A 72,089-nucleotide genomic window follows, 5' to 3' on the forward strand; every position below is an offset into this window, starting at 1 on the left:
AAGAATCAGCAAGTTGGTTATAATTGTTCTACATTGGGTGGCTCTGAGGTTTGACTGGGTACCAGCTAACAAATTAGTATATTGATATGTTACGTTTGTATAAGGATTAATTCTTGATATCTGTATGGTCTGTCCATACATGCAGGACTCATCTTAATTCCCAGCATCCTTCTATACCATTTTGAGAAAGAGTTTGTTGTCAAAACAAAACCTACTGATTCACTGTCCCCCACCAAATAAAAAATATAAATAAAAAATATAAATAAATAAAGGAAAGAGAGATTGTCAGAAGTTATTTAACAGAAAACCACCTCACATCAAAAAGAATAATAAATAAACTTCGCAAGACTCTAAAACCCCTTAAGTCCATTGTGTTTCTATTAGAGAAAAATTGTATATTTCCATTTTCTGAGACAACAAGGTAAAATTTTTTTTAAAGGTTAAAAAGTATGTTAACCACAATATGCTACAGTTTGTATATGCTTATTTCATGAGCTTGTGTTCTCTTGAAGTTGGGAGGACTGGATGCAAAGCAGGCACAAAATGCTACTATTCAGATCATGTAGTGCTTAACATGTATTTTGTGCAAGACAACTTAGCAGAAGCTCAAGCTTGTGCCTTCTTCCTTTACTTTGCAATGTTTAGCATGTACCAGATTTGCCTAATGGTGTGAACTGATGGTGTTCATACCTGGCCTCCCTTCAGGATTGGCTCCTTCCTTGACTGTTGCCTCTCAAGTGTTTAACATATTTTTAGGCCAGCAATTGCCTGACTCTACCATAAATTATGCACATCTCTGGGCCTCTGTGGAGTCACCTGGTCAGGAGACAGATTGATCCCTGTTCCTCCTCTCCCCACCCAGCAGACCAGCAAAAGAGATGGAGGAGAGGGAAGGGGAAATGGTGGCTGGCAGTGGTTGCTTTTGGAGGCTCAGCTGAAGGCTGGGAGTGAAGAAAGAGAGTTAAAGACTCTCTTTAGAGAAAGAGAGGAGAAGATGGAGCATTCCAACTACAGGAGAAATGGTGGTTTTAAAAGTATAATAATAATAATAATAATAATAATAATAATAATAAAGTAACTGATAAGAATTTATAATTTAAGGGGAAAGAGATACTAAGGCAGGGAAGTAGAATAAGGGAAGATCCTAGATCTTGTACTGTCAAAGTCCCTGTCACCCAAATTAAATATTTCAGTGCAGTAATTCTTGCTTGAATGTCGACTGTTGTTATGTATCTGTTGTATATGTTATAAGAAGTGAGGAATATCAAAATAGGAGAGAAGGAACCTTGCAAAAGAAACATTGAAATGTCATATATAGTATACTACATATTGACTGTACATACTGTACTTCTGTATGCCCATTATTTTTAGATTGTCTTTTCAGAGCTTTCTGTCATTTAGATATTATCAGGTTTTGTAACATATCTTATTTCTGCATACACTCTCATAAGAATAAATATCATGTCTGTGAAGCTAAATAAAAGATGGCCAAAGAGCCGTTGTTAAAGCACTAGAACCATTGTTTCAACTCAATACGTATCTGTATGTATGCATATATGTAGGTTTAAATACATATATATATATATTTGCATATATATGCATATATCAGGGAATTAGGTGCCACTGTGATAGGAGTATTTAGAATACTGAATGATTAATCAGGGCAGTTTTAATCCAAAGATTAAAACATAACTTTATTAGATTGAAGTTCATAAACAAGACACAGAACAAGTTCCTACTCATTAATAATCATTACATATTCAAAGTAGTTAGTCCTTAAATAGCATATCCTAAATTAGTTGTTGGTTGTCTGTGCTAATGCTTTGGCTCTGTCCTGGACTATGCCAATTCTCTCCAAGACATATGTACTGTAGAGGGGATGATACCCAAGCAGTGGGAGTGCAAGCCAGTCAGTGACACTAAACCCAGAAATCAGTCCTTGTCTCTCCTTGGTTTAACACTGTAGGCAAAGACTGCATGACCTCAGAGAAGTCAGTTGGTCTGTTCTAGCTGTACTGTGTTGGATTAAGAAACTATTGTCCCTAAATGTTCATTCCTAGCTTCTCTATTGTATTTATTTGTCTAGAGAATTTGAGATTTATTGATCTACAGAAAATAAATAAATAAATAAAATCATCATGATTTAACATCTTCACCAGAAGATGGGTGTTCTCATATCCTATCCCTCTCTAAGGGTTGTTTATATGGAGGGAAAAAAAATGTATACTCACAGCAACAGCAATTTCCGCTTCTACATATTGGGACTAGATTACAGTTCCTTCTCAGAAACAGTAATGTTTTTGACATCTGGTTTAGTTTCAGTGAATCTTCCCTTCTTGGAAAATTAGGAAGAGATTTTCATCTAACTTGCTATTTTTTGTTTATTTATTCATGTTGTTTTGTTCTATAACAGCAGTCTTTAGTACAGTTGTATCTGTTATCTGAAGGGATTGCTAGCAACTTAAGTTTCATTGTCTTGTGTGTGTCTGTGAAAGAGATTTTTACCTTCATTAACAAAATAACAATGCAAGCCTGTGGTATTAGTACACAAGGAACAAAAGCATTTATTCTGACAGTGTATAAATACAGTTTGGCCTAAAGGTCTGTCAGGAGTCCATGCAGAATTACATGCCTGTTGTGCAGGTTTTTTGTAAATGAATAGTGAAGGTATTTTTTGCCATGACATTTGTGCAAATAGAACTGAGCAAACCATTACAGACGCTTCATCTTCCACGTACACTACCACAGAAGGGTGTGTCACTCTTCTTCTCACTACAGCCTTGCATTGTCTCTTCCCTCCAGGGACACAGCTGATACCTATCTCTGTACCTTGCACTGCAGTCAGACAGAAGCTTTATTAATAATGACAATGGCACATCCTTTGCAGCTTCTTCCTGCAATAATTCACTTGGAGCCTTCTCAGATGTTATCTTCATTGTTTTGTAGTGGCTATAAATACAAAGGTATTTACAATGAATTGTTTCCAAACAATTAGTTGCTGAACCATGTGCTGTGTGCTAAGTTTATATCATCTTTGTTACACCCAGACTCAAACCAAGGGCAGACTCAGTTAGATAAGTGTAGTTCTTCACATCCGGGGCATGAAAAAGAACTGCTCTCCTATCAGCATGGAGTCATTTGCATTTGCAAAATATGAGGCAGCATCTTGGATAAATTTGCCCCTGGATAAATATTTTTGGGGTAGGAATACAAGTACTAACAAGAAAAAATAGCAGAGTTCAATTTTCATTTGGTAATTGTATTTAAATTAGAGTAATAATATTCAACATACATACCATATCTTCTCTTGTTTGCAAGCCTCAGAGGAATTTAGAAGTGGATAACACTAAACATGTGCAAAATGGAGACACCAGAGATTAATTTACTTGTCCAAATCACATCGTTCCTCAGAAGCAGAAAGCAGAGCAGAGAGTGGAAATTCGGACCCTAGCCAGGAAAGTTCAAGTTCTTGAATGGTGTTATTTTAAATATTTTTGTCATGAAACTTAATTAAAAAAAAATAAATCATAACTGAGATAAATGAAGACAATTAGGTAAAAAGATATGCTTACCTTATAAGATTTTTCTTTAAATTTCAGACTTAAACAGAAGCAACTGTCCCTGCAAACTGTAAAGGATTAAGCTAATTGTATTAATTTTTAGAGGTGTATCCCAGAGTTCATAAGTTTGGATGGAACTTACCGAACTACCAAAACTGCCAATCATGCATTCCTTTCTGTTTCTCGGACAGCTGTCATAAGTCTTGCTCTGAGAAAACTACATATGATTTTGAGCTACCCATACTTTGGAATTGTCAATTTCTGACATGGAAAGGTGGAAAATATGATATTCTACAGAGTACTAACTGATGATCTTCCAGTGAATTCAAACAGCAAATTAATTTACTGAAGAGGATATTTATGTGTAAAATCATGTACAAAGGGTGATACTGAGATCTTGACAGAAAGCTGGGTAATCACGAACAATGACATTTAAGAAGTGCCAGATTCTGCACCTGGCATGGGGCAGCCCTGGCTATATGTACAGACTGGGGGATGAGAGGCTGGAGAGAAGCCCCGCAGGGAGGAAGCTGGGGGTTCTGGTTGACAGCAAATTGAATATGAGCCAGCAGTGTGCCCTGGCAGCCAGGAGGGTCAGCTGTACCCTGGGGTGCATGAAGCACAGCATTGCTAGCTGGTCAAGGGAAGTCATTGTCCTGCCCTGCTCAGTGCTGGTGTGGCCTCACCTCAAGTACTATGTGTGGTTTTGGGCACTACAATATAAAAAGGACCTAAAACTATTAGAGAGTGTCCAAAGGAGGGCTCTGAAGATGGTGAAGGGTCTAGAAGACAAGATGTATGAGGAGCAGCTGAGGTCCCTTGGTTTGCTCAGCCCAGAGCAGAGCAGGCTGAGGGAAGACCTCATGGTGGCCTGCAGCTCCCTCACCAGGGGAGTGGAGGGGCAGGTGCTGAGCTCTGCTCTCTGGGGACACTGACATGACCCGAGGGAATGGCATGGAGCTGGGACCGGGGAGGGTCAGACTGGGTGTTAGGGAAAGATTCTGCACTGAGACGGTGGTCGGGCAATGGAACAGGCTCCCCATGTCATGGCATCAAGCCTGCTGGAGTTCAAGAAGCATTTGGACAAAGCTGTCAGACATATGGTTTGATTTTTTTGTGTGGTCCTGTGTAGACCAAAGAGTTGGACTAGATGATCCTTGTGCAACCCTCATAACTCAGGATATTCTATTATTCTGTGTTTCTATGGTTTCTAGTACTGTAGTAAAGTGACTTCTAATGTGACATCTGGCCAATGTAAAAAAAGTTGTTTTTTTTTTTTTTTTTTTTTTTTTTTTTTTTTCACTGTGTGACCTGGTAAAGGATGAAGTGCTGTTTCTTTTGCTGTCATGGCTGTGCTACTGAACTAATGTAATTACTTTGAGTAGCATTATGATCACCATTAAAATGAGAATGCAATCCTATGGAGGAAAATCTTGAAGCTGAGGACCACTGTTGAATCAGAGCGGTGAGTGGTACAGAAAATGCAGTGCTGAGACAATGATGTCTTCTGTCACAGTGTGCAGATTTAGTGGTCTCTAATCTCTAGTCTTAATGGGGCAAAAATTCATGCCAGGGATTTTTTTTTTCTTTCTTTTTGTTTTCTCATGTTTGTTTCATATATACAAGAGGTTGAGGAGGAAGGAGGCTCAGGAGACAGACCAGTCTCAGAAAAACTGTCAGCAGGAGAAAGGGAGGGATGGAATTCCCCACAACCCTGCCTCCTGCTCCCTCTAGAGACCCACATTTTTTATGTCTCTCTTTTCAAGAGAGACAGGAAGGTAGGCAGTGTTAAGTCAGTGGTAATTCCACTGCTGCTGTGGATGTGAAGCAGTGTGGTTTTTTGCTTTGTCCCATAGGAAAGTGAAATTAGCTTTCAGTGGAGTTCGGGAAAGGGTTGAAAACATAACTGATTTTGAGTCAGAGATGGTATACCCAAACCCATGAGAAATAGCTCATGAAGGCAGCATAAAGTTGTGCTCAGAGCCCAGCTAAATGTCACAGAAAACCCTAAAAAAATCCTTCCATTCACCCCTCAAACTTTGGGATCATGAACCAAGACATCTTAAAGAAGCTACTAATCCCAAACAAGTAAGGGATAAAGTCGGGCAACTGCAGTCATACTTTAGACACGTGAGGAAATGGTGTCCTGCAGCACAGAAGACTATGACCCATGGAAACTTTAGGTGATTGGTGTTTTATTGGTCTTTTTTAATTGTCTAAATGTGAACTTAGTATTTAAATGTGTACATGAGTACACAGTATACTCACACAATATATTCCCTAGACGTTAATGTCTTCATTAGACCTGTCTCTTGAAAGTATTAGCATCAGCAGCACTGCTGTTATTTCCCTGAGAAGTATTATCGACTCCACAGCCTTGGCCACAGTTTATTTAAGACTCCTCTCCACATGAGAAACAGAAATCCAATTTCCTGTTCCAAGAATGAGGAGTAGTGGTTCAAATGCATTAAGTTCTTGCCTAGATTGTATCTTGCCAAAGAACTTCAGATTAATTATTATTTCTTCCTGGTTAAGTACAAAGTATGTGCTTGATGCTCTGTAAGGCATACGCAAAGACTGTACCTACAGCCAGTTGCTTTTATTTTCAATACCTAATTCTTCACAGCCATGCTTTCATAGCAATCCCATTGAAACTTTATTTGAATTAATAAGAGTTATTTCAAAGACAAACAATTTACATAGAAAGATTTCAGCACATATAAAGATATACATCACAATAATCTCAACAGGAGAGAGAGAGAACTGACATGGAGATACCAGCAAAAGCCAGCAAGTGAGAACATAGGAAAATAAAATTCTGCAGTTTTATATTAATTGCATTAGTAGAGTCACTTCCTGGCTATAATCATTTTACTTTTTTTATTGTTTCTGGTTTGTGTGGAGAAAGAGAAATAATAACTTTTTTTTTTTTTTTTTTTTTTTTTTTTTTTTTCACAATAGAGTTTGGAAAGAAAATAAGACATCTGTGGTCTCACTGAGGTCTGAGTAAGGCTAGTAGTGCATTTTCCATTAACTTAAATTTAACAGCATCTTAATGTAATTTAATTTGATTTAATTTGCAGTTTTCAGTAATGAATTTTATAATATACATGTAGTTTAAGGAGGCTCCAAATTTGAGATGATAAAACATTTCCAAATAAGATGCAGACAATATTCAAATAATACTCATCCTCAGAGGTATATTATTGTAATTGATACACATGTCAGAGCAACAGATTTCAAAGTTTGTTGATATTTAAAATGCCATATTGTTGTGGCCGATATGGTTATATTCATGGTTATATTCACAAAAGTCTGCTGGATCTGCAGATAAACAGCTTATTCATTGGCAAAGCTTAAACTCGTTTTCCGTATAGAGGAAGTCACACTATCAAAGGACTGTCTTGGCATTATAACTCAACCATTCGGTATTTCTGTTACTTGTGTTGTGTGACTCATTCAGTTAGGTCCCTGTCTCACCTCCCACACTGCAGTATTAGTGTATAGTAACACGGGTATCTCCACTCCAGCTAGGGAAGAACAGATCCTCTGATCAGCTGTGCCATGCATGGGGAACTGTGATCTGGGAGTAGGGTGTTTATGCTTTCTGGAAAAGTCAGAGACTGAGAAAAGTCCCTTTAGAGACATGTCTCTAACTTCAGTCACTTTCAATGTTGCTCCTTTCATTTAATTTCTTATCATTCTATGAGGGAAAGATTGAGATGTCTTTAGTTCTGTGGGTGCAATTAGGTTTCACAGAGATTTAACTAGGGAATTAGCAGATACCAAAGGTTCACTTCAGTGAAGCAAAGAGGGCAAGAAAATTAGAAAAAGAAAATTTTGAGAATGTGAGAGACAAGGTCCTCAATGCAAATAGTAGCATGGAGGAAGGGTTCACTGGAGATTTGCAGTTGGCTGCAGGATAAGAACTGTATCTGCTAAACCACAATATTTTGTATGACAGATAAAATATTCAGAAGGCTGTAGTGTATGTGTCTTGTCACTGCTCACACTTGCTGCAGTTCTTTTTGGTTGTGATGTCATACAAATAGCAGGAAAGTTAAATCCATATTAATTACATTCTACATAGTTGTACAAACATTCTGCAATTTTAGAGGGAGAAATGCAATTCCACTGGAATCTGGCACATTAGACTTATTTCATTTTTGCCATTTCTGTATAGAGGATATGAGTTTATTAAAAAAAAAAAAAAAAACTAAAAAATGTTCTTATGCTGTAATAAGTTGCTGGTGGTGAAACCACTTTGCCTGTTCCTTGTAAAGAAATGCTTTGTTTTTCAACATCATCAACTGAGGGCATGCCTCAAAAGAACTTTTTTGATCCGCTTATTTTTCAGGGGACTGCAGCATATGTTTTTCCTCTTCCACTTTTAATATTTTGGTCGCTGGTGAATCCACATACAAAAGCTTCCTTCCTTTAGTTGGAGTCCACAAATGAAAGGCTTTTCTTTCTCTGATTGCAGATTAGCCTGCCAAGAAACAAACTCTAACTGGAGAACATCACTTTAATTTATTTATGGGATACAGATGACAAGGAAGTCTGTCCTCTTCTCAGGCTTTTTGGAAAGCTTTGGGCTGACCCAGCCCAACAGAGTTCATATAGCAAAGGCAAACTATGCCAGGAACCAAAGCCAATAGTCATTGCAAACCTCTGAACCAAAACATTCCTTTAGTGCTTGAATTTCCCTATAATTTGTGTAGATTCCCTTTTTGTCAATGAAGCTTGCAGTGGATAACTAGCTTAGTGCAATCAGACTAAACAACCGTGCTATTCATTCAGCAATTAGATGATAGCAGTAATGCATGCTTTATGGTTTCCGGTCTTCATTCTTTCCTTTCTTTTAAAGTCCTTGGAGACAAACTCTGGGATGTTTGGCAAAGAAGAGGCTCTTGGTGAAAAATATCCTGTCTTTTTTACTTTAGGGTTGCTAATAAGTTCTATTCTCAGAGGCAAAATATCAGATCCACATAGGAAGAAAAGACAGCTAGAGAAAAAGCAACAGTGCCATCATTTATATATACATGAACATTTGCTTTGATCTATTTAAATTTTTTTTTTTTTTTTTTTTTTTTTTTTTTTTTTTAATGCAGCAGCATATGGCTTAATTTGGAACAAAAAAAAAAAAAAGAATATATTTTGACTACAAATAATTTTAGAAGAAATAGAGCAAGTTACATTTGCTCAGTAAATGGTTTTAGTGTAGGGCTAGAGGAAATAATTTTGCTGTTGTTGCAGAAGATAAATCTTTTTGGAAAGGAAGACTTCAGTTCTTCAGTGTTCAGTGAGGAGTTTCAGCTTTGGCCAAAATCAGCTGTGGTTTTTACCCTTTCTTTACCACTGTGCATAACTTCTCTGCGTACAGAAAAAAAAAAAAAAAAGATACATATGTTTCAATATCTCAGTCCCATTGTTAATGATTCTATCAGTTAACAGGCAAAGTTTAGCTCTTTGTGTGTGTGTGTGTATATATAAGATAAACTATATATATATAAACTATTTTTTTATATATATATAAAAGATAAACTAAGTCAATGAAAAAAGGATACAGCTTAGCGGCTCTTCATATAGTAGGAACACAAACTGTTGATTATCTACTAAGTTTACATTTTCCTATCCTGGCAATTCTTCCTTCTTCCTCCTACACCATTTTTTTCACTCAGCTACTGTGTGACCTCAAACAGATCAATTAAACTCCCTGCACTATAGTTTCTTTATTTAAGAGCTAATCCAAACCCCATTAAACTCAATATGGGCTCTGAGAGATAAGTACTGGCAGATTTAACAGTGGTAGTTTAAAGCATTACAGCACCCAGATGCCTTTCTTATCTCTTTGAAGAGCTTAATTTCCCAATAATGGGCAAGGAAGGATAGGATATGAGCCATGTGTCAGTCACTGTGGTTTGCAGTAGAGAATATTAGATTAAATTGCACTGAACGTAGGTGCTCATTAATAAATGGACTATAAAATGTGGCAGTTGAGGTACAGATACATACTTTGTTCTGTGGTTCTGTAATATTGGTGATGACCTAAGACAGATGGCCAGGCTGAGAATATGAACAGTACCTCTTCTAACTAAGAACATGAAAGACCACTTGCCAGAGCTATAAATACTTTACCTGGATAACGCAGTAGCATTAGAAGAAACTGATATCAGTAAACTGCTTGAAGATGCTTATAAAAGGCAATGAATAACAATAAAGTATCATTACTGTTTATATGTCTTCAGGAAAGAATGCTAACATTTACTTTTTAAATACTAAAAGAAAAAAAGAAAAAAATATAGGAAAAAAGGAATTTTCAGCTGACTGCAAGTACATTGCATTTCTATTCAGACCACTTCATTTTGTTTCCAAATACACTGTTTTGAAACACCTTTCAGCATAAGGATTGTCATTCTTACAGACAGAGATTTGGCAATCAGACACAACAGGATAAATGTTTGTGTGGACTTGAAACAGAAAGAAAGACAGAGTTATGAGAAGCCAACAGAGCAAAGTGACATTCCAGTGTGGTTTGTACTAACCACTGAGTTGAAATACCTTCTGCATTGGGACAGTCCTCGGAAGCTAGTCTAGCGTCTGTTTAATTGTCTACTTGAGTTCAGTGAGGTCTTGTTCAGGACCAAGGTCACTCCATCATTCTTAGATAATTTAGCTCATGAAGTGGTCATAATTAGAGTCTTGTTGCCCTTGTTTCTTCTCTTATCAGTGGTAAGAACAGTTCTTCAAAATTAACTGAAGATCTCTTCCCTGTGAGTGCTTGAAGGAGAAAGAATTATGGGGGCCTGGACTATGGTCTGCTGTTGCTCTACTGACATATTAAAGTTGCCTTATTATTTAGACAGAACGATCCAAAGACTGCTTTGCCAAAGCAGAAGAGGTCAGATTTTTTGTTTCCAAGTCCAAAACTAAAAATCATTATACAAATGCTCCATATTCATTTTTCTTTAATTGGACTATATTAACCAAATGTAGTATGATATTGGTAAGTATAGCAGAGAGCAATACGAATAGTGGCAAATCATTATCTTTTCCACAGAATAACAGGACAAGATAAAAAGAATGCAAGCCCATTCATTTAAACCTTGCCAAAAATAAGAAGGATCATATTAACAGCAAGAATATAGATCACACAACACTAAAAATCAATAAGTACTGGTAACATCTGAATATCAACAATTAAAGTCTGCCTTGCACCAGTAAATGAAAAGTAAAAGTTTCAGGAAATTGTTACTAGTGATTCAGTCATATACTCTACTTAACCTCAGTGAAATCAGCAGTTTCAAAACAGAAACATGCATACAAATTCTCCTGTACATTGCCTGTGTTTACTCAGTTAGTATGGCCTTTGAAACAGAAAAATGAAACAGGAACAAAGCTTCAATGCTTTAGGGCTAAGGAAAAAAATATTAAATCAAGGATGAAAATTTACAACATTGTATTGTGGGAGAAACAAAAATTAAATATAAAATGATCTCTACAGATAAAGAACAGTGATGTGAAAAATATATTATTTATTTTACACTAGAAACATTCCTACTGGAAAGAGTATGGCATTGGTTGAGTTCTGGCTATAGCAAAGCCTCCTTTGAAAAAAAATCTGTGGTTTTACAGGATATGGGCAATCGTGCTGCCTTTCAGTTTGATGGTTTTCACTTTTGGGACATGAACAGTTATCAGCAATGCATCATAAGTAAATTTACTTTATTTGTACTGTTTACTATCATTTGTAGTGTGTCATTATTTTAATTTTGTTGTAAGTCTCAATTGAAACATTAAACTTTTTATGAACTGGAAATCTTGGAAATCCTTCAGAGGACGGCTTTTATTTATGATATTGTAGTCAGTGTTTCCATTATATCCCCCTGTTTTCAGGGATTTATAACTTAGTTATAAAAAAATCATTCCAGACTGAAATTTGGCATATGGGATTGAACCCAAAGAATGAAGTTTTTACCAGGTTTGAAAATAAGTCTGGTCACATGTAAACTGCAGGATATAGAAGTGGATGAGGTTTAAGGTATTCTTTAGAGATTGTTCTGCTTAATTATTATGTTTCCTTGAATTATACCATTTGCTACAGCCATTTCTATATTAATAATATTGTATTTAAAATGCCTTTTTCATCCTGCACTTTTGGTTGAAGAATAGAGTGATTACCACTATGTTTACCACTGAAATGTAACAAGGATGAGTGTTTCTGAAACCTCAGAGGAACATGATAGTTACTTCTGAGTAGCATAGCTTTCTGGTTTAGTACATAGAAGAAACACAAGCAAACCAAATATTGTCAAAAAACAACTGGCCAACCAACCAATAAATAAATAAAAATGCATACATACACGTCTGTAGGTATGCATATATAATATATATATAAACACAATATAAACACACACACATATATACATGTATATTTATATATCCAAACATCTAAAAGAATCATACAAAAGCAAACAAATAAACAAAAACCCACAAAGCTATAGGTGACACTAGGTAGATTAGAGGCAGGAGAGTTAAGGTATTCTAAATTCTACAGTGAATATTAAGGAATAAAATGATTCTGTAGAATTTTTTTTTTTTTTTTTTTTTTTTTTTTTTTAAGCTCTCCAGTACCATTCCCAACACAGAAAATGATATCTTTAACTGTCAGATTCCTGTTGCTGTCTCACTGGAACATAACCACAGTAAAGAAGAAAGACTACCATTACAAATTCATTATTTTCTGGGTCATCTGTGGGAGGTTTCATACTAAAGTAATTACTAAGCTCTACTTTTAGCTTGCCTGTTTAAAGGAGAGAACATTCGGGGAAAAACAAAAACAAAAACAAACCTTTGCAAACACTTTTGTCAACTAACATTTTTAATGAGAATTTCTTCTCAGATTTCTACTGTCTTTATTAAGATTTTAATGCAAATTATATCCTTCAAACAAATATAAGAGGATCTCTTTGAAGCTATCTGAGAATTTTTGCTGAGAGGATTTACATGATACTAGGTTTACTGACCACAAAGACAAAACAAACAAACAAACAAACAAAAAAACAACACAAAACAAACAAACAAAAAACATACAGTGCCAGGAAGTTTTAGACAGATATAATGCTATTAAATAGTCAGAAAGACCACCTCTGTTTATCACCTCTCTTATTTAATCTGAGAAGAAAGAAGATGTGGAGCAGAATGTACTAATGTACTAGCAGGTCTGAATCCATCAATTCATGATAGATGTAGCTTCCTGTTTTCTTGGAGTTTCCATATACCTGACAATATAGAATGAAATGAGATCAGTATTAAAATCTTTTTAATGCTGAGGTTGAATCTTGTTAATTCGACAAAGCCTAATAATATGTACAAAGGAACAACAACAAAAAATACATTTTATAGGACTGTGAATTGTCATATTGTCATGTTGTGTAATAAATACGGAAAAAAAAAAAAAAAAAAAAAAAAAAAAAAAAAAAAAAAGAGGATGATTTCCCAAGTGATGTAATGACAATATATGGTGATTGTGGAGGATGTTACAGGACACCCTGCTGTGAGGGTGACTGAGCACTGGAACAGGTTGCCCATAGAGGGAATATTATTGGGAATATTCAAAAACCAACTGGAGACAGTCCCAGGCAACTGGTTCTAGATGACCCTGCTTGAGCTGGGAGTTTGGTCCAGATGACCTACAGAGATCCCTTCCAACCTTAACCATTTTGTGATTCTGTGTCAGACTGGTGTACTTGATCTCGTGTTATGCGATTGTGACTGTGACATATATACTCATTACACATTATTTTGTTGCATATGTTGTTACAGTCAGAACAAATACAAGGCACATCTCTACCCCAAACAAATGGTAGAGGGTCATATGTTATTCCGTAGTTTCGCTGAGACATTGAAAACTAGCATGTACCATTTTTGAAACAGTTCGCTTTTAGCTGGTGTAGCTGATCCAAATGACCATTGAAGTCAGCATGGAATGTTTCCATTAACATCAGCAAACTATGGACAAGTTCCTCAAAATCTTACTCTACTTGGTAAAGACCATACCACATATATGATTTGACAACATTAAATTTAGTATTCATAGGTTGGAGTGAAATGGCTGAATACATAACTATAAATTGAGAAATTATGAGAAAAGACTGAGATAAAATGGTAGAAAATCAACAGCTTATTTCAGTACGTCTAATGGGACAGAAATGTGCACAGCAAGAAACATAAAAGCACAAACAATGAGAATAACAGTCAAGTTGGTGGACAGAGTTAGTGGTTAAACTGAGTTAGATGGTTAAACTAGCTAGCAAATAAGACTTAAGATTATGAATTTGGGAAGAGACTACCAGTTAAGAAGTAAATTAATATGTAGGGCTGAAAAGGGTTAAAATATATTTTGGAAAGACTCTTCAAAAAGAATAACAAAGATCACACTTGAGGCAAGTCTTCCATAACATTTTAATGGGTGCTCTGTGCATCTGCAATGATAAAATATGTGTGATAAAAAAATGGTGAGTCATTGGCAATACAATTAAATTATATGGGCAGAGCTGGCAGACCTACAAACCTGGAAAAAAAGGATTCTAAGAATCCCCATCATCTTTTTCAAGGAAGTGAATAAAAATGCCAAAGAGGGAAGAAGAGGATGTGTTAATTAATCACAGCAATATGATCTGGTATTGAAAAAGGTAGATGACACATAGAATACATGTATAGCAAAGGTACAGAGAGTTTCAAGAGACATTAGTGAAGTTTCCTTTACATTATTTACAATTTTGTCAATCTGTATATTATACAAAAATGTATTAAACTGAAACTAGAATGAATCAGAAAAGAAGGGATAGCAAGGGAAATGGAGAATACCTTCTGAGAAGAGCATGATATTTAACTTTGCAACGAAGACTGAGACGAGGATATGGTTGCTGCCCCTAAATATGTTAAGGATGTAATATCAGAAAAGGAAATAGCTGTGTTCAGAAACAGTGTTGGCATAAAAACAAAGTAGATGTAAAATAGCCAGGAATACGCGCAAAGGAAAAATATATGAGAAGAAAGTTTATAAATGCTTGAATAATGAGGTTCCAATATACATTATGGTGGTTAAAACAAGCAAAGCCTTCTTTAAATACAGCATCGTAAGTTTCTTAGGAAGATTCAGTGCTGCCTTCAACAGTAAGAAAATGAACATGAAGGGCCATGAGGCCCTCTTTGTGTTCAGTAAATGGCCTGATTTTCAAAACTTCTGAATTCTTGTAGCTCCCATTGTTTTGCCATTTTTGATATCCATCATTTCCTGTGATGCTCTCAGAAACTAAAACCTGATGGCTGGAATTATTTAGTATCTAAGTTATAGATTTGCTTTATGACTGTTATGAAAAGTTTGTTTTAGATCTCACAGAATCACAGAATTTCTAGGTTGGAAGAGACCTCAAGATCATCGAGTCCAACCTCTACCTAACGCTAACAATCCCCACTAAACCATTTCCCTAAGCTCTACATCTAAACGTCTTTTGAAGACTTCCAGGGATGGTGACTCCACCACTTCCCTGGGCAGCCTGTTCCAGTGTCCAACAACCCTTTTGGTAAAGAAGTTCTTCCTAACGTCTAACCTAAAACTCCCCTGGCGCAAGGGGGAGTTTTGTCATCTATGGCAAAATGAACTTGCAAACAGTTATATTGTTGTGAGGTACCTAGTTAGTTTAGTGTTATGGTTGCTAGCCTGCTTATTTCACCAATGCAAGCCATGGAATGCATGAAAGCAACCCACTGACTGGCCATCATGACTTTGCTTTCACACTCCCACAGAATAAGTCTCTATCCTCCTTGAAGTGCCCAGTGGGCAGTCTTAATTCCTACAGTGTTTCAAATATATGCACTTTATTTTAAAGATTATTCTAGATTTCCTTTAGCTTTCATGAATCACATTGTATATAGCTTTTATTTACATATATGAATGAATTCTAGAGTCAGTTTGTGAGCAGAAACTGAAAAATATTTTTTTCTGTAGGGTTTGATTGAGATTAAGTGATCTTTTGGTAGTGGTCAATTAAATTTCAGCATTAGTTTTTGTGGAAAATTGCTGAAATCTGCAAATGAAAAAGCATTTCCTCTATTATCCTTATGGTATAAGCAAACACCTCATAATAATTTCTTAGGATGAGGCTGAAGATATATACTTTACTTGTGGTTTAAACAAATAATGGAAATTGAGCAGAGGAAGAACTCAGTGGAGGGTGACTGAACCCTCTCTTTTATTTGTTTTTACATTTTCTGTTGGGATTTGCAATCTGGCAAGCTACCACTAAATTAATGAATTTCATGGGCTGGAATTTCACCTAGAGTGATAGTTATTTGTATTGACATGTATCATTTCCTCTATGCCCCCTGGCATTTTTTTTTTCTGTACCTGTGCTTTCAGGAACACTCTGTATATTCTTTTTTAGCCAGGTCTATGTGATCCAATCTACCAAAAACCATCAGTATTCATCCTCTAATATTACCTTTGATCTGCCAAACATATTTCATATCAGTGGGCAAAAAGAGCAGTGTGGTCTGAAAGTTTTCCGCACTGATTTTGTATGCCATAAAAGCTTGCACAGGCCACTCCTCAGGTCCTGCATAGGCCTGCCTACACTGAAATTAAGTTCTGACAGCTTCAACCTGGATTTAATACAAGATCAGCTAAACAGGTGTTGATGTCCTTAGCTATATCTTAAGGTTGCAATTTGTAAAACTGGAGGTTGCAATATGTTATTAAGGGTTTGGTGTCAAGGAAAGCAGAAGGGATACTTTGTCACTGAACAATACCTGCTCATGTGCGCATTGATTTCTTCTATTTTTTTTTTTTCCAGTTAAAATGTGCCTTTATTTTTACCTGTTCCTTTCATAAGCCTGCTCCTCATTATTCCAACTTGCTAGCCAAAACAGATGCATGATACTTACTCTGTAAACCTATCACTTCCTTTTTTGTTTTAGTACATTTTGGCAGTTTTGCTAGCTTCATTTTTACCCATCTTTCTTTTTTTCTTCAGTGGATTCTTTTCCAGGAGCATTTGATTTCCATCTGTCTGTCAGGCTACATCTACACCACTAAGTAAAAGAGCCTGCTGACTTGTCCCCTAGGCAAAGTGACACCAAGCAACTCACATTTGCAGTACCAAAAATCCCTTCTAAAGTAGATTTCTCCCAGGTTTAGTGGTCCAAAACTGAGATTGTGAGTGAGCTAACTCTTAATCAGTATGAACAATCAGCAGTTCAGTACTTGAGTCACTCCCATGCCCATTTTTGTTTAACAGTACAGTTATACCTTTAGGCAATGTCTATACTAGTAAACAATGTGAACCAAGGCTCATTCTCTGGACCTGGGTGTGTGGTATGGCAGAATTTGCACCCATGTAGCTAGTCTTTTACCTCTGTGAAGGTTGGCTTCATCTTTAGCAACAACTGTGAAAAATCTGTGGCTTGTGCTATCTCCAAACTATGCCTGGGAATGGTCTGAGAGGCAGGTATTTATCACAGACAAAAGCCATGCCAGGGAATGTAATTAATAACGATTAAGTAGCTTATATGTCAGATGGAACTTGAAACCATTTCCTGTTCCTTTTAATTTTACTGTCACATGCAGCCTTAGGTCTGACTGCAGGTTCTGGAGAAAGCACTGCTGAGCATGTGCATCCCTTTCTATCCAGTCCTCCTGAGTCTGGTCCCTTTTGCCATGTCTCTGCACCACTCTCTTTGCCACTTTTGGCACCTAGTCCACGTTTGCTCAGGCCTGTGTTTAAACTTCATTAAGGAGGTGGTTTAGTGGGTGATATTGGTAGTAGGGGGACAGCTGGACCAGATGATCTGGGCGGTCTTTTCCAACTTTAATGATTCTATGATTCTGTGATCTCTATTACCCCTCTACTCCTCTAATGCTATTTCTCTCTTACTGTTCTCCATATCCAGGATGAGTTTCACAGCTCTTCTCCTAACTCCATCGCTGCTGTGAGCTTTTATTCTCTCATCCCACTCTGCTTCCTTTTCTTAGTGGTTAGTTTGTTTATTTATTTATTTATTTTATTCCCTCTTCCTTTTTCCTCATTTTTTTTTTCAGCATTTGGTTCTGTTATCCTTAGCTCTGCTTGCCTTGCTTATTTCTTTTGCCCTGCTTCCAGACCCACGTGAAACCCCAATCCTCTTCATTCTGGTTTCCACAGCATCCCCTCCTAGGCTCCTTGACGGGTCTATTCTCCCCACATAGCCTGGCCAGCATGCAGCTGGGTGTCCATGAAGAGCCCCTTCTGCTCCCCATGTCCAAGTAACCAGTGGCTAGGTTTGCCAGTGTCATCTCCTTTGTCCACATCTAAGACAGATAGGAGAACCAGTCACCATGAAAGCTTGGCTCTTCTACTGTAGTTCCAGTTTGCTTCATTGTTTCCTGGGGAAAGCAAATGCATAGCTGGGTGATAAAATATGTAATGAAGAACTAGTTCATACCCAGCAAGGACTGCACTTTCACAGAACTGTAATGTCTGGCTCTACAGAAGGATCTGGATTGGCTGTACCGATGGGCTGAGGTCAACTGTATGAAGTTCAACAAGGCCAAGTGCTGGGTCCTGCACCTGGGGCGCAATAACCCCAAGCACAGCTACAGTCTGGGAGATGAGTGGTTGGAAAGCTGCCTGGAAGAGAAGGACCTGGGAGTATTGGTTGATAGTTGGCTGAATATAAGCCAACAGTGTGCTCAGGTGGCCAAGAAGGCCAACGGCATCCTTGCTTGTATAAGAAGCAGTGTGGCCAGCAGGGCTAGGGAAGTGATTGTCCCTGTGTACTCTGCTCTGGTGAGGCCGCACCTCGAGTACTGTGTTCAGTTTTGGGCCCCTCGCTACAAGAAGGACATTGAGGTGCTTGAGAGAGTCCAGAGAAGGGCAACGAAGCTGGTGAGGGGTCTGGAGAACAAGTCTTATGAGGAGTGGCTGAGGGAGCTGGGATTGTTCAGTCTGGAGAAGAGGAGGCTCAGGGATGACCTTATTGCTCTTTATAGTACCTTAAAGGAGGCTGTAGTGAGGTGGGGGTTGGTCTATTCTCTCATGTGCCTGGTGACAGGACGAGGGGGAATGGGCTAAAGTTGCGCCAGGGGTGTTTTAGGTTGGATATTAGGAAGAACTTCTTTACCGAAAGGGTTGGTAGACATTGGAATGGGCTGCCCAGGGAAGTCACCATCCCTGGAGGTCTTTAAAAGACATTTAGATGTAGAGCTTAGTGATATGGTTTACTGGAGGACTTGTTAGTGTTAGGTCAGAGGTTGGACTCGATGACCTTGAGGTCTTTTCCAACCTAGACAATTTTGTAATTCTGTGATTCTGTGGATTTGGGCTCTTCTTGATGCAGTCTAAGTGACACATAGGTCTCCTTTCCTAAAGTTTCCTGTTGTCTGATTTTAGTCCTACAGAGTTACCTGAAGGGTAAATAACAGTAAGCAAAGGAATATCAGCATAGCTTAGAAACAAAGACCTGAGCCTATGAGTTCCCACTGAATATGTTAAAAAGGAAGATTTCTAAAAGGCTTAAACTTCAAATGCTTTTACCCAGGCAAAAAGCGCTGACAAGAAATTAGTTTCCCCCTTCTCGTTTCCATCACCCCAAACTTCAAACTTCTGCATTATGCTTAAGAATACTTGAACTTCTTCAGGAAAAGGTCATCATTATTTTTTCAACCTTGCTAAACAACAGATTTTCCTTAACCTCATTCTCAGAAACAGCTGTAACATTTTGGATGAAACTTCCTGAAATATTTCTGCCTGAGGCAGACACCTGGCATGGAAAATTTCAGCCCAAACATTTAAGGTTTGGCAAAGCGATATGCAGCTGAAAACAGGCTGTATAATGGGAAGTGTTAGGCAACTTTAATAACAAAATTACCAGCCTTACCCCAACACCAACCCTAACTGATGTGCCAAGCTCTACGATAAAATACTTAGTTTGAATGAATGATGTCCTTACATATCAAAAATAAAACAAACAAAACAAACAAACAAACAAACAAACAAAAAATAAGTTGGAACATAGCCTTCTTCCAGATATAACAAACATTTCTGACTTATGGCTCAGTGATGTAAAGAGGACAAAGTAGATTAATAACAAAACATAAGATGTAATCTTCAGTTTGTGTCTGTTAAAGAGTGAAGTGTATAAGCAAAGTATATAATATTTTGTTGGTTAGATCTTATGTGTTTGAGTCATCCAAAAGTCAGATGGTTTATTTTCTTCAAACATACCCCAAACTGTTAGCCGGAAAACCACTTAGACATTTAGATGGCAAATGTAAGTTCTGAAAACAATAACAGAATTTATTGATCTTTCAACACATTACCCAAAATGTTTAACAACTGCTTTTTCATTCAGTTTCTCCTTCCAGTACAAGAAGAACTTCATTTCCTCTTCCATGTGTTCTCCTTTCTCTAAAATATAGTCCTGTCATGTTCTTTAACCAAAATAAATTGGTAAAATCGGTAAATATGGACACATAATAAAACTTTTTCTCTTTCTTCTATACACAAATATAGTGGAATAGGTTTGTAGTTTTATCTTTATATCTTAAAAAAAAAAAAAAAAAAGTACTTTTTCATACAGATTTATTTAAATAATATGTATTTATCTGGAGAAAGAGGCAAAGAAATAAATACAAAAAAGAGACAGGGAAGAGAAGGCAACATTAAGGGTGATGTTCATAGCCAGTTTGTATTTTGCAGCCTTTCATTACTTAAAGGGGGCTTATGAGAAAGATGGAGAGCAACTTTTTACATACACAGATAGTGATAAGACAAGGGGGAACAGTTTTAAACTAAAATAGGAGAGATTTAGATTAAAGGTTAGGAGGAAATTCTTCACTCAGAGGGTGGTGAGGCACTGGCACAGATTGACCAGAGAAGCTGTGGTTGATCCCTGGAGGTGTTCAAGGCCAGGTTGGATGGAGCCCTCAGCAACCTGATCCAGTGGGAGGTGTCCTTGTCCATGGCAGGGGTTTTAGAAATAGATCATCTTTAAGGTCACTTCCAACTCAAGATGTTCTATGAATCTATGATTTATTTATTTATTTTTTTTTGACACATTCATGTCTAAATTCTGTCTAACATACAGCTTTGTTGGATTTCATAGAAATGTCATAGAATATTTCCTGTTGCTTTCTTACTAGCAGTATGTAACCTTTAGAGATGCTTCAAAACACTGATAGCACCTCTATTCCGGAATAAGAACTGTAGCTCCTGAGTCTAGACTTCATCTAGAAGAGAGAATTGAGTGTCCAAGTGCATCATAGATGAGTGATGAAACATTTATGCTTCTCCTAAGTCACTGAAGAAGCTTTATCTGTTAGCTACACTTATTCTTACCTCATTCAGAAAGCCCCAAGTTCAGTTCTGCTAACAGGTGATGAAGTTGTGAGAGACAAGCACTGAAGAAGGGAGAACTGGATCATTGCATTGGGTTCTGGCTTATACATTTCCAACTGGATAAAATGCAAAAACTGCATGGAAAAATGGGGTCCTGCTCTCCCTCTTTCTCTCAGAATACTCTTGCTATTAGCCTCCAGGACAAAAGGGGAAAATGAACATCTGTGTTTCATAGAATTTGTGTGTTGTAGTAATATAACTTGGTACTGGAGGGGAAGTGGTGATGCAAGCTATCTTGAGGCCAAAGCTCAGTTTCTAAAATAAGGTTCCCAAATGTTTAGTTCAATGCCCACTTAGTATCATAAAAAGCTTAGAAAGCTGCAGCAGAAAATATGCCTCCAGAGCTGCCTCTGGGATGTAATGTCTCTGAATCTGTCTTCATCTGTTTCTATCATTAGAAAAATCATTATCTAGATCTTGCCACATTAGCAACCCCTTAAGGTAAAGTATACGGACACTGCTTGTATCATCTAGATCTAGTTAATATTGACAATGTTTATTTTTATTTATGCCAAAGGCTTAGTAGATTTATACCATGAAGCTATAATTAGTAGTAAGAGATGCTGAATCAGGGAGCTAACATTTGCAAATTGTGGGATTTTCTTCTGTATATAACTTTAGTGCTTGGTACATAGTACATGTACAGTACTATTCTAAAGTGCACTTACCCTTTAAACAAGTCACATGTAGGGGAAAAAAGCAATTACATTAGCTGTTTTTCTCCCTATCAGCATAAAGAAATAATAATAATGAAAAGAATTATAATTAGAATAATTCAGTTAGAAGGGACCTAAAAAGATCATCAGGTCTCACTGCCTGACCAGTTCAGAGCTAACCAAAAGTTAAAGCATATTATTGAGGTCATTATCCAAATGCCTCTTGAGCACCGACAGGTATGGAGCATCAACTACCTGTCTAGGAGGTTCCAGTGTTTGATCACCTTCACAGTGAAGAAATTATGCAGCCATACAGCAGCAATATTAAGATACTACATGAAGAAAAAAAAAAAAAAAAACAAAACAAAAACAAAAAAACAAAACACTACCAACATACAGGAATGACAATAACATAGAAATGGTGTCTGTGTCAGAACAAGGAACTCATCAATGAAAGGTATGTTTAATTAAAAGCATTCCTGTGCTTCTGATCTTTTGATACACCATCACTGGCAAGCAGCTTTTAAAAAATACTGTAAGCATTACACAATTATCAAGATTGAATCAGAGAAGTGTGGTGAGTGGACAAAATCCAGTTTCTGAGAGCATTATCCCTCAGGAAGCAGGACCTATCTGAGATCCATGTGACTACAGGATGGAGAAGTCCTTGGAATTAGCAAAAACATTTGTCCTGAGACTGTACAGTGAGGGTAGAGAAGAGGAACCTTCTCTTTTTCTGAATGTCTTTAAAACACAAACTGCGGATCATAAACAATTATTTATAGTATCATATAACTCACAGGAAGTTCTTTTAGGAATAGTTGTTGGAATATTTGTTCCAAATATTGACGGCAGGACAAGCATCTTCCCCTTTGCCAGGATGCATAGGCAACATCCCTGACAATGCAATCTAGTGACTAACTCGGATGCTTTTGTAGACCTTTTACTATTCTTATGTTAGATGTGAAATTCAGACAGCATATACTAACTGCCCTGCAATCCAATAGACTTGGTAAAAGTGTAAAACAGCTGTCTCTAATAGCACAACTACAACATACAGCTTAGCAAATGTGACTTGGAGCCTCATTTCTGTGTCTCCACTTCTGACATTTATAGTTAAATTATGTTGATTCCTGCAAGAGACACTACAATTTCTCTAATTAAAGGAGGGAGAAAAAAAAAAAAAAAGACAACAAAACCCAATTTTTTCCTTCCCAGATTGTTCCCATTTGTTGCAAATAAGCATGAGTTCCTGCCTGGAAGCACTATCTGCAAACTGCAGTCAGATGTAAAAGAAGACTAATCAAGCTTGGGAACCAGGCCTTAATTAGACTACTTGGAAAACAGAGCAGAAGAGCAAATGAAAATTATTAACCATCACTCATGATTCCTGTTTCTAATTTGAAAGAGGAAATCATGCATTAATCAAGCACTAGCCCTAAGCTCAGAGACACGTTTTAGAAGTATCCTGAAACAACAAGCTTTTCAGTGTTTAGAGAAAACAACCTCTGATCAGCTAGTATGTGTAGCACAATATATTTTGACATGAAATAAGCTTTCGGTATGCTTAGCTTTTGCTGGTCCCAAGGAAAACAAAACCAATACCAACTGAAATGAAGGCACATGACAGCAATTGGAGTTAAGCCTGGGTTTTGTTAAAGGAAAACAAATGTAGATTATGTTGTTTTCAGAGGATATCAGAAAGACATAGAAAGGCAAGAGCAAGAGGAATGATGCAATAATGCAACTTTGTAGTAGTGATTTTTGGTCATAGCAAAGAAATTCTTTAGTGCACAGAATAAATATTTAATATGAATTATTTCTGATAATAATAACAGGAAGACAACATCTAAATATTACCCAGAGATCACTTGAGATAATATAATAGGATTTCTCAGAACTTAATTGTTTCTGCTACATGTGTATTGCAAAGATAATTTTCTACTTTTTTTGGGCAAACTAATGTGAACTTTCTGTCTGTAATTCAGAAATTAATGTTTTCTGGTGAAGCCAAATTGAAATCTTTAATTTTCTTGGAACTTTCCAGGAAAAGGAGAGAAAATAGGATGTTAAACATTGCAACCATTCTTGTGAAAGCACCATCTTACAAAAAATGCCCGTCTTTTCAAACATAAATATCCAGACTTCTACCTTTGAATTACAAGCAACACCTTCAAGAACTTCAAAAGCTGATGATTTCATATTTTGAAGTTACATATCTAGAAATTTTGAAATGTTGTATACGATAGGGTTGTTATAGTGAATCACAAACTGCTTTTATTGTTTTGTTAAAAAAAAAATAAGAAAAATACAAAAGCTTTTTTTTTTTTTTTTTTTTTTTTTTTTTTCCAATCATGCTATATATGTCATATTTTAATAGAACTAAGTTCAGCAATGAAGTTCAGCAATCAAAGTTGATAATTTGACAGAGCATCATGGTCTGGAGGAATGGGTATAGACAAAGGTTAGTTAGTAAGTACTGAATTTTAATAATGGTTCTGGCAGGAGTTCATCTGAAGTTTTCACTAGTAACCTCAGCCTCACTGTTCTATGGAGAACAGACTGAAGAAAATTAAGGTTTTGTACTTCAGCTTGGTGGCATCTCTCTGTATGGCATAATACAGAACGTAGCCTTTTGGTTTTAACTAACTTTGCTTCATTACTTTGGCTGAAGATTCCATTGTTTTTTTTCTGACTCTTCATTTAAAGACCATTTAGGTGATGCCCTCGCTGCTACAATTTGGTTGCAATGCTTCTACTAAATTAAATATGATGGAATTTCAACTCTTGATTTCAGCGAATGAGAAGGACAAGATAGAGCATGTCTATGTCTAGTCTAAAAACTGGTGCAGTTGCCTTTGAGGTGAAAGATTTAGGTTTAAATCCTTTTAGGCTGAACAAGGAACTGAACTGCCATCTGTGGTATGAGGGCTGTAAACACCATGCTGTTGTGAAGGATTTAATGTTTTGTATAATTCTAGACGATAGCATTATAATGTTTTGTAAGAAAGTGGATGAGACTCTTTTCTTTCATGCTAAACTCTAACTAGCTTGCATGTGTGTTACTGTAGCACTTTAAGTAGGCCATGTCTTGGTTTAGGTTATGTTCAGCAGCAGAGCTCAGGTGGTAGGAAGGAGCCTCATGACAGACCAAAACTTTTTGTACAACGTTAGCCTTCTAGAGAATTTTCAATGCACATTTTTGTGGCTATGCAGCTCTAATCATTTTATGGATGCTGGAGAGAGAAAGCAGTTTAACACAATCGTTAGTATTATGTTAACCTTTTAATACTCATATCTCTTACCTATATAAGGTAAAGTGACCTGTGTCAGTATACACTGTTCTGCTTACTGAAGGATTCAGTAAATGAATATCTGATTTTGCTTTGGTTACCTGACTTTTAATATTTTTTCATATGTTTTCACTGACAATCAGCTTTGTGATTCAGGATTTGAATTTTATAATTTCAGTGTAGCCTCTGTATCAAAGCAATGATGGCACTACAACAGCAGAACCTGTTGATATCTGCTTTGTTTTCATAGTTTTGTGAGTATGCCCTTACAATTTTACTTTTAGGGTTAATCTACTATTCTGGGGACTACCACATGATGATGATGATTATTTTTGTAATCTCCCCCTGCTGCTTTGTTAACCTATAGCTGCAGTTATCCATCAGAGCTACAGGGTTATCAACACTTACAAGTGGAAATGAACCTGCCACTGTTTGTTCCATATTTAAGTACTAGTGTTAATAACCTGGTAGAAATCCAAATTTAATTTAGTATGGAGTCAGTTCCAGCACTATTTGACTGTTTATTGAGTAAATTTAGTTTCTTTATCCTACCTCAATGAAATTATATTCTTACATGCAATAACAATATTTCAAATCTGCTTCTTCCCCACCCCCTTTTTTTTTTTGTCTTGGCCATCCTTTTTTTTTCATACATTTGTTGTTCTTATTGTAACTAAGTGCTTTTGGGTAGCAATCACAAAGTTCTAGGTGCTTTACAAACATTAAAAATGATAAAAAAGCCCAGTTTCTTGGCTATTGATATCATGTCCATGCAGGCCTATCTCAGCTCGCTCTCTGTGTGAAATCTGCCCATAAGCACGTGGCTTCGTGTGTTTTTACAAGTGACTTGACTGTTGAAGAACTTCAGTGACTGTTCTGTTTACATATTTTAGCCAAGGTTGGCTTTAGCATTTGGGACTCTTCTCTCTGGAATGACTTATTCATAGGATTTGATTTTGCTTTACATCTATCTGCAATTTTAGTTTCCTTTATTTTATTTATATATATATATTTGTTCATTTCATTTGGTAATTTTGATCACTGTGCCTGTTCTGTTGTTTTCCTCCATTTAGTAGCATTTCCCTTGTAGATTTTCATTTGCTGAATAACAGTGTCACTTCAAAACAAAGCAGAAAGGTATATGTATGCTTCATGTATTCTTCTGGATTTTTGTTACTGTTCTCATTTGATATGATTGCTGTGCTATGATTGAGGCTTGACAGCAATTATAACCACTAAAACAATTACTATCATTAATTCTGCAATGATAGCTTGACCATAGCTTGAAGAGAGAGGTAACAAGTATATTCTACGTTTCTAGGAAGATCTTAATCTGGAGCTCTCAGGTTCACAAACTCCCTGTGAAAAAGGTATAAGTGTGTGCTTCAAAAATAACACAGTTTCTCACACACAGGAGGAATTTATCACTTCCTATGGTTACTTTACTAGATCTCTCTTGCTTTGTGTCCATCACACTATTTTGAACTCTTCAAGGCTGCATTCACACATCTTTTCAGTTGAGTGCTCTGGTGCAAACTGGTCTTTATCTACCAAACATCCACTTCACTTTTCAGTTAGAAATTGCTCTTGTTCCTACTTAGCTTTGAGCACAACTGTCCTTCACAAGAGTATTGGGTTGCAAAGGTTTTCCTAGTCTGGAGTCTTGCTGCAGTGTTTTCTGATTTGGGGATTGGAAAATTCATCTTAATTCATCGTGATACAGACAGCTTTGGAAGGTGACTGTTAGTTGTTTGTTTGTTTGTTTTTTTTTTTTTTTCCTTTGAAGGAGAAATAAGAAAACATATTTTAGAGCAAAGAAATATATAAATACTCCCCATGAGGTGAGAACTATTCGAGGAGTCTGTACCAGCACTGTAGTAGCATATATTGTACTCAAGCATTTGTCATGTTCAGGGATCTTCAGGAAGGGAGGAAAGAATACCAATATTTTTGTTCTTATAATCTTACTAAGTGGAGCATGTTCTCTAAAGTGCTTTCTTGACATTTAAGGTAAAGCTGATTACCAGACTGTAATTGGCCACTGGGGATGTGACTAAATGTGAAGTCAGAGGGATGGAATTTAATCCCTATGTGGTGTGGATAGCTCAGGACTAGTTCCCCCTGAAAATATGTTTTATAGGGAACTGCTTTGAATGGTCCAAAACAGATTTAGAAACAAAGAAATAATTAAGCAATGCAGACAACTGCAGGTCCAGTCTTAGAGGTTGTTCTCTGACCTGCCTTTATTTAGCAATGTAGACATAGCATTAGAAATCTGTCTGTGTGCACCATGTAGTCCTGCTCTACAGAAAACGAGTTCCAGACAGCTGATCTGTGTAGGGTGCATAGGAGGTAGAGAGGTCAGTGACTTTCACAAATTCATTAGCAAAGCTTCAGGAGCTGATAGTCAGAGCACTAACCAGTGATGTGTCAAGGTTAGCTTTGTTTCACTGCTCTGTTGCAGACCAGGTCAGAACTTCCATGAAAAGGTTTTCCCCTGTTGACTATTGCAGTATTCCTATACCAGATGGTGGTATGAGCTGTTGTCATGCTTTGTGAATAGGGACCCTATAAATTCCTTAGGTAGATTGACATACTAATGTTAGAGGCTCCTGCAGCAGAGAGATTTCCAGAGCTGATGCAGAGCATCTCTGCAGTGTAGAGGGCAGTACTAATTCAGAGCTCAGATTCAAACCGGTTCTTAGAAGCAGGATATAGGTGATAAGGAGATGGCCTCACTGAAAGAAAAAAAAAGAGGTACTTTCACATACAGACTTTCTTTCTTTCTGTTACAAAATGAAGGAAACTTTTGTGATGTTCAAATACAATCCTTTTTCTACCTACCTGTCAGGGATATAATACCATCCTATTTTGTTTTTAACTTGATTTATAAATGATTGTAAAACAAGACAAAGTCAGCAGATAGCACAAAATGTGATAAAGTAATTCAAATCTTCATTATAAAATGAATGGAAGAATTTATGAGAGAGAATGCTGGAAAATCCACTTCAGCATTTACACATGGGGGAACAAATGATCTTTTTTTTTTTTAAAATTTTTCCTCTATTCTTCCTATTCATTATGCTTTTCCTATGTCTCTAAGCTGTTCATGACATTGATGAAATTTCAGTTTAATGTTTTTGCAAACAAAGAGGAGTGCTTACAGCATTGTCTTGCATATGGCAACCTGCATTCCTGTTGTTTACTATTCTGCTGCATGGGCTGCTTCTTGTGTCTCAGTGATAATACTGACAGACCAGTTAGACAGTCTGCTTTGATCTAGCTTTTATGATCCTTTACCATAATAGAAGTTGACTTTATTGGACCAGTTAAAATTGCAGTCTTCCTCTGTTAACGCCTCTAGGGTAGAACAGAGATGCAACTAACTTAAATCAGACATTTTTACTCACATAGTGTTCATGAATTCTTGTTTTATATTGCAAACCTGAATTTATAAAGTGCAATTTACTGTTGACCTTGCCTGCTATTTGTGTAATAAATGTTTTAAGACTAAGGATTAAAAGAGTATTAGTCAGAGGTATGTCATGTTACTTAAAGCTCTGTTTGCAACACTGATTACAAATGTATTTTTAATTGGTCAAATTTCAGTAAAACTGTACTTCTTTTTTTTTTTTAGTTCATGATATTTTGCTGAAATGGGGTTTTGCTTTCTCTAGTTTAGATAGAAAGAATTACTTTTACAAATATGACATTAAGAGAAAATTTAAGTGAAGATAAGCTTAAAGACATTAATGAAATAATCTTTAAGGAATAGAAGGGACGATGCTGACATCCTTCTTATGCCACAATTACTTCATTCCTCAGTGTGTAATCAACTGCATCAGATTAATTATTTACTGGTTAAAATTAATTTTTATAATAATATTACTTTTACCAGGTCAGCTCATGCTGCTGTTGTTATTCCACTGAGCAGAGGCTATTGCTGGTGCAAGGGAAGTGCCTGAATTTGTTCCCACTTCTGTGGGCAGCATAATATCAGATGGGCCTAAGCTGCTCATGCAACAGCACATCTGAAGATTTGTTCTTGAGTATGAGTCTTGATGACTTGATGAGTCTCACTGACACTGGAGAAAACAGTCCTGTTTTATGATTACAGACTTAAAGTGTGAACGTAATCATTTCTCTTAGTTTACTGATGATATGTAAAAATTAGTGTATCCTTTTATTATTGCTCACATATTAAACTTCATCTGCAGAGATCCAGTCAAGGACATTTAACACAAAACATCTCTGTTCATTAAATGTGGTGTCATAACTGCCTTGAGACATTTTATACCTTTTGTGGCTTCACAGGAAACTTTATTTCTTAATGTGAACAATCCTCATCAAACTATATGTGCATAAGCCTAAGAACTATTCTCTCTCTTTTGCTTGCTTCGAAGTATTTCTCAAGGAATCATCATGTTACAATTCTACTAGTAAATTAAGTGGTAATAGGGAATTTTCCTATGTACTGCAATTCAACCATCAGTTGTTTTATGTTATTATGCTGTTCTCTGTTAGTTTTGGCCAGGGCAACTCTCACTCTGTCAGTCATTGACCAGGCTCAGGGCTTGGTATTGGCACAGGTTAGGGATCATTCCCAATTGGCAGCCCATTGGGATTTAATTGGGATTAGAAAACTCACTAGAGGAGGGATTTTATTGTAAGACATTGATGAAACTTTACTTGTATCTGAAAAAATGGCTTTATATTATGGGAGGTCTCAAAAAGCTGGATGAATTAGTTCTGGAGGACTTTATGTTGCATTGTTCTAAAACGCTTTAAAAAAAACACAACAAATACAGATGCAAAGAGGTAAGATATTCTTTGTCTTCAGTAAGTCTGTTCATGAAAACAATGACCATCTTTTAAGGTTTTGGTTCTTCTGTAAAAATTCTAAAAGAACTACTCAGCAGATTTGTGATACATTTGCAGCACAATAAAAATAATAAATTGTCTGTCTTTTTTGCAATGACAGAAACATTGACTGTAGGCCAAATTTTAAGTTTAGAGAGGACCATCATTCTTATTTCTAGATTCATCTTTTCACACAGTTCTGTATAATCACAGCTCTATCACCTTTTCAGTTAGCTTGTTTGCTGATCATTGAAAGTGACTATGGCCCTTATGGAACATATAATATGCTCCCTTGTTTGTAGTAAAAGGGTGGGTTTGTTTCTGCTAAATTGACAAGAAATATTGAAGAAAGAAGATTTTAAAGCTTTCTAATTGATGTTAAAAGGCAGGACAGAAATTCTTTTCAAAGGGATCTACTTGCAAATTCTGCTGTTGTTGTGCTGTAACCTGTCCAGCAGCTAAACACCACACAACCATTCGCTAACCCTCACCACTCCCTCTCTGGGATGGGGGAGAGAAATGAGAAAACTGAAGCCTGTGGGTTGAGATAGAGACAGTTTATTAGATAATAAAATAATAATAATAATAATATGTACAAAACAAGTGATGCCAGGTGTTCCTACCTGTTGAGCATAATTTAGGCCCATATACTTTGATTCACTTTCTTTATTACTAATACTTAAAGATACATATCAGATTAGTAAGCAATGTACAGGTACCAAAGTTCATTTTGGAGAAAGAAGAGAGGAACGCTGTGTGTCAGTGCCTTAAAAACAAACAAACAAACAAAAAAAAAACAAAAAACAAACAAACAAAAATTTTTAGATCAATAGAATAAATTTTATTCTCCAAACCCAAGAAATACAACTTCAGAATGTCTACTAATCTGATCTGTGCCTATTATGCCAAAGTTTTGTATAAATTAATTTTAGACATCTCTCAGCAAACTGGCATTCAATAGCTTCATGCACCAGATGCATGGCCCAGAACTGTTCATTTTCTTCTGTAAATAGTTTTTCTTGGTCAGAATTTGGAATTGGGTGTGGATGCAATAGCCCAAAAGCCAGAAAAATATTTTTGCAAATTAGATTGTTTTCCAGGTCATGATTTTTATATCATACATGCTGATCAGATGCACTTATTGCTGTTTTACTTTTTTACACTCCTTTTCTGTCTTAGTAAGCCTTCTGTGGAAATAGAATAAATAGAAAACAGAATATAAGCAATATAGATTCTATGCTACAGTTCCAAGAATTATATTTTAAAAGATCAGAAAAGAAGGATGTATTTTAATTAAAAATGTCAGTACAATGCAGCATCAGTGTATGCACATTTTGGGTGATACCACAAGTCGAACTAGTCTGCCCTAGCTTTAGCCATCTCAGTGTCTCAGATTCTGGTAGAAACATGTCATGAAAGAGGATGCAGGATTCTATTCCACCAGTTAAGATCTTGTCTGAATCATATATGCTCTGGTTCATTCCCATGTCTTCTCTTGCAAGCCGTAAGATTTTGGCTAATAAATTGTCCTACCTTGAGCTAATTTTGGCTAATATGTCCCACCATAGTTATTGCCTATAAATCTGGTTTCATCCAATTGGGTTTAAGTTCCAATAATAAAGAAATGAAAGAAAAGAGACACAAGGCACAGCTTAAGTAACAATGTGCCACTAGCACATTGTTAGAATTTAGCATTTCCTTCATCTACAAACCTGCTACAGTAAAAATGACCTATATAGCAAGAATTCATTTGTAGGCTGTGTTAATGTGGGTACTATATTATGAAATGATATTGCCTTAATTTTGGAGAAAAGACTCATGGTAAACTTTGGTTGGATATCAGGGATAACATTAATCAGCAGTGCTAACAATGCTGTTTAGAAAACAACTTGTTCCAAGGTTATAAAATATTTATATAGCTTAGCAGCTGGAAAATATCTTTAAAAATTTCCACACAGCTTTTGTAATATTTTTGAAGAAGATTTCATTAATTTTCTTGATCCCTGGACAACAAGAGCTCAAGATGATTTCAATATCACTGCCTCTTTGAGAGAGGCAAAGAAAAATTGGGTAATTTATCTGCAAGTCATAAGAGGTATTCCTTTCTGTGCTCAGAAGTGTGTGCACATTTATAATAAACAGTTAAATGAAAAAAATTAAAAAGAACAAAGCAACGTGTCAATGAAACACAACAACATGCAAAATCTTAATTAAATAATAATAATAATAATAAATAATTTATATATATATATATATGCCTAGGTATATTTTTTTAATGAGTGCCATAAACAGGGAACACAAAAGAACCATAATGGTAGTGCTGCATCTTCGCACATTAGTCATCATTATTTTGTTACATTCACTAGACAAAGTTCTTTTTGTCTGTATTAAAAACCTGAAACAGAGTTCCAGTGTCTCTCTTGCTAATTCAAAATGAACAAATGCCTAATAGGCAATTTGTGCTACTCACCAGTTTTTATTTCTGGTCCACCAAAAATTTACAAACCCTCCTTAAAAATTCTTCCTGGTTTGTTGGGTTGAAAGCAGAAGGAAAGCTTATTCTGGAATGTGGCAAACAATCTGTGTAAGCAAAGGCTAGAACAGGACAGGAATCAAGGGGCATGGTACAGTCATCCAGTGCCCAGTAAGCAAAGAAAGGGGGACAGCAAGGGATGGTATATGTGTCCAGTCAAGAGTCCAGATCATAAGATGACATCACAACAAGGTCTGAGGTCAAGCCAGAAGAAAAGATGTATTTTTTTTTTCCATAGGTTCATCAGATATCATCATTGTAATCATCACAATTACTGCTGCACTTCTTTGAGATGATATCAGTGTTGTGCTAGGTAGGAAGCAGTAGGAAGCCTATGTTCTTTGCTCTAAATCTAATGGTCTCAATCAAACATACACAGAGACTCTGTGGGAAGCAGGCAACATTATTCTTCCCCTTTTCAGAAATATGAAATGGAAGTATGACAATGCGAGTTATCTGTTGTCACCCTTGGGGTCAGGTTCTGAAGCTGATGTTCAGTTCTTCGCTGCAGTTACCATTTCTGAGTTAGAAACTTTCCTAGACCATTCAGTTGAAACCACATCTCAATTTTGTTTGTTGCTAAATGCTATTTTTTGGGAAAAATGCCACTGAATTCTGACTTGTCAATATTCATTTACAGGCTGGGAAAAGGAGAAAATCAAAAAGAAAAGTCCAGGCAGTAGCTTTAGTTTTCAAGACAAATTAGCAGGGGAACAAGGATTAGATGGCAGAATTTTTCCCTCATTGTATGTAATTACTCTTCTAACTAGCACGATTTTCAAAAAAAAGTTCATCTTATTCTGGAGATTTCAGAATGTTAAATAGAGTTTTATCCACATAACAGTTAAAACTTTATTGTTTTACTACCTCCCTGTTCATCAAGTATATTGCTGTCATTTTCGATTTCCTGTGTCATAGGATGTATCATGCTGCAATATGTTGTTATTTGGCTTTTATGAAAACCCAACATTTTCAAAACCATGGAATTTTAAACTCATATAATAAAATACTATGAATTATACAGTTTGATTTAGATTAAGATTGTACATAAACTACTCACAGAACAAAGATGAAATTATTTCTGTTTTAACTTCCTTATATAACTTATATACTTCCTAACTATAACTCAGGAGTGAGACATTAAGAAGCATTCAATTAATTTTAAAGATATCTGCTTCAGTGTTTTGAAAAAAAAAATAAAAATAAAAATCTAGTCTTTAAGGAGATCTATTTTCCTCTTCTTAACGTACTTGAGTAGAATTACATTGCAAAAATTCTGGGAAGTTTGATTGTGGGCTTCTGTGATTTGCAAAACTGTCATCAGTATTTTTAGGGTTGGTGGGGTAGCTGGAAAAAATTAATAGACATTATAAAGAAAATAACTGAAAAGGTTCAGTGCTGAAAGAAAATATTGAGGATAGGAAGGAATAATTACAATATTAAAACAATATTTTTAAATTGTTTCATGCTATTTCTGATATGAGTTCTCCATTCAAATTTGGTGAAATGAGGAAACTTCAAACACACCAAGTTTCCGAGTGTACAGTGACATGCATGGCAAAAGGATTGTGTCCTCTTTCACCATCAGTTTTTTAGAAGTGGCAGCAAAGACAACAATAAATATTATATTTTTGACAGATTATTTTTTTTTGTTTCTTCCTTTTCTTGCCTCAGTCAGTGAATGGAAGAAAATGTCTGAAAATAAAAGATAACAGGAAGTAAAATAGAAATACTCAAAACTATGGCAGCAGGGCAAATTTCAATGAGCAGGTTAATATAACATTAAATTCAGATAACAAGCAGGGAAGTCTTCAAAATAACTGGGAAGTCTCCATAACAGATTCTTAAAGTCACTCTCTGGATGGTAAACTTCTCCAGATCTGTAGTTAACCGTTTTTCCACTTCATTCATTTCTACATATTGTATCATTAAAATAAGAAATGTGGGATGTGAGGAAGTTATCAGTGTAGACATAACCTTATCTCCCTGTGTGTATCATTCCTGTGTTAATACCTACTGTGACTTTCCCAACAAACTGGAATGTTCACAAGATAGTGAGATACTCTGAAGATATGCTGGTTAAAATAGAAACTATTATAATTTTTATTGTAATGTGTCTTGAAGCTCTTATCAGAGTTAGGAATGGTGCTGATGTAGGTAAAAAAAAAATCTTAGCTTACACCACAGAGTCTTTTGGTTTTCTTGTCATTATTATGATGAGGTGTGAAGAGATGCAAAGTGATTATTTGGCTTATGGATGTACAACAAAACACAATATATAAAGTCTGATAATTCGTTATGCAATTTTTGTTTGTTTGTTTACTTCACAGAATCACAGAATTTTCTAGGTTGGAAGAGACCTCAAGATCATCGAGTCCAACCTCTGACCTAACGCTAACAGTCCCCACTAAACCATATCCCTAAGCTCTACATCTAAACGTCTTTTAAAGACTTCCAAGGATGGTGACTCCACCACTTCCCTGGGCAGCCTGTTCCAATGTCTAACAACCCTTTCAGTAAAGAAGTTCTTCCTAATATCCAACCTAAACCTCCCCTGGCTCAACTTAAGCCCATTCCCCCTCGTCCTGTCACCAGGCACGTGGGAGAACAGGCCAACCCCCACCTCGCTACAGCCTCCCTTGAGGTACCCATAGAGAACGATAAGGTCGCCCCTGAGCCTCCTCTTCTCCAGGCTGAACAAGCCCAGCTCCCTCAGCCGCTCCTCGTAGGACTTGTTCTCCAGACCCCTCACCAGCTTTGTCACCCTTCTCTGCACCCGCTCGAGCACCTCGATGTCCTTCTTGTAGCGAGGGGCCCAAAACTGAACACAGTACTCGAGGTGCGGCCTCACCAGAGCTGAGTACAGGGGGAAGATCACCTCCCTAGCCCTGCTGGTCACACTGTTCCTGATACAAGCCAGGATGCCGTTGGCCTTGCTGGCCACCTGAGCACACTGTTGGCTCATATTCAGCCAACTATCCACCATCACTCCCAGGTCCTTCTCTGCCTGGCAGCTCTATACTTCCCTTATGTCATGTTATTATGTAAAGAAGGAAATGTGATACTAGAAGCAGAAGAGTAGCAAAAGAACAGCAGAGTGAAGAGCAATCTTTTCTACTAGCTGTAGATTTTGGAATAGGCCCAGTACACAAAGACTACAACTGTATTAATAAATAGAGCAACTTTGGGAAACTTAGTGCTGGAACTGGATTGCCTGTGTTGTTACACTACCAGAATGGTTTTGGCCCCTGTCCACTTTTATTCTCCCATAAAGCTTCTGGGTATGATTCAGATATAAGTGAACTTCACAATAAACAGTTAGAATGCAACTACTCTGTTTTGGAGGGAGAAACAATTTAATAATATGGATGTAAAACATGCTGTTTTAGTTGGCCCCAGTGCTGGAGAGCAGCCTTAGGCTTGTTTCATTTACTGGTACAGGTGTAGCCATAGACATTTAAACTAGAGAGAAAGGCAGAAAGAAAATAGGCAAGAAAATAATAGGTAAACATAACTCAAATGCAGAGCCAGCTCCATTGTCCCATGTAGGATAGGTTTTAAAGATCTGAATGGAAAATCTACTAGCCTTTCCCTGAGTCCACCAAATATCCCCAACTCTTTGGTGTATCAATCAATTTTCCAGGATATTTGGCTTCCATTCTCAGGTCAAAAATATGGGGAGAAATTTCTGGGTGAAGAGGGAATGTATAGAGTGTAGAAGACATCATTAAAATTTCAGCTTTGGAAGATCCTTCTTTTGTATCTTGTACCAGAATTTTATGTTACAAAAACTCTCCTAAAATAAAAATATTCCTCCCAATGTTGTAACATGATGAATTAGTGTTTTATGAGAAGACAGGGACAAGAGAAATCTCAGTTTCTGTGCTGGAAACTGCTATCCTGAGAAGACCTGATTATACATGTATATGCAGTTCCTTTCCTCTTAAAAACAAACAAACAAAGCAACAATCACAACTATTTCATGTTGTAGGCTTTATTTCTCTTTTCCACTTGTCATACTGCTTGTTCTTTCAGTAGTTTAGAAGAAATTATGTTACTCACGTGATTTTTTTCTCTCAAACCAATCTCTTAAATGTTTAGTGATGGAATTCATTGGAGACATAGTAAAACAAAAACCAAACCAAACCAACCAACCAACCAACAACAACAACAAAAAAACACAACACCACTGCTCAGGTTAGACAAACAAGAGAAAACCTTTAAGAGAGGCTGTCCACTTAAACGGGGAGAAAAGAGCAAGGACAACCAGTTGGTCAACCCATAAGACACCCAAGTAACCCACTTAACATTGGGTCAGAAGTGGTCAGTCCCTTAAGGAAGTAAATAATAGATATTGTTCTTGAACACACCATGATGTGACAGTTTGCCAAAACCAGATAAAGGCTTTTATTACAGTCTTTTGGCTTATTTCTACCTACATGCCTACTTGAATTTATCTCTATCATCTGTCTCAGTGTGCAGTTTGCATCCATTTTTGATACAACTTAAACTTTGGATTCAGTGAGAATTGGATCAGATACAAAAAAGGCACTTGTGGAGGAAAGGAAACTGTTAATTTAGGACTTTTGAACATAATAAAACAAATTTTCTATTATACACTTCATGTTTTGAAATTGTGAAAGAAATGTATTTTATTCTGCCATAAAATCTGAAAAGAAAAATCAAATATGTGGCTGGTAATATGTGGCTTGCAAGAATATATTTTAACTGCAGAAAAGAATCTTTCTATAGCATATCTCAATGACATTTCTCAAAATTCTTAGCTTAGCTCTTAACTATTGCATAATATTGTATCAGAAAGGTTTTACAAAGAAAGGTTCTTCATGACTGAAAAAATGCTAAATATTTTTGCCGCAGTTTCATATAAGATTGGAGATTCTACTTTTTAATGTGTTTTCTTGAACTTTTAATTTATTTTATTATTATTATTTTTTTTTCCCTGCAAGTAATGTAACAGTCCTCAGAATAGCTTTATGGAATTACAGGCTGTGAGGCAAGTATTTTGCATGTCAAGTGCAAATTTGCAACAGACTTCAAGGAAGTCAGGAGCTATCATGCAACAGAATTTCATAAGACTCAACTGACTTCCGCTGAAATAAATGGGAGACTTTCCTTTGACTTCAATAAAAGTTGGAACAGATGCAAAAGGGACACTTTATAAGGAGAGAAAACTATTCCGTTTATGATTTTTGTATATAATTAAAGAAATATTCCATTATTCACATATACAAATGCCAACTTGTTGTACCATGTCTTTTGTGATTAACAATGGTTGGACAGCACCCAAATGAAAACTTTGGCTACTTCTGGCTATCTGGCTTAAACGAAATGAAACATACTGTGCCAGATTCTTGCAATACCATATGTGTATGCCAAGGATGATCTTTCTACATCATATGCAGTTATTTTACATGGGTTGGGTTTAGAAGGGAGGGGATCCATTAAAGAAAGTCCACACCACTATTAGGAAATATTTTTATCATACAATGGTGTCAGTGTAATATGTTCAGGAAAAAAAAAAATCCTAACACTGATTGTAAGAAGCTATGAACATTGCTTCACGTATTGCCTAAACTTGCACAAGAATAGTTTCTTCCATAGCCAGCATACTTGAAGACACACTCTGAAGAGAACCATACTGCCCTCTGTCCCACAAATACTCAGAAACAGATGTGCAGCCACATATGGTGTGTTAGTTGAATGCAGTTTCACTAGAACTACAATATATTTTCACTGTGCTTTGCCCATAACTTTTCACATTCTCCACCACTGTGTATGGTTCTCTAACAAACACTATGCTAGTGCTTAAGTTGTTATAAATTATATACAGCTATATTTCAGGAATTTTAAGGTTCCAGTAACCCTGTTGTTTCTAGACTCTGGCTATTTTAACTATGCTGTCACTGTCTTTGCCTCTTCTACCATATTAAATACAAACTATTACTCTTCAATAAGTGCAAGAGTTAAGTTCAAGAGTGTCCCACAGCCTCATCTCTCTTAATCTTCCTTCTCTCTTATTATCTAGAAAAAGTCTTTTTCTCCAATTGACTATAGTACTGCAGTTCTCCCTGTTAGTCAGTTTTTCAAGATGACACTTTTATGCTTTTTCTCTGCTTTTCCTAGTTAAAAAGGTCTCTCCTCAGTCATCTGCAAAGATATTTCTATTTGTTTCAAATCCTTATTTTTTTTTTTCCTATTCTGATTATTTATTTAAGAGATAAAGGAAAGAAACAGGCTTCTGGGGTAAGACAGCTTCATTGCAAAAGGAGAGCTTTGCTATGGAAATACATAATAAAAATAATAACAATAATAATAACAATTATATATATATATATATATTTTTTTTTTCCAGGCAACCTGAAGCCTAGTTGATTAATTTGCCTACTGGAGATCAAGGTCTTTATTTTTCTGCTTCCTTCTTGGATTTATCAGAGTAACTGTGACAAGTGAAAGTAAAACAACAGTTATGTCAAAAAGCTTTCAAATAAAAACCAAGATATGGATTTGATTCAAATGGATTTGTTGGGAATCTCTTAAGAAGATGTATTTCCTTCTCAGGTGATCATGTTGCTCATATTGGTAATCTCAGTGATCTCATTTGCCATTGTACTGTAAGGGAAATAATTATTTTTAATAGCTGTTGAAATAAGTACTATATTTATTTTGTCTTTTTCATACCAATAGGATTAAGCCATTAAGCTAATACTTAAAAACCTCCAGAAAAGAATAAAATACTTAAGAATTTTGTTACCATGCTTAATTCAGAATGATAATACACTAATTGTAATCTAACAAGAGATGTTTTTGCAGTTACCTCAATGCTTGCAAGGCTATGACTCATGAACAAATTACTTTTATGGTCGGGTTACATTTACACAAGTCAGGGTGTGAATTTTACATGAAGATCAACAAGATGAGACAGATTTAGGTGCGGGCATATTTATATAAGGGCATAGAAGAGCAGAAAGCAAAGTATCGGCATTGATGCATTTGCTACTTCAAGCAGAAATTGCTCACCACCATATTTATGAAACTTTAAAGAGATTGATTTCATACATGGCATTAAGTAGGATTTTGGCAGAGAGTTTGTGGTAGAGAAATTAGAGAAATCTGAAAGCCAGTGACATCCTAAATCGTTAACTAAATATGGATTGATACCATATGTCAATCCTTCGCTTGCAGCAAATGATGTGGACCTCATCCCAAAGATGGCAAACAGCCATTTTAGCCTCCACAGTAGAATACACAATGTCAGTGTGCTTCAGAGGCTAAAGGGAAAGTAAATGAATGAAGTTCGATTAAAAATAAAACACAGACATTGTAGACTGCCCCCTACTAATACATGTGTGCACAATCTGGCATACTGACATAACCCACGGGAGGGATATGACACTTCAGTCTGAAAATTCATTGCTTGAAAGGTGAGGGGTGGTCATAGAAGTTTGGTAACTGGGAAAGAAAGCATTGTTTAAAGGATATTCAGATGATGAAGCACCTTAATTAAGAACATTTAGAAGAACAGATTAGGCTAAGTTTCAAATGTATTATCAAAAGAAATGTCTGCCTCAGACTTCCTTGCATGTCCCCAGATCTTTTCTTCAGTGTTTGTTCAGTTCATTAAGAAAGTTTATCTTCTAAGTGGAGGAAGGGATCAACAGATCTTAAAAAAAAGAGAAAAAGGATTATTTAAGATCAGAAGCCATCCATGTTAGTACAGATCTGAATAATGCAATTCATCTGATGGACCATTTTTAAAGGAAACTTTATTATTATTATTATTTTAAGTATTATTATTATTTCATTTTAGAAATAACCTGAATACTAAAGAAAAATGGACAATTCAAGAGTTCACCTTGTGGTTCATCTTTCATATTACAACAAAAAGATTGACATCGTGAGATCTGTTATTACTGAGTATCTTAAAAACTCTAGTTTGTGATTGCAGTTCCTAATAGAAACTGATACATCCTTTATGATTTGCAAGGAATGGATATGCAGATGAGTAAAGAAACTAGGGAAGTATTTCTAAATCATTTCTTTTACAAGAGAGAAAACAAAAGAATAATCCTGCCCCCAACTATGAATTGATCCATGTAGAGCTGCTTTTCTGTGTCATTTTCTGTGTCCAATGACCAAAAAAAAAAAAAAATTTTTTTTCATGGCTTTAGAAGAAGAACAATGATTTTTCTATTGGCTTTTCTTGGGTCTTCCCTGTTTCTGTTGACTTCATACATCAATTGCATTTGCAATTAGTTAAAACATTAAGGTAAAATCAAGGCAACAACATTAAATCAGAATGGAATGTAGCAGACTCTTTTCATGACATTTTTAAAAAATATTTTTTCTTCAGTGCTGGCTCCATTGGACAATTGTGAAAGCCTAGGCCAATCTAGAAAAGCAAGACAGTAGCAGCAGATATGCAACTCTAGCAAGGTTGCAGTTAAGATGGTTGCCATCTAATCTTGTACATAATCCAGATTTAAAAATAAGTAAGACTTCTCTGTTTATAAGTTTTCTAAGAATTACAGAAACATATAAGCAGGAGGAACTTTCTGGGTCAGAGAGTTCAATGCCTTTCTGGGGCTGGAACTACATCATATAATCTCTTTCATAATGTAAAGCATCCTTAATGATGTATTATAATGCAGATGTTTCTGTTGGGAAGGATATGGCAAAGTGTATTCAGAATTTATATACTTTGTTTTAAATGAGTGTTTCTCGATCAACACAGTAACATGTATAAATGGAGAAGACTTCTTTATTAGAATAATGATATGATTACATGTTTTATTCAGAGGAAGTCACTAATGTCTGAAGGAAAGCTCAGAGCCTATTTTTTTTTCTAAACACCCTTGCATATTTGGAGGGGAATTATTTGCAGAAGGAGATACCTTTCACTTGAACTTTGAAAAACAAAAGAGGATCATAGCAGTTAACAAAAGTAACACCCTCAAGCAAACTGTGCATGACTGAGCCAAAAAAGTCTCTACTGCAATTTTTAACAGCCTTCTTTCAATTTATGGATATCATGAAATTGCTTAATACATCCTTATCTTGTTTAGGAGTCGTTTCCTTACTCAAGACCTGGTCAAGAAAATCTTCTCTAATTCTGTAGAGAAAACAACAAAACATGCACTATTCAGTAGTAAGCATTATGGCTATAAAAGGAACATTGATATTTTCAAAAGACATGAGTAGGAAAGTCTTGTACTTAAGTATTTACAAGCATGTGGGTAATTCTCTGTCCATGTGTGTGACAATGCATATGACAGAAAGAGAAAGAACAGGAAAAGAGAAAGGGGAGAAAGAAGAAGGAACTTCCAAAAGGATATGAACCGACACCTACAAGCTGAGACTGGAAATAATAAATTCTCTAAATTGGTATTTTAAACGATACTACCTGGAAGAGTACTGGTGTAGTTCTATCCGGGACTCTGTATGGTAATATCAAAATCTATAATGGTATTTTAGTTTGGTCTTAACTGGTTTTACAGTACCCATTAATAGTTAATGATACACAATAATAGCCTGGAAGAGGAAAGTCCTGTTAATGTACCATCTTTCTCTGAAAAGAGCAACAGCAGAAATCCCACTAAATTGATTTATCTCCTTTCAGTTGAATTTAGACCATGTCTAGCACTGTTGAGGCTTTTGTTTCTGTCTGGTAAGTAGGTTTTACTCCATCTCTGCAAGCGTCAGGATATTCCTCCTTCCCGTTTGTCTCCATTACAGAAATAATATCAGACATGGATTTGCCATTATTTGTAAATCACAAAGGAACGTTAGCTTAGGGTGGAAGTTTGCTGAAACTTTAGACAGAGTTAAATCAAATGTGTTGGCATAACAAAACATTTCTCATGAACTTATGAACCTGTAACACTTACAGATTTGTCTCTCATGTTTTACTGTATATATGGTATGTATACTTTCTTTACTAAGTATCTGTCAAAATGATGCATGGTTTTTGTATAAAATATATCTCAGGATGCATTCATATATGAGAAATATCTAAGAAGGCAATTAACATACAAAAAGAAAAGAATTTGTCTACTTAAATAGTATTTTTGATTGATCAATCTTTTTTAATGAAACAAAATCATGAAACAATGTTGCTTAGTTCAAGACCTCTATCATCAATTAAATTCAAATAAATTAATAAGCTTTTGAGCATCAAGTTTTTCTAGTCACTCCAAGCAGGTTGTAGTAAGGTATTTGTGAAATACCATCATGGAGTTTTCAATGTGCTACATTTTTGATAGAAAAGCTATTTCAGAAATCTTGAAGAAATTCAAGTAGATGAGTTGTCTTTAATTCAATTTGCAAGCTTTAGTGTTAGGTTCCCAAGTTTCATGAACAGGACTGTAGAGGACTCAGAGAAAAGAGATTGCAATGAGTACATTAACTGCATGAAGTTCAACAAGGCCAAGTGCTGGGTCCTGCACCTGGGGCGCAATAACCCCAAGCAGAGCTACAGGCTGGGAGATGAGTGGTTGGAGAGCTGCCAGGCAGAGAAGGACCTGGGAGTGATGGTGGATAGTCGGCTGAATATGAGCCAGCAGTGTGCTCAGGTGGCCAAGAAGGCCAGCGGCATCCTGGCTTGTATCAGAAACAGTGTGACCAGCAGGGCTAGGGAGGTGATCGTCCCCCTGTACTCAGCTCTGGTGAGGCCGCACCTCGAGTACTGTGTTCAGTTTTGGGCCCCTCGCTACAAGAAGGACATCGAGGTGCTCGAGCGGGTGCAGAGAAGGGTGACGAAGCTGGTGAGGGGCCTGGAGAACAAGTCCTACGAGGAGCGGCTGAGGGAGCTGGGCTTGTTCAGCTTGGAGAAAAGGAGGCTCAGGTGTGACCTTATTGCTCTCTACAGATACCTTAAAGGAGGCTGTAGTGAGGTGGGGGTTGGCCTGTTCTCCCACGTGCCTGGTGACAGGACGAGGGGGAATGGGCTAAAGTTGCACCAGGGGAGTTTTAGGTTAGATGTTAGGAAGAACTTCTTTACCGAAAGGGTTGTTAGACATTGGAACAGGCTGCCCAGGGAAGTGGTGGAGTCACCATCCTTGGAAGTCTTCAAAAGACGTTTAGATGTAGAGCTTAGGGATATGGTTTAGTGGGGATTGTTAGTGTTAGGTCAGAGGTTGGACTCGATGATCTTGAGGTCTCTTCCAACTTAGAAATTCTGTGATTCTGTGATTTAAAAAATTTTTGGAAGAGGCCTCAGTTCAGCAAAATACTAAAGCAGTTATTAAGTATTCTTAAATTAGATGTGATCTTAGCGTGAGTTTAAGTCATTTGTTAAGACAAATGCTTCTGATCTGGGCCATTAATAAAGGCGTAGTTCCTTAAATAATGATACTGTGAATTTAAAGTTCCTGAACAAGAACATAAGCTTTTTGATAAAACAAATATTTTTTCTATTATTTTTCTATTTTTATTTCCACAGGGATAATAGTACAGTAACAGATTTAAATGTTCTAATACATAGATTGAAAAAACAAACAAACAAACAAACAAAAACCCCAAATATTTCTTAAAGAGTTCTTAAGAAAATAATATTCTTCAAATTTCTGTTTGCCTGAACCTTTAGAGGTAGGAGTCCTGGTACAAAGATAGTTTGGTTTTATAGGAAGGGCATGAGAACAGAAGCCATATGTTTCTAAAGACATTTTAAAATGCCCTAAAGACAGTTTGAAATGCTTTGAACACATTGTATAAATGAAATACCTGGTGGAGAAAGATCTCTATTGTCATTTTTCAGAATACTATGTCTAACTCATTCTTGAGTGATATGACCATCTGAAATTCATTCTTTTTTGCTTCAATATTTTCTCCTTCCAAATCCAGTAAGTTTTAGGTCCCTGTTTCTGACCTTTTTCCTTCCTGTTTCCTTTTTCAGAAGACAAATGTTATTGGCCAAAACAGCAGTTCTCGTGATGTATCCTTATCTCAGTGTTTGCAACTTAAACATAATAATTTGAGGTGTTAAAACTTCCCAGGAGCCATATGACTAGTAAGTATGGGACATCTCAAGGGTATGGAGGTCAACTTTGCACAGTAAATGGACATTGGCCAAGTTCTTCCAGATGTGAAACATCTTGGTCAATGCTACTACTCCTGTTGGATTGACAGCAATCTGGAAAGCTGGACAAATGCCTCAAATCTACTGGGAGAATATTTTTGCTCAGAAGAAGAAATCACATCCTGGTAAAATATAGGATAGTATCACCTGGTGTTGGGGAGAATACCCTGTGGGCTATAGCTTCCTACCCCAGCTTTACTTTCTACCTCACTGTTTGGTAAACCTGATCCCACACTGATATAAAGCTGTATCCTTAAAGTGAGGGGGAAAAAAAAAGAAAAAGATGACAAGTAAGAAAACCTGAGGACAACTTCCACATCCAAATATTGGACACACCAACTAGAGGAAAAATGTTACTGGACCTGGTGATGACCAATGTGGAAGAGCTCGTTACATTTAGAGGAAGCCCTGGTTGAGTTTATCTTGAGGGTTAAGGGCCTGGATAAGAGCAAAGTCAGGACACTGAACTTCAGAAGAACCAACTTCCATCTGTTCAAAGAATTAGTGGATTTGATCCCAAGGGATATGGTCTTTAGAGACAGAGGATCTGATCAGAGCTGGTAACTCTTTGAGGATATTTTCCTTGGAGTTCAAGAGCTCTCTATTCCCATATGTAATAAATCAAGCAGGGCAGGTAGGAAACCAGCATGGTTGAATAAGGATCCACTGGTCAAACTTAGGCAAAAGAAGGAAATGCACAAATTGTGGAAACAACACCATGTGCCCTGGGAAGAGTACAGAAATGGTGTCCGGATGTGCAGGGATGGGATCAGGAAAGCCAAGGCACTGACAGAACTAAACTTGGCTAGGGATGCAAAGAACAACAAGAAGGGGTTCTACAGGTGTATTGGCCACAAAAGAAAGACTAGGGAGAGTGTAGCACTTCTGACAAATGAAGACAGGTAATGGCAGATGTGGAGAAGGCAGATGTCCTTAACAATTATTTGGCTCGGTCTTCACTGGTGGTCAGGTTTCCTACATCTCTTAAGTCCACAAACCTCTAGGAGGGGGCTGGGGAAGCAGAGTCCCTCCCAGTGTAAGAGAAGAGCAAGTTTGGGATCTCCTGATGTAACTTAGCAACAATAAGTCTATGGGGCCTGATGAAATGCATCCCAGGATCCTGAGGGAATTGGCTGATGTAGTCACCAAGAAACTCTCAATTATATTTGAAAAATCATGGCAGTCAGGCAAAGTCCCCAGTGACTGGAAAAAGAGAAACATCACTCTCATTCTTAAAAGGGTAGAAAGGAAGAGCTGGGGAACTACAGACGGGTGAGCCTCACCTCTGTGCCTGGGAAGATCATGGAACAAATCTTCATGGAGGCAATGTTAAGGCACACGCAGGACAAGGAGGTGATCTGGGACAGCCAGCATGACTTCACAAAGGGCAAATTATGCCTGACCAATCTGGTAGCCTTCTGTGATGGACTGACTTCATCAGTTGACAAGTGAAGACCGACCAATGTCATCTACCTGGACTTCTGCAAGGCCTTTGACACAGTCCCACATGACATCCTGGTCTCCAAGTTGGAGATATATGGACTTAAAGGGAGACCATTCAGTGGATAAGGAATTGGCTTGAAGTCTGTACTCAGAGAGTGGTGGTCAATGACTCTGTTTCCAGGTGGAGGCCGATAACAAGCACTGTCCCTCAGGGGTCTGTTTTGGGACTGGTACTGTTATCCAGTATCTTTATCAATGACATGGGCAATGTGATCAAGTGCACTCTCAGCAAGTTGCAGCTGACACCAAGCTGAGTTGTGCAGTTGATACCAAAGAACAAAGGGATGCCATCCAAAGGAACCTGGACAACCTTGAGAAGTGGGCCCATGTGAACCTAATGAGGTTCAACAAGGCCAAGTGCAAGGTGCTTCACCTGGGTTGGGGCAATCAGAAATGAGTACAGACTGGGAGAAGAACTCATTTAGATCAGCCCTGCAGAGAAGGACTTGGGTGTTATTTTCATGAGCCTGGGGCTTCTTGTCAAAAAGCTTGACATGAGCCAGCAGTGCACACTTGCAGCCCAGAAGGCCAGCTGCATCCTGGGATGCATCAGCAGAGGTGTGGCCAGGAGATCAAGGAAGGTGATTGTCCCCCTTTGCTCTGCTCTTGGAGTGTTACATCCAGATTTGGGGCCCCCAGAACAAGTAGGCTGTGGATCTGTTAGAGTGGGTCTGGTGGAGGACCATAAAGATGATCAGAGGCCAGGAGGACCTCTCATTCTTCTGTGAAGCTGGGGATACATGGCCTGAAGAAGTGAAAGCTCCAGGGATAACTCTTTGCAGCCTTTCAGTACTTAAAGGGGGCTTAAAAAAAAGATAGAAAGCAACATTTTGCTTAATTAGATAATCATAGGGCAAGAAGAAATGGCTTTAAACTAAAAGAGGTGAGATTTGGATGAGATATTAGGAGGAAATTCTTCACTCAGAGGGTGGTGAGGCACTGGAACAGGTTGTCCAGAGAAGTTGTGGATGTCCCATGCCTGGAGGTGTACAAGACCAGGTTGGATTGCCCTGGGCAACCTGATCTAGTTTATGGAATCCCGGCCCATGGCAAGGGGATTGGAACTAGATTATCTTTAAGGTAGCTGTTCTATGATTCTAAGATTCTACGATTCTATGATAAGTACATGCAATAACAATCATTATTTATTATTTATTTGACGGTAAAAACCTGGCAGCTTTAAAGGACCATTTTGTTTTAAACAAATGTTGTCTGTAGTGACTATAGGGTGTGGTTGTAACTGTGATGATCTAAGGATACTGACAAGGTAGAGTTTGTAGGTAACAGAAATGTCTATTATAGTAATAACAGTAATGTCTTTTTGTCAAACTAGCTTTGCCTTGGTTAAATAAATAGCTTTTTCAAGGTTAGAAGTTTTTACAGAAGCATAACAATTTCTGTCTATGAAGCCTAAACTTATAGGATCAAAAGAAAAACAAGGACTCAGGATGACCTGCCTATCTAAAGCCTCTATTCTTAGCAATACCCAGACCAGTTCTTGTTAATTCACAATCCAATTGAGTGTAAAGTTTGGACCTCTGTCTTTTCTCTTTTTTAGTGAATCAGATTCAGAAGACTGGTTGGCTGAAACCAAAGTCTTCCATGCTGATTGTGATGTGTGCTGCAATACACATGGGAAGTTGTCTTTTTTTTTTTTTTCTATATTTTTCCATTAGTGCTTCTACTGAATGACTGCAAGGACTGTCTCTTGTTTTTTCAAAAACAAGTCATTCATTAAGGTGCTTTACCTTTTCTAAAAGACATGTTTTCAACTTCAACATGGCCACTGGCCAGAAAAGCAATTTCCTTTTTTTTTTTTTTTTTTTTTTCCCCCTTTAAAATAGGGGCTGGAAATCATCAGTCTGTATCAGTAAGAAGGATTTCAGTTTTAAAGGTGAAATAACATTCTCTCCTTCTACTTGATAAATGGAAGAAATAGGATACACTAATGAAAGAGAGAGGACATAGCAATTAAAAATAGCACAAGAGTGTAGTACACAAGTCTATCCCCTTGTTATCTTAAAATAAATTAGCATAGGAGGTTAAAGAAGCCAGACTTCTTTTACTTCATGAATTACTCAGCTTTCAGTACAGGTTTTACAAGAGCATATATTACTTACCTGAACAACTGATAGTGTGGTATTTATCACATGCTGCTTCCATTTGTAAGGTCATAAATTCCCTTGCTGTGGTTGCCTGTAACTTGTTTTAGCGCTAAGTGAAGTGGTAAAATGCTGGAAGAAAATCTATAGATTCAGCTTTTAATACCTGACTTTGTATTTTATCCTATCTCAAAGGAAGTGAGAGATAAGGCTGAGGTCGACTAAAATGAGCAGGTATAGGAATAATTGGTACTTAGTGTCTTAACTGTCATTTATACATTGATTCATGGCATTTTAATGGATGAGGAAAGAAAGCTTTTTCTTCCTACATTAAACCAAGATGCTTCAACTTGTTATCGTCTCTAAAACCTATGTCCCTTGAAACTTAAACACATAAATCAATACAAATATGTAATTTATGTGTATTAATATATATGTTTACTATATATTTTATATTTATGTAATTTATAAAAAAATGTTACTGTACTGTTTTTTTGCACATATCATGCTGAAGGCAAAATGCTATTTTGATGTTGTTTTCCTTCCAAGAAAGATTCATGCTTTTTAAATTGCAAATGCTTCTTGGTTGCATGTGAAACTAGTCATAGTGTCTGATTCACTGATTACATACCAACATATTAATACAGGTTTTCACAAACAGTATGATACATTTCTATTTGAGCTGTTGCAGAAATGCCCCTGGAAAAAAAAAAAAAAAAAAAAAAAAAAAAGAGAAAAAGTAAATATCTACACATGCAAACAACCAATATCCATCTCACTCAGATGCATAACACAAGAAAACACAAGAAAAGGGCACAGTTTACCACAGTTTACAGAGATGGTATTCGACTGCTAGTGTTTGTTAATCATTGCTGCTCTGAGAAGATTAGACCTTTGTGTGGCATCTTTTGAGTACTCCTAAATTTACTAGAAATAAAAGGGTATGTGATTTTGCATTTCTTTCAAAGATCCTAGGTAGTTTTATAACATAAATCTTTCTCATTTTTTCATTCATAAAATAAATGAAATTAAAAGAGAACAACAATAACAACAAAAGAATTTGAGAGTAAAGAAATCATATACATTCTAGTCAGTAAAGAAACTGATCAGAAAAGAGTAATGTTTTATTTTTACTAAGTCATGGGTGTATTACAAATTAAGGTTATCTTGAAATGAGCAGCAGAGAAGCCCAGAATTGCTGTCATCTTGCTCTCAAGTAAGCAAATTCATCCCAAAGTGAAATAGACTATTATCTGAGGCTTTTCTGATTTTAAATGATCAGCCTAATCATTCCTCTCTTTCTGAAGAGTGTAGACTTTGTTATGCGTACACATTCCAATGCAGTTTGCTTACTTAGACATTTCCTTTTTCTTTACTAATTTGTTTCAGTGTTCTCAAACTTAGATGACAACATAAAAAAAAAAAAATCGTTTGAAGAAGGAATGTTTGCATGGTTAAATTATGAAAACCTCAGTAGATACATATTTTACAGAATAATTAATGTCTAGATATATGTAAATGCAAAGGGAATTACAAAGGGTTAATGGCTGTAGCACTTTCATATGACATTTTTCACTGCTCTTTGATGCAGGTTCACTTTAGTTCTGTCTTATTTTTTGTCTTATTCTGTCTTATTATTTTAAATAATAATTATTAATAAATATTTATTAATTTTATATAAAGAAGCTGCCACAACACTTGTTCATCTACAGACCTCTGATAGTGGTGTACTGCTGTTATACAATGTGATTTGGAAGGAGTGGGGAGACCTGCTCCTATCTTGTACATCAAATCAGTAAATGTTCCTCATGTGAAATTTACTTCAAGGAGAAGTTGTACGACAAAATAAAACAATGTTGTTAAAAAGCTACATAAATTTTATTAATTTCTGTCAAATATGCTGAACTAAGTACTCTGCAATGGGTATCTAAATTATCTAAATGTTTTATCTTTTTTCCTTTTTCCTTTTTTTTTTTTTTTTTTTTTTTTTTTTCCCAGGAAAGAGAGAGGCAACTACCTGACACCTGGAGATTATGAAAGTCATGAAATTCAGCCAAAATGTGAGTTTTTAAATCTTTTCAACTTTAAGATAATTTTGTACTGTTAGTGGATTTACCAAACTATATCTTTTTATTACATGTGACAATGAGAGGTATTAAGAGCTACTTCTCAAACTGTTTAGGAAAAGTTAATTTTCTTTAAGTAAATTTTCTCATTAAAAAGGTTTTTTCCCATTTTCACTAAAACTCAAAAATTGTTGTCTAAATTTGAACTACTGTTTCTATTAAACATTTTCAGAGTAAATCCCATTAAATAATGATGTCTAGATGTTTCTTTTTTGATATCTGTTTGCTGCAAGTGGTTAAAAGGAGTCATTGTCTATCTTCTGTGTCCTACAGTTAAGAAGAGGAAGTTTGTCATAGTTATTTCCAGTTGATCTTGATTTGTTTTTCCTTGTACTTTTGGTTTTCTAACTTACAGAATATCAGCTTCTGGTGCTTCATTTTTCATACTGTTATCTATTTGCAGGATAATTATACTTTCAGAAAAACAGTCAGGAACATACTAATTTTGCATAAATTATGGGATTTTGCAAAGCTTCATATGTCCTGTGTTATGGAGAAATGGATTCTTCTGCTGATAGCCATTTAGAGTTGTTTGTTGAAATTTAGTGGAAAGTTTTTGTGCATTATGATGTGTACTTATCAAATAAACCAAAAATCCTAATTAAAATTGAGTAGTTTAGAAGTTAAGTGTACTGTCAACATAACCATCCTTGTTTACAGGACTAAGGAAAGTAAACAGAGAAAGGTGTCAAAATAATGATTTCAAAGTAGAATTTCTTTTAAATAAAATCCATGAAGCTTTAGCTGTCTACATAACTGACATTTTATATATTTAGGCCTTAATTCAGATACCTAAGCTCAGGCATCTAATGACATTTGAGATAACTTCAGATATCTAGGGCATTCTTGCATGGCTGGGAGGCATGACACAGGGCTTTGGGCATACCCAAGTCCTTCTGACAAAACATCTGAAGGACAACACAGTATTCTAAGGCATCTGAAAAAACTTTTTATAAATATCCTTAGACAACTGAAATAACCCTTTACTCTTCCTTACTGTTCTTTATTTTTTAACAATATTTGGATAGTAGATTACCCAACATGCTTGCTAATAGATTACAGAGAAATATCTTAAAACAACACTAGTGATGTCAGCAATTACGAAGGTAACAGTGATCTTGTAGTTTTGGATTTATGTGGAGTCCAGAGAAGAAAATCCAAGTACTAATGACTGGGGCTTCATAACCTGCAACACAGCACATCTGCTTGGGCACAGATAAGCTCTGGAGTTCTGGTCCCCTGATTGTTTATACTGTATTGCTCTCCTTCATGAAATATATTTTTCTGGTTGTTTTCATTGTCACACAGAGACAAGTAAGGAAAAGAAGAGCTGATGTGTACCTGACTGCTGATTTTTTTTTTTTTTTTTTTTTTTAATGTAGCTGTTGGCAATATTTGAACTAAGCCAACACAATTTACTGATATTGTATTTTCTGCAATGTCTTCAAGAGCAGAAGAATGGACTAGGGACTTTAAAAGAGAGAAAAGGTAAAACTTTTGACATTTTTAGGAAATAAAAATTGCAACTTTGTAATTACCATATTTTGAGTCTGCTATGAAAAAGGTACCATAATAACATAAACCATATAACACAAAACTGTTCACTCTGGGTCAAATCAAAGATTCATCCAGGTCTGTAACCTGTTATTAGTTGTGAGAGACAGCAGACACCTGTGTAGGAATATGACAAGTCAATCATGTAGACAAATATACCCAATATCTTCCTTGTCTAAAGCTATCTGGGTTTCTGCAGATGGATGTCTTATATAATATGAAATAATACTTCAAAAGGAAAAACACAGAGAAGTGGACAGAGGTGTTATGTTTGTTTTTGATAGTTGTTGATGAGTTTCTGTGTTGATGGATCCTCCCCCTGCCCCCGTTTTTCTAGTTGCTTTTCAAATACATTCCCTCATGTGGGAAGGAGATCAACAGCAGAAATACACCTTATTTGAAGAATCACTTCCTTTTTGCTCTGAACCTAAGCTCTGTAGTCCTCATGCCACTGGGAAATGCTCTTCAGGGTAGTTATAGCACTGTTAATGAAGGAGATTTTAGGATAATCTTTAGCAAATAGTCTAAACTCATTTTACATAGGGAACTATAAAGTCTCTGTATGGAAATAACAGTTGGTATCTACTGAGCCTGATTTTTTACTAGGAACAGAGAGGTGAAAGGCTTTTTATTCTGTTCTCACTACCAGTATCCTGAGCCACACAGTCCTCCAGGATGCAGGATTTAAATGTGCAAAATGATTTCCACTAATACGACAAAACTTTTCATGGTGAAAGCCCAGCTGGAGAGTTGCATCTTTTATAGGAGCTGAACATTGTGTTATTGCTAGTATCCTGAAAGTAATTTTTGACAATAAGGAAAGAAATAGGGGCTATCAATCAGACTGTCAGTTCCTGTTTCAGCCAGAACACATTCAAACAACGTATTGTAAACCCAGATCCTTCACTGTGCCAGTTTAAGAAACCTTTTCTTGCTGATTTTCAGCTTCAGGAGGAAGAACACTTACTAGATGCTGGTAGTGCTCCTTATTTAATTCAGCCTAAGTTCATAAAATAAATTACCCAGATAACTGAATCACAGAATCACAGAATCACAGAATTTCCTAGGTTGGAAGAGACCTCAAGGTCATCGAGTCCAACCTCCAACCTAACGCTAACAGCCCTCCACTAAACCATATCCCTAAGCTCTACATCTAAACGTCTTTTGAAGACTTCCAGGGATGGTGACTCCACCACTTCCCTGGGCAGCCTGTTCCAGTGCCTCACAACCCTTTCAGTGAAGAAGAACTGTCTGCATTCATAGTCCATATGCATGCAGGCTGTACTTTTTTTCCCCCCATAGATGCAAAACAGATTTACAGCTTAAAAGTAAGTGCAGCAATAAAGGCATATTACTAGTAATAGGCTTGTGCCAAGTTTTATGACAAACTACAATAAAAAAGGAGTTCAGACACTTTGAATAATGGGATCTGTCAGACCCTGCTGACTGTTTCCTAGATGCTGATGGAAAACTCAAGACAAACACAAAGAAAATGCATTTGATCCTTTCTCCAAAATGTTTAAAATGAAATACATATAGTGTTACTATTTTAAAATAGTAACAACAAATGAATGAATAAACAAACAAAGAAAAAAACTACAAATTATACTGAAATAAGAAAGAGGAAAATTAGTTCTTAGATTTTATTATTCATCCTGTGAGTTAGTCATTTCAATAGAACCTTGGATCTTCTTGTTTTGGAATTAAACTGATTCAGTCTGAAATTGCAAGTTGTAAACTACGTTGTTAGTTGTTTAACCTTTGTTTAACCTTTTACAATCCAGCACATAGTGCTGTAAAAGCATGACTGTAATAATGATATTCTTCTAATACTAATGTATTTTAAATAATATTATGGCACTAAATAATATTGGATCCATGATAAAAAAAAAAATCAAACTAGCAGAGAGATAAGTATGTAAAAGATCAAATATCAGTAATTTAATGGAAGTTATTATAATGGAAGTTATCCTAAGCAGGAGGGGAGGCAAGGTTCACTTCACAAGATTATATTTTTTATTAAAAAATACAGAAAGCCATAAAACCCAAGCAAGTTTCTCAGTTTCCTGATGATGTCATTTGGACCTAATAATGCTAAAAATGGCAGAGTTATAGTGTCTTCAGAAGCATGGTCTCCTTTGTATGAATGAGGCAATGCCTAATATCCTTAATTAGACTAACAGATTCAACTGAAAGCTTGTCTCTTTTTCAAATTATACCCATTTATAGAGTAAAAAAGAAAAAAAAATCATCTATTTCTGAAGATGTTAGTGTTGTACAAAGAATTATTTCAAAAAGCACTGTGTATTTTGATATTTGTCTGTTAATTACTATTTAAGAAAAATGATCTTTTTCTAAAGCCTGTGAAGTATTTTTTTGTTGTTGTTGTTGTTTTACTATTTTGTTCATCTGATCATGTTTTTAAAACATAGAGAGTGTAGTTACCCAGACTAAGCTATTACTAGACAGGGATGTCTTTGTAGCCCCTGTTAGGGATGTATGCTCTCTGAGGACAGAATTTCTCCTACTGTCTACTGTCCCCCACAAGTAGCACAGCAGTACACTGCTGCTGAGAGACCTTCAGGGCAAAAGTATATACAGAATTTGCTGTTTTTCATTCAAACAGCTCCCTGTAGGACCTCCAACTCATTCCAAATTGTGAATTTGCGCAAGTTCAGAGAACAATTTATATAAAGCTCCAGCCTGTCAAAGGATGCATTTCCAAGAGGGATATTTTGTGCCACTAATGGCCAGACTTTCATAGGAGTGACATACCTGGCATCTTGCTTTGAATAATATACTTTCCTACTTCGGTGCTAAAAGATTTAGGTCTTTAAATAATCTAAAAAGAGGCAATGATTTCTTCAGGAGAAAACAAAACAAAACAAAAACACACAACAACTGAATAACTAATTTACATTCTATGAAGCACATTACAAATATATATGACATTTTCATAGCTCTTTGTAAGGGATGACAGGGGAAAGAATTCTTCATAATTTCTGTCTTCAGCCATTGGTATATCATGAACATTATTTTTTCCTGGTCATATTGAGATGCTTCTTTTCTGCTATATTGTGTCTCAGGATTAGTGTGTCACATTACATTTCCGTTTTCTACATTTACTTTAGCAATTTGGCTGGAGTATGACAGATCTTACTGTATTTGGCAGGATTTGTTTTGATGATGAATCACTCCACACATCTTGCTTGCAAAATATGACAGTCCACATGCATATTCTTAATTCTCACCACGTTTATTGTTTTAAGTTTACATGCTTTTATACCATTGTGATTATTATTAATTAAGGTGTAGATATCTAAAACCAGGTTTCTTTTTATTCTGAAAAACTGTTTTGAAATTTCATTGTATTTTGAAGAGATAACAAATAGAAAATTTTAAAGACATTCTTTTGTAAGGAAGATTATACTTGTGGAAACACAAACTATACTGTTGTAGATATGAGGCTTAAATTATGGTCATTTGAAAATTTTATAGTTGCTTTAGTTTAGCCACACTTACGACCTTCTGTTACTAATTCACGAATAGTCATGCGGGGAAAAAGAAAAAGTATAAGAATACCTGGAAAAATGTCTGTTCCTTTATATAAACACCTAGGCAACAGAAATATTTTACTTAAACAACATGCTTTGCCATTTTTTGATTTTTCTAATTATTGATTTAGGAATCTGTCATTCTCTCAGGGAACAGAAACCATATTACGTGATGTAGGCATCTTAAAGACAGAGGCAAATGTCTTGTGAATTAATAATCTAAAGTTTATAAATAAATTGTTTATAAAACCTGACGTACAGAGTCCTTTATTTTTTATCGGTGACTGTCTGAACAACTGTCCCATTGCTTTTAATGGAATTTGTACAGACCAAAGCATCAACTTTCAATTCCAAGCAGCTTTTGAGAGTGGGAATAGGGGATAAGAAGTACAACCTTCTTATTTGTTACAAATATTTTTTTTTAACACTGTTGAAGACTTTATTTTTTTTTAACTTTATTTGTTTTGGTGAATAATCTGCTTTGAGCTGGGGTTTGAAAAAATGTAGAATGAAATGAAAAACACTTGAACACCTGAAGAAAGTACTGTATTTTCTTTACATGTTGTTTCAGTCTTAGCTTTTTACAAGGACCATTCTGAAAAGAAAATAATCTCCTCATAAGACACCTATAATAAGCTTTAAGGGAAATAACTCACTGTCAGAATTAAAGTGTGTTATTTTATTCTGAATATCCCATTTTTTTAAATGAATTAGGTAAAATCTGAAATAACATATATATCTTATCAAATCTGTTCTATACTCGTGGGTCAAAGTATTACCTGATAATTCATAAATTTAAGTAATGATATATATATAATATCTGGAATAGTTAACTGTTGTCAGCTTAGATAACAATCTTATCAGGTCCTCAAACAGTTTTGAATAACATGTTGAAAGAATAATTGTATTATCATGTGAGACTCAAGTCATCTGGGAAAGGAGCCTCGAGATCTCATGAAGTCATCAATACATCACTCCAGGAACACCTGAAAGTTACAGAAAAAAAGAAAAAAAAAAGAGTTAGAAATAGTAGAATTGGCTGCAGTTACTTTGCATTAGGATGGATAATGGTGAATGAATCACTAAACTAGAAACTAATATTCATTTAGCACAATTAAGGATCTGTTTCATCTATTACATGTAGCCAGAGAATGACCTAGGCCAATAATTAAAACACCTGTTTTTTTTCACAGCTAATTTTCTGAAGCTGAAAGTAACTGCTGACAATACCAAATAAAACAAACAAACAAAAGAAAACAACATGAATGGACTGTTTGTTAGATCCCCGTGACTTCAGAGCCCAGATTTATAATCACAAAACATAGTTTCTTTTATTAAAGCTAGATTAAAAATAGAAAAGACCAACAGGTAAAATAAAATCAAAACAATAGAAACTACAATGAAAAATACAAACATAGGATAAGGGAAGCTAATACTATGAAATGAAAAGCAAATCGTAGAATTATAGGATATCCTGAGTTGGAAGGGACTCACAAAGATCATAAAGTCCAACTCCTGGCACCATACAGGTCTACCCAAAAATTCAGAACATAAGACTAAGAGCACAGTCCAATGACATTGCTAATATAGAGCAACCTGGGCATGCTTGGTAACAAAGGGTCTCTTAAGTAAAGTAGTTTAAGCTCAGAGAGCATGTATTTATGAACTGTAAGTGCATGAGTGGAAGAGGTTGTTAAATTTGGGTGGAAAGTAATAGCTCACTGCAGTGGTAGCACTAGTGCTTTCAGTTGGTAGGAAGGTGAAGAGAAAATCGTGCATGTGTCTGGGGGTATGTATGCACATGCACATAGAATGCAATGCAAGCTTAAGAGAATAATGCTATACAAAACAGGAACAATACAAGTACCATCAAGAGGGCACTAACAAGATGAGAGTATTTAAAGTTATATACTGGAAAGCAGAAAAATTTTAAGTTTTGTGAAGGACCTTATAACATTTCACATCCAGCCCAAGCTGCTTAAGAGCCAGTGAGATGTCCACTGAAAACCATTGCACAAATTCAGGCCAGCTCTGTAACATTTTTATTAAACTTATTTTTCAACAATATCCAAAAATGTACCTTGTTCAGCTTCGTTATGGAAAGGAGAGATGAAGCACAGTTAAATAATCAAATGTAACCACTCTGCTAGAAAGGAAATCAAAGGATAGATGGTCTGCTGTGACCTTCTAAGTTTTCCTTTGCATCACTTTCAGGTTGCTCAACCCATGTGCCCATAAATTCTACACTTTCTGTCTGGGAACAGCCAGGAAAAATCTCACGCTAGAAGCTACCATGCAAGTGCAGTGTAATTCCTATTCTGTTGTATTTTCATGTTCTAGTTTGCTGTAGTGCTGTTTTTGGTGTTAGCACTTGTGCCAAATGAGCACATCCCAAGAGGAGAAAAACAAAACAAGACAAAACAATGCAAAACAAAACACATAAACATGGTGTCAGAGATTATACAGATATTATAGAGTTCTGGAAGGGACATAACCCACTCTCCGCAGAGTAAGAACTGCCTCTGGTCCAGTGTCATGATAGATAACAGCTGGACATTGGTCCTCCGTGTTGTGTTATAGTTAACAAGGCAAACACACAGATATTCCACAGAATACCATTTGTTGTTTCTTCTGCATAGCAGACTAATTTGACTGGAAGAAACCACAGTCTCCCTCCTTCAAGTAGGGTGTTGAAAATTTGGAAGAAATTTGAGAAGATCTGAATTCTGAGGATGCATAGTGGACCTACAAACCTCTTTTCAACAACAAATGTTACACAAATATATTTGCTACTTTCAAAAAATCTGTTTTCTTCACAAAAAAAATAAGAGCTTTTTCTTATACATCCTCTGTTCCATGCAGTCTCATTGTAGCTGAGATATATGTGGCTACAAGCACCTAATATTACTGTTCTTTCATGTAAGAGTACTTAGTCACACTTGTGGGGAAGGTTCTGGTAGAGGTATGAAAGAATAGGAGCAGTGTGTGGGGTTCATATCTAGAGATTTAAAGTAATTGCTTTGCAGGCATGTACTGGAATACACAGATAAGGAGAATGGCTTTCAGCTTAGTCCATGAAGAAGATTATTGTAAGAAACAAAAATTTATACATTCACAAGTGTTAGGATGGACAAGAAACACTGGACATGGCTATATCATTTTGGAAGTTTGGGGACCAATTTTGTTTTGCAGTTGCGGCTTCCCTGCTATCCACCCTGCCCAAACATGAGTCTCATTTATGCTTTAGTTTGCAGCAAGTCATTTGGCTTCCTGGACAGGGAAACTCAGGCTTTGTGGGATGGGAGACAGGAACAGGGGAGTAAAGTTCACCCTTGACCTCTGTCCCAGCAGACAGAATGGATGCAGCTGATTCAAGCCATATGGATGTGCAAACTTGACCTTGAACTCAAGTATGGCTACGAAAACACTTTCTTTGCCCTAATTAGAAGTGGGTAAACATAACAAGTTTCACATTCATTCTTAACTATACCACATCTTATATTCTTCTTCTTTTCCCCTAACTAAACTGAGAAGAATAAATTTCTCCTAAGTAACAGCTGCTCCCTAAAACCCAGTTGGGACACTTATAATAAGGATGTCTGGAGAAAATTGGTTAGTCTGTGGGGCTGACACCCTTGCACTGATGTGTGTTGGATATGCAAAGATGAAATTCATTTTCCTTTTGGAGCTGTGTTTTTCTCCATCCACATCTCACCTGGGGATAAATCCTTTGTTTTGGAGAGGTCCTTGCTTTCTATGAGGTACAGTAGGTGATACTCCAGCAAACTACATCTGCTCCCTGCGATTCTCAGGAGGAGAGACAATCGATCTGCCAATAAGAAAGCAAAAGATATTTTTTTCAAATATGTCAGAAAATGGTGATTATTACACAATAGAGAAGCCTATAGAGCCCAAGGGAAGTGTTGTGTTTAGTTATGTCAACACAAGGGGCTGGATGGTCACACAACACGTACTTCAAGTTTTGGCTGGCCTTTCTTTGCACCTTCACTTTCAGCCTCCTGACCAATCCCCCTCTCACTCTTCTGTTATCCAGAAGAATCTGGAAATAAGTCATTAAACTGTATCGCTGTTCCAATAGCAGCTGCATGCAAGACAACCCTGGGAGTTCATGGCAATTCCTGTACTCTGCAGGGCTGCTCAGTGCTCTCACATGTGTCTCTGGCAGCTCTCCACTCCAACTCTGCCAGCACAAAGTTGTGTGCAGTCTCTGCAAAAAAAAGTGGAAAGCAGCGAAAGTGGAAAAAAGGGGACCGTGTGGCTCTTTGCATGAATTATCTTTGTGCAGGTGGGCTACTGCTTTTAATATGATTGGGGTTTCTTCCTCATTTTTCCTTCTTTAACTTTGTTTGATATTTGTTGTTGCATGATTTATTTTTTTGTTTTTCTTTATCTCCTTGTACCTCTTCCTTCCTTCCACTGTTTTATCTCCCTTACCCACTTTTTATCTTTTCTCTCCTTTTCCCTCCTGCCTTTTTTAAAATTAGTTACATTCTCTCCTGCTTTTAGAAACATTTTTTCTCTTTCTCTCTGCTTCCTCACTAGTTTTATTCCTGTCTTTTTTTTTTCTGCTGTTCTCTCTAAATTGCTTATCTTCCTTCTTTCTTTACCCAACTTGCTCTGTTCTGCTCTATTCTGTGCTGCTCCCTTCCCCCTCCTTCCCAAATCCCCTCTACATTATTCCCCATCTCTGGCTGCAGGTGCTGCAGCTGCAGGAATCTGAGACACTCCCAGAGTGGGGGGAAGCACCATATACATCACTCCTACCCTGAAAGCGAGGGGAGGAGGGTGCTTCATGTGCAGGTCTTGGGACAATGGTTCTTGTCAACAGGATGTGGGAGTTTTGTTTAAATGTGGGAACGTACCATGAAAATTGGGACATCTGGCACCCTTACATTCCATGTCTGATTTCAGCTTCATCTGCTGCTGTTATGAGTGTAATATACATGGGTAATTTGACAAGCCATAGAAGTCAGAGTACACAATAGATTGCATTGCAGCCAGTATGCCTGCCCTTAAAAGGACTGGATCGTGGAGTGTTACACAGATTTCAGCTTCGCATATGCTAGAAAGAAAAATATAAACTCAGGAATGACAGATTTCACCAGTGTCATCATGCACAAGTCTAGAAAGTTAAAAATACTGCAGTCATGCTTTACATACTGACTTAACATCAGAAAGGAAAAAGATCAAACCAGTCAAATTAAAAAGAAAATATGTTTATTAATTTTCCATTAACATAGGACCTATCATCTAGTACTGGACTTCATAGCATTCCATACACCAAATTAGAGGTGTCATATCTATGTGCCTATACTAGGAATTTCCCAACAATCCTTTTAGAATCAATGGTGAAAGTTAGATACCTCAAGGAAACTATTCAGAGCACCTAGTACAGTCTTCTGATCTCACTGAGTCCCTCAATGGGCCTTTCTCTCTCCTAGTCTAGGTTGGCTTTGTTTCTAACTCAAACACTTCTCTCACGATTCAAGTTAGTCTTTCTCTTCCCCACCATTTCAGCGCCTTACAATTCTGTACAGTTTATTGGACATTTTTCCACAAATATAGGCAAATAGATACTTTGCTGTAAGTATTTGCAGTTCTGATCCTGCCCTTGGCTCTGCAAGCATCAAGGTGGTTTCCACTATATGAACATGGTGTGTATTGTACAGGTGGGGTGGCTTGCAGGCAATAGTCCAACTTTGGGCCTGTTACTTTGCAATTTGTAGCCACCCAGCCAATGTGATAGCCAGAAAAGAGAGCGCAAGTTAGCTCCCTTGATGCCCATGGCTGTTGGTGCCTATGCAAGGAAATGGCTCAAATGTAAATAGCAGAAGGAGTTCAGTTAACATTCATATGAATAACATGATACAGAAAATTTGCCAGATGGACGAGACTAGTTGATGAGAGGAATGTTTTCTCTAAGCATTAAGAGGTATTCACAATGTCAGATGAAGAATAAACTGGCAAGAATTTAATTAATATTCAGCTGCTTAATCCAGAAATCCCTTTTCATTGTTGATTTAACTCAGATTCTTTTGCAGAGGTTCTTGAAAGACTCTATTCTGCAATCTGTTTCTGAAGCTGTGGGTTAGGTGTGAGGGGGGAGAGGTGATGGAGGCTGAAAACAGAAATAATTTTCTTTGGGAATAGCATTTTTTTCCACACTGAAATTCCATCTGCTGTATGGTATAGAGTTAGCTGCATCTCAGGAAGCACTCCTATTTCTTTGAGCCAGATGGAAAATAGGCCAAAGATAAGATGACTAAAAAAACAGCAGACATCTCACATGTCCTCTAACTTTATAGATTCTGCTGAATACAGAAGGAAGGAAAATCTATTCAAATGTGCCAACACTTTTCAGACATGAGAGCTGGATTCCTGTGAAATTGGTGGAGTCATGGCAAAAATGCTTTATATTAGAAACCAGGTGTCATGGTTTGCCTGAGGGTTGAAAATACCTGATCTTTAACCACTTTATTGAACAGTTTACTAAAAAAAAAAAAAAAAAAAAAAATGCTTTTCCATTTTTTCAGTATATCTGGCTACTACTCTGAAAGAACACCATGGGTTCAGCCTGAACACACCAGGGTGATGGAAACATTAAAATCTCGAGGAAGTAGAGTCCCAGAAAATCTACTGAACACAAATGTGTTCTGAAGGTGCAAACATTTATTTTGGATCTGACAGATGGGGAAAGTCAGTCACCTGGGTCATATTGTGGTTGATGAAAGCACTGGAAGCACAGGTGTATTTGAAACACGTTTGTCATCAATGCGAGAGATATTGGACTTCCCTTAGAGCTATGGAGATCTTCAGATATGAGCCCAAATTTCTTACCAGTTTTCAACGGAACTTAGTGTCACCATGATGTGTGGAGGCAAACACTTTTTTTTTTATTTCAAAGGAAGGATACTGTGACAAAATCTTGTTTTAAGCTTGTTAGTCTCTTATGCCTTTTAAAAGAATGCCATGTGAATAAATCTTCAAGTGACTTTGAGATGAGTGACTGTAAATGATGAGAAAAGGTGAAAGTCAACAATTTTAAATTAAGACAGCAAGTAAAATTTACATATATGTTATTGAGGGATAGTGTCTATTTTTACCTGTTACCTTGTGTTCCCTTCTTTAAAAAGTCTGAGAATAACAGCTGAGTTGCTTTTACATCCACAGTATTTATTGATGGATAAGGAAACGTCCTTAGTTATTTTTAAAAATTGGATCAGATTTATTTAGATCTTTAAAATGTTAGGAATTGCATGTCATTCTTCAATTATTGTCTTCTTTTACTGACATTTTGTGGGTAGTTGAAAACTACATTTTCAATAAAAACAAATGATCTTTTTCTCTTGAATATGGAATATGAGAAGGGCAAGGAGAGGAAAAGAACAAAGGAAAGATTAACATGGATGTAATAAACAAAGGATCTGTCCTGTTTTGCTGAGACTTGACAACCCACATTTTTCTTGCTGTCCTTTAAATATATTATTAGACAAACTCCACCAAAACTTTTGTAAACATATTTTTCAAATATATTGAGTAAAAGTTGCAGACCAGCTCATCTTTCATCTTTTGTTGTTGTTGTTTCAGATGCTTTATTATTATTATTTTTTAAATCAAATATTAAAATGAATATTACTGATTATGGCATGAAAACTCTATTGAACATTTAAAAAAGATTGCAGTTGAATCTCTTTCATTTTAAGTAGATTTTTAGTGTGTTAACTTCAGATGCTAATGTGCTGTGCTGATACAGAAAGTCTGTGTTACTTTACAAATATTTCAGTTACATGATTGCATACACAAAGAATAAATCTTCATACATTTGCTTTTAGCACACAGAAGAACTGTACAAAACATATGTATATATATATATAAGTATATATATTTCCTATCTGCTTTTTGAAAACAGCCTTATGAGCACAAAGGTAACAGGTTACTGATATCAGATGTATCTGTCGAGTACCAGTTTCCAGTAGACAGCCTTATGATACAGCAATTTCCACAAACATAGCTCTTCATTTAAGCCGGAAAGGTCATTTTAAAATAGGAAAATTATATCTTTTAAATGAATGTTATAATTAAAAGCATTTAGAATTTTAGCCAAATGTGATTTACATTCTTTTGTCTCCATTTCTCTTCTGGATATGAAAATACTAACTTAAACTTGGAGTAAGACAACAGGTGTATAATGCAAAGTGAGTTTTCTGTGTTTTGCTTTTAGGAATCAGTCAGAGGGGCAGAGGGGAATGATCTAATCTGTAGGCTGCAGAGTCAAACTTCTCTTTTATAATGCCCTTACCCAGAGTTTTTTTTGTTTGTTTGTTTGTTTGTTTGTTTGTTTGTTTTCTCTTTCCTCTCATTGGTGTCTACAGGAATACACAGTTTCGGTTCGATGGGTGGACGACATTTCCACTCTTGACTACTGTGTGGCTTTTTAGTAGGACACCTGCCTGATCAAGTCCCTGCAGGCTGAGAAAAGATTTGAATCCAGTTGCTTTCTGGGTAATAGCTTTCATTGTAATGTTATTATAAAAACAGTAGGAACCACATCCTTTCCTTGCTATGTTTTGAAGTGAGTACTATTCTTTGGGTAAATGTTGGGTATTCTTTGGGTAAATAGTCTTAGCATGGGGAAAAATGTGTCCTTTAGTGGTAGAGACCTGCCTAGTTTGTAAATTCAGAAAGCTGAGTAGGCACTCGATTGTTTGGACCAGTAAAGAACATATCCTCTTTAGGTATGCACAATAACAGGATACTTAGGCTTTGGAGTAAGTGCTTATTGGGCACCTGGCCAAAGATTTTTGGAGACTGAAATACTCTGGGACTTAGATGACTGAATTTCATTGACATTGTACTGTACGGACAGCATGAAGTAGTGGATTGTACTTTTAACCATTTTTCTGTATCTTATGATACAGAAAGCTTATGTCTACTTGCAGGAATAACTTGAAGACTGGAGAGCTTCAAGAATCTCTCAGTGACCTTGCAATGAAAATTCTGAACTCCGGTTATCTGTGCATTCTCCTATGGAAAGTCGAGGCTTTTTCAAAGAAGGTAGCTGTCAGTCATACTTTCTTGATATTGGATGGGTGACATTGTCACCAAAGCATATACAATAAATGAAGGCAATTTTATTAGAGATCACTCTCTATATTTTAAGTTTTCCCCATATCTCACTCTCTGTAGGAACTAGTAGGGCTTAAACACAACTGTGTGCTGCTTATTGCTCCATGACTGCTTGAGCAGAAAATCGGTGTCCAAAAGTGACTGGTCTTTCACTTCAGTGTAAACATAGCAATGAGGCTATCTGTAGTCAGGACATGTTCTTGGGCCTGATACTCTCCATCTGAAATGTAAGTGAGGTGAAATTTCAATACCTGAGCCCAAAATTTTGATCCTGAGAATCCTTACCTTGCTCTTCAGTTCCAGTACTGGTGCCATCCAGATGTTTATTATTTTTTCTTTTTCAAACATCCTAGAAGCTTTAACATTATAATTTCTCCCTCCTCCCCCCCCCCCCCCCCCCCCCAACACACACTCTGTATGTATTATATTGAGAAAGTGAAATATGGGGCAGATAAAAGATCAGTTCCATAAATGTTTATTAAGGAATAGCATGGTACAAAAACAGAAGTTTGTTTTCTCTACAGGATCTATATGGGAATTGGTTATGCCTACTGTAAAACTACAATGATTTCTGAGAAGAAGCATTTTACTTCCACAACAATAAGCTAAATGTTTCCCTGTGTATGACAACGTAACATTTTCTCAGCTGTCTGAGTCTGCAGGGCCATCTACATTTATCACTCTCATAAAGTCCCCTGAATAAGTAAAAGCTCCCCTCACCCACTTTTGCTTGTGGCTTTTAAACAGGAAGGAAGTATCGTTTTCTTCTCCGCTAGCACAAAGAGAGCTCTGAGCATCTAATTACAGTTTCTGTGGGCAAATGGAACCAGAAAAGCATTTCCCTGTAGCTAAAATGCCCAAGCAGAGCTCTCACTCTCTCAGTTTTCCCAGACTAAGGTTGAAAATCTGCTCTCTAAATTATTCCATTGCTTTACAGAGGAAGTATTAATTACATGCCTGCAAATGTAGATCGGGGTGGGATGTAATTACAGGGCTGGCTTTGTGTCTGTTGTCCAACAGAATTAGACAGGAAGTGTTTGCAATGCCAGCAGTTTCAGGTGTTTTGCTGCCTATTATATTTGCCGGTTCTCACCAGGTCTCACAGATGGATCAGGTGACTTTCTGTTGCCCGATTGTCTGGAAAATCCACAAAGCTGCTATTACTGTAGGTTCATGATTTGTCCAAGGCTGATAGCTTTCGATGTTTAGAGAAGGAGAAGAAACAAAAATCCAAGAAAACCAAAGGGTTTTCATCCCTTGCCAATTTTTTTTTTCTATTCCTTTCTTCAAAGACATATATATATATATATTTAGTTTTCACATTCTCTAATTCTTATCTTCTGTTTGCTGTACATTTCCTGCACCCCTTTAGGAACTTTCTTGCTGGGGGAAGAAAATGCCTATGACAGAGGCAGTAGGCACTCCAGCAAGGACAGAGTTCTCATGGCGGTGCCATGGCTGGGAAGCATGCTAGGGCATGCATTTGTCTCCAGTTCAGACACAGATAGGACTCCCCGTTCCACCTCCCCCCCCTTTTTTTTTTTCTTTGAGGAAAACACCCTCCATTTTTCCTGTGTTCTTCAGGTGGTAGGAAGGAAATCAAATTTCCATGTTTTTCAATTGACAGTGCTTTCACCAGGCAGAATTTTGGTCTGGGTTGAATGAGAATGTCCCAGAAATTTTATTATTATAGCTCAGGAGTTAACATAGATGGAGGCCATTCCTTGCAGGCATCTTTGATGTGGATTCTCTGTGTGGGCATGGGAGACATTAGTTGTACAGAGAGAGGCTGTTTTGTCCCAGTTGTGCTATGTTTTAACAGATAGTCCTGGGCACAGTTCACCTATTAGTATAGACAAGCAATGAGTTCTGATACCACTTGAGCTCTGCAGAGTGGTGAGCACAAACACAAATAATGAATAGTAACAACTTCTGTTTTATCAAGCAAGTAACTGCAAGTGTTTAAAAACTCATTTGGAAGTCTTTGGGATGACTGTTCGAACAATATGTGATACTTAACCTATTTGAACTGATTGCTGTGCACAATTGCTATGCTCTGTTCTGTGGAAATTAAATGGATATAATCTTAGCCACTGAAAGCAGACAGAGCAGTGAAAACTGCAAGATCTCATCGCATCTACTTTTGGATCAAACTGTGTGGCTGAAGACACTGTTGTCCTCAGCCCTGTGCTTCTGCTGTTACATTCTCTCCAATATGGAATTTCATTTGAACATGTAGTCTCATCTGACAATGAACAGTGGGACTGAGTTTATCTGCCTGTTGGGGAAGAGCAGGGGTCTTTTAACTGGGCCAACCAACACACTTATTGCAGAAAAAAGAAATCGTAAACTCAGTAAAGGCACTGCAGCTATATGTATTTCTGGCACTACCACTAGTTCTTTTATTTAAAGGAACAAGTCCAAAAACAGTATTCTAGTACTCTGGTTTTGTCTAGCTCTATAAGATCCTAAGGTCAAGATCAAGCCTCATAAAACATTAATTACCTTGATTCTTAATGTAAACTTAAAAACACTGTGGAATACTCCAGGTCCACACATTTCTCCTGTGGCATTCATCTTTAATAATGTAAACATTTATTTAGAATTTATGAACATCAATTTGTCATGGCAGTTACCAAAGTTTCTGCCCAGTTTTCAGTTTAAACACTGCTAGCAAATGTGGAAGACGTGTACTAAGTTTCTTTAGTCCTTAAACTTATATAATTGCAAATGGTAATTAGATGCCAAAGAAACAGGCCTTCAAAATTCCTAAAATAGATAGGATAGCTATTATGTATGCATAGACCCCATGAATGCTGTCATTTAAGATGTATATTCATGCATATACTGTAGCTGGTGTAGTGAAATGTGGAAAATATTTATATTCATTCTTGAAGGAATGACCTTAATAATTCATTTTGGACTCCACCTCTCTTGAATTACAGTTGCCTCACTTGTGGAATATTTTCCATATCTTGAAAAAAAACTAATAAATCCTAATATTTTCCTAAGTGTGGAAATAATTAGTAGTTTATGATGTCACAGATTTGCAAACTTTTTTCATAGTTGTGGTTGCAAGACACATATATTTCCTCTCTGTTCCCTGATGCTTAGCTGTATTTTACATTTATTTATGTGAGAATAATTATTATTATTATTAATTATTATTAAATGTTTAAGAGATGCAACATTTACTTCAAACTTTCTTGCAATTAAGAAGATAACTTGTATGAAAGAAGAATACTTCAATGAAATATCAGTAATAAGAGAAAGAAATATACCTTGATTTGAAGGACTGTTACATCATAATTTTAGGTGTTATTCTAAAGATGACTTTTCTAATTTATCTGACAAGGAATGCATTTGCTACGAATTAGTAGTGCCAATTACAGATCAGAATGTTATAGTTTTACAGACTTAATGAAAATATTTTATTTCCAACTTACTTGGACTATTACTGAAACAAGATTAAAAAATATAATTTTCCAAAAAAGGGAAAATTCTCTTGTACTGGGTCTGCATTGGATGTTAACTTTCCCTGCAGCAGCCCATACAGTGCTGTACTCTGCACTTGTAGCTAGAACAGCAGTAGTATCATACCAGTGTTGTGTCTGCTGCTGAGCAGTGCTGGCACAGAATCAGGACTCTCTCTAACCCTCCTAAGGGGTGGGCAAAAAAGTGAGAAAGGAACATCATCAGGGCAGCTGATCTAAACCAACCAAAGGGATATTCCATACCATATGATGTATCACTCAGCAATAAAAGATGGAAACAGGAAGAAGAGGGGAGGGGTGGGCTCTCATTGTGAAAACATCAGTCCTCCCGAACACTGGCTATGTGTGTTGAGGCCCTGCTTCAAGGACGTGGTCAAGCATCACTCATTTGTGGGAAGTAGAAAGTAATTTCTTTCCTCTGCACTTCCACACAGCCTTTACTTGTTTTGTTCTGTTTTTTTTTTTTTTTTTTTTTTTTCCTTTGCCCCTCCCTTTTCCCCTTTCATTTTTTTTTTCCCTTTAGTTAAATTGTTTAATTTAAAATAATCTTTCCTTAATAATTATTTTTTTTCCTTTAATTAAATTATCTTTTTCTCAACCCGTGGGTTGTTCTTTTCACAGAATCACAGAATTGTCTAGGTTGGAAGAGACCTCAAGATCATCGAGTCCATCTTCTGACCTAACACTAGCAAGTCCTCCACTAAACCATATCACTAAGTTCAACATCTTTTAAAGACCTCCAGGGATGGTGACTCCACCACTTCCCAGGGCAGCCTATTCCAATGCCTAACAACCCTCTCAGTAAAGTTCTTCCTAATCTCCAACCTAAAACACCCCTGGCACAACTTTACACCATTCCCCCTCATCCTGTCACCAGGCACATGGAAGAATAGACCAACCTCCACCTCACTACACACTACAGCCTCCTTTAAGGTATTTATAAAGAGCGATAAAGTCATCCCTGAGCCTCCTCTTCTCCAGGCTGAACAAGCCCAGCTCCCTCAGCCGCTCCTCATAAGACTTGTTCTCCAGACCCCTCACCAGCTTCATTGCCCTTCTCTGGACTCTCTCGAGCACCTCAATGTCCTTCTTGTAGCAAGGGGCCCAAAACTGAACACAGTACTCTAGGTGCGGCCTCACCAGAGCCAAGTACAGGGGGACAAACACTTCCCTAGCCCTGCTGGCCACACTGCTTCTTATACAAGCCAGGACGCTGTTGGCCTTCTTGGCCACCTGAGCACACTGCTTTTCTTTACTTCTTGCCCTCCTTTTCTAAGGAGGGGGAGTGAGAGAGTCGTTGTGGTGGAATTCAGCATGGTAAAACCACCACATCTCTCTGGAGTAAGGCTTGAATCCTAATTTAAAACTGAACAGAGCTGAACTTCACTTTGAATGAATTTCAGTGGTGGAACATGGAATTGTGTGTCCTCCTGGTTCAACTGAGGTTTGGATCTGGGTGAGTATGACTCTGTGTTTGGTTGTCATTCAGGTGTGAATGAATGGGACTGCAAGTGAGGATTTAGTAAGCAAGCTTAAGGCAGAGCGGGATAAGTTTAGAAAAAAGTGTCATGGGAAAAAAAAAATTCACCAAAAGAATAAACACTGCATTTTGTATTGGTCTCTATTGGTCTCTATATATGGTACTAACGGAAAGAAAAAAAAAAAAAAAAAAGGATGTTGTATTCATATCCAAAGTCAGATTCTGATCTTCTTCATGTCTGGATCTCACTGCAAGACAACTGCAGATGAGAGGATTGAATTGCACAGTGGATCATCATTTTACATGCTAGAAAGGATTTATTTTACAAAAGAACTCATTGGACACTTCACACACTACTTTTGCACACAAATTAGTCTCACAAAAGCTTAAATACTTACTGAAGTTTGAAAAGAATCAGTTTCAGGAAAGTTAGAAGAATCATATATACAGCTATATTTTTAATCTTCTGTGTATTGATTTTCTTTGTGATACAGTCTTCTGTTCCACAGGTTTGTAGACCTTTTTCCTCCCTTCCTCCCTTCCTTCCCCCTTCCCTTCCCTTCCCTTCCCTTCCCTTCCCTTCCCTTCCCTTCCCTTCCCTTCCCTTCCCTTCCCTTCCCTTCCCTTCCCTTCCCTTCCCTTCCCTTCCCTTCCCTTCCCTTCCCTTCCCTTCCCTTCCCTTCCCTTCCCTTCCCTTCCCTTCCCTTCCCTTCCCTATCTCTTTTTTTATCCTTTCTCTCTCTCTCCCCACTATTCTCACTCTACCTATCCCTCCTACTCTTTTTTTTTTCCTCTCCCCCTCTTATTTCTTTCTCTCTTGCATTTCTTTCTCTCCTCTCTATCTAGTAGCCATTCTAAAAATGTCTATATGGCCCAATAATAGAATTGCACTGTATTAAAAATAATTAAATAGGTAGGAACATTAGGGAAACGTGAAAGGACACATGTAACATACAGGCTGGAAAATAAAGATCATCTTGTGTACAGTGTAAAGGAAACATAATGACTACAATCTGCCTTAGGGTTTGAAAACAATTTACTGAGCAGTCTTTTACAGTGGCCAGCTTTGCAGCCATTTCTAAGTAGCTAGCAGGTAATTCAAAGTCTGTTTAAGTATGTTCAATAAATTTCCATCAGAATTTCTGTGTTATAAATCTGTCATGATGATTTTTTGGATCTTCAGGAATTAACAGATCCTAATCTCTGAAGTAAAACACAGTTATATTTCATGCTGGCATGTTTCAAAGAACAATATATTTCCATAAGAAAACTAACCTAAACTACACCTGAGAGATACACACATAGCAGCATATTTTGGGAGACATTCATTCCTTGCAATTAGAGTATCTACTTTGTGTCTTGATAGCAAACTACAAAAATTACCAGAAAACTGATTTTAAATGTATCTTTTGATTTTGCATAAGGAGAATGTGATTTTTCTCAAAGTATATAACACTTTCCCCCCTTTTCAGTTAGATACATTGGTCTGCTGCAACGGAAGATACCTACAAGATTATTTGTTCCATTTCCATCTCAATGCAAATTTAGTTGAACATACACCACATATATTATGCATACTTTCCTTTATAGATAAGATATGGGTAGAGACGGGTAGAAGATCAAAACATCATGCTGTCATACTCATCATCCAGGGTACTGGGATGGTGGGATGAGAGACCTTGGGTGACACATGTACTGCAGTGTGTGTTTGAGAGTGTGATAAAGACAAGCGAGTGACTCTGTGGGGATACAGCTCAAGTCTGGCAGGACTTTTTAGCTCAGTGTTGAAAACCAGGCAAACGTACTGAACTAACCTTGGAAGTAATGCATCCTTGTTCAGGTACTGTTCTGCATGGAGCCAGTATGGGAGACTGCCTCCATAGCACACTTTTTCTACAAAATGGATGCACTGCTCACAGGTAATAGATGATAGTACTTGGTGCTCTATTGCAGCAAAAAACATTCATGCACTTAATGTATGTATAATGGAGGTATTTGAATGTGGAGTTGAAGCTGCTTGATATTTAAAAAAGTAGAGAAACTACTAAGTAGGGCAGACAGACTGAAAGTAAGATTATGCAGAGATAAAAGAAGAAGGAAACAACATAGCTAAGGAGTACTTAAAACTTGGGAGAGAAGGGCAAGTTACAGCCAGGAAAGGACAAAAAGTATAATTGAAATCAATAGAGTTATTCAGAGCTGTAAAAGATAAGGAATTTTAATGTAGTTCAGAATGGGGATGTAGTAGACAGCAAAATGTTGTTTACTTAGTCCTATAGCACTGACTGGTTGGAAATGCTTGCACTTCTGATATTTTGTCTTTTAAAAACAGTGAAAAATGAAATGTCACTGACGTGACAACGCTACCTTCTCTAAGAGCTGCTTCTGTCTGTAACTCACCAATCTTCCATTAAGTGGGATACAAACTACCAAGTACCCCTAAGATTTACATTTCTTGTTCCATCCTACGTTTATGAGTTTGCTACTTACTCCCATTGGATTAGGAAGAAAAAATAAATCTATAGTCATTATTCAAGAAAATAACTTTTTTTTTTTTTTTTTTTTTTTTAACAAAAGTGAAAATATACACAAAGCTTTTAGTGGAAAGCAGAGTATCAAGAGAACTGTGCTTTGGGAAATGGCATACATGCACTGACATATACCAATGTGCTTTTCAGACATCTTTTTTTTTTTT

The sequence above is a fragment of the Aythya ferina genome, assembly GCF_964211825.1.
Source record: "Aythya ferina genome assembly, chromosome: 1".
Taxonomy (NCBI): domain Eukaryota; kingdom Metazoa; phylum Chordata; class Aves; order Anseriformes; family Anatidae; genus Aythya; species Aythya ferina.